Below are 72,089 nucleotides of genomic sequence, written 5' to 3'. Positions count from 1 at the left end.
AAATTTTGCAGTAAGAAGCTCATGATCTGAGCCACAGTCAGCTCCTGGTCTTGTTTTTGCTGTCTGTATAGAGCTTCTCCATCTTTGGCTGCAAAGTATATAATCAATCTGGTTTCGGTATTGACCATCTGGTGACGTCCATGTGTAGAGTCGTCTCTTGTGTTGTTGGAAAAGAGTGTTTGCTATGACTAGCTTGTTCTCTTGACAGAACTCTATTAGCCTTTGCCCTGCTTCATTTTGTACTCCAAGGCCAAACTTGCCTGTTATTCCGAGTACTCCTTGACTTCCTACTTTAGCATTCCAATCCCCTATGATGAAAAGGACATCTTTTTGGTGCTAGTTCTAGAAGGTGTTGTAGGTCTTCATAGAAGCGGTCAACTTCAGCTTCTTCAGCATCAGTGGTTGGGGCATAGACTTGGATGACTGTGATATTGAATGGTTTGCCTTGGATACGCACTGAGATCATTCTGTCGTTTTTGAGGTTGTACCCCATTACTGCCTTTCCCACTCTCTTATTGACTATGAGTGCAACTCCATTTCTTCTAAGGGTTTCTTGCCCACAGTAGTAGATATAATGGTCACCCGAATTAAATTCACCCATTCCCGTCCATTTCAGTTCGCTGATTCCCAAGATGTCGATGTTCAGTCTTGTCATCTCATGCTTGACCACATCCAGCTTGCCTTGGTTCATAGATCTTACATTCCAGGTACCTATACAATATTGTTCTTTACAGCATCGGACCTTCTTTTCGCTTCCAGATACATCCACAGCTGAACGTCCTTTCGGCTTTGGCCCAGCCGCTTCACTCTTTCTGGAGCTACTTGGAATTGCCCTCCGCTCTTCCCCAGTAGCATATTGGACACCTTCCGACCTGAGGGGCTCATCTTCCGGCGTCATATCTTTTAGCCTTTTAGCATTGTCCATGGGGTTTTCTTGGCAAGGATACTGGAGTGGGTTGCCATTTCCTTCTCCAGTGGACCACATTTTGTCAGAACTCTCTGTCATGACCTGTCCGTCTTGGGTGGCCCTGCACGGCATAGCTCATGGCTTCACTGAGTTACGCAAGCCCCTTCGCCACGACAAGGCAGTGATCCATGAAGGGGATACGAGGGTGTAGCCGGACGCAAGGAATCCTACTGAACGAACCTAGCTTGGTATTGATTGCTTATGGAATGAGATAGGAAATGTTAACTATGAGAATCTCTCCTTGCACCGTGTCAGTGCAAAGGACAAATGAGCACCTTCAACAAATTCTGAATACATTTTCCTTCTATTACAGAGAGATTCTGCCAGACTAAACTAGTCTGTTAATGGTGCTTGATCGTGCAGTTCCTGGATCTGAGTTCATTTCCTTTAACGTTAGCATGCAGTCAGTGCTTACAGTGCTTAACAGCCAGGAGAATCAAAATTCTCTCTCTTTGCTTTTATTAACTACTCCAGTGCCCAGGAAGTTGAGGCTTGATAAGGAAGGTCAACGTAATTGGAATATTCTTCTCGTCACATTTCAAAGTATATAAAAGCAATGCAATTTCTCTTTACAGTCTTGTATCTGGAATGAAATAGGGCTAGGGTGGCCTTTTTGACCTCTGGGGCTCAGGATTCCTAGCAGTTCCTGCAGCGAATCAAGAGGCAGATGCCACTGGAAAATTGGCCAAGGAAGGTTTGAGTGGAGCATCCTTCTGAAGCATCTTCACAAAGCTGTGAATAGCTTTTGCAAGCTAAAGAGCCATATTACTTCTCAGCAAACTTCTGATGCTCCTTCAGCAGATCTAAAAAAGGGATAAGGCTTCTGCACACGTGTTGCACACAGCTAGAAACTAGAACAGTCAGTCCAGGTTGCGGGGGGGTGATGTGTAATGAAGAATGTTGTCAAGACAAATTGTGTTGTCTTTTTGCCTCAATGAGAAGCTTAGATGTTCTGTTTGAATGTGCCTCTCTTCCTGACATTAGACCTCTCCCACTCCCTGCCCCATACTGTTCATTATTTTCCTTTACCTAAATCTTCTTTACAACCTGAAAATAAACTTTGCGTACTGTGTAATAATCTCCCTAATAATCTGTAGCCTCTCTAACTTCTTCTACCTCCAAGTCCCAAGGACAGACATCAAAGGAAACCCTTGTTTGGGGCTTATTCAGATTGGAAAATGTGGGAAGCAAGGAGGCTACAGAATAAGAGAGAGATGCGCACAGAAATCAACCTTTCGCCACTTTGCACAACAAAGGAAGCTCACAAACACTAGCCAGAGAAACACAGAAGCCTTGTTCACAAAGGAAGTAAGCTTTTGAGAAATTGCAAAGCAGATTTTGACATGGCACTAGGCAGGATTCCCTTCCTATCCTTCTTCAGAGTCCCACTTTTGCTTCCATAGTCAGAGAACACTGTGGCTTGCATGATTCGGATCTTTGTAGGTACAGACACATCATGGCATTTGAATATATATTCCAAGGCTTTCATGAGAATACCGTGGACAGCCAAGAAAACAAACAATGGAGTGTCAAACAAATCAACCCAGAGTTCTCACTCAAGGCACAAATGACCAGGCTCAAATTATCCTATTTGGGACACATTATCTGAAGACCCAGCTCTCTGGAAAAGGCTCCGATGCTGGGAAAAGTGGAAGGAAAGAGAAGAAGAGGATGACCAACAGGAAGATGGATGGTCTCAGTTACAGTGGCAATGATTGCACCATTGGAAGAGCTGAAGGACCAGGTAAGGGATAGATCGTCATGGAGAAAATATATCTATGTGGTCTCTAGGAGATGAAAATGACTGGATGGCACATAATCAATCAAAATCAATCAATTAGGCAGAGCACATGAATCGAATGCAACAGGTACAAAAGCATTCCAGTGAAAAATTGCAGTGAAATGAACGTCCAGTAAGCATTCTAGTGAAGTGTTCTTGGGTAGCAGTGCTGGATGATATATACAGCAGGTGCTATTCCAAACAGTATTTACATTACTGGCTTGGATGGATTAAAAAAAAAAACAAACCTCAATATAAGGGAACCTCTTAACTTCATACCTTATATGTCTCCATTTCTCTCCTTATTCTGAGATTCTTTGACTGTGACCTACATTTGGGTCATCTACACACATCGAACCTGATACACTGTAAGCTGTTCCTTAAGTGAGTTGCTCTCCAAACATCATCACCTACTCAAGGTGAGAAGAGGTGGGAGCATAAAACACATTCAGATTGGACTCTGGTGTAGCAAGATGGAATTGGGGATGTGCTGGACATCTCTCCACAGGCATTGTTAGGCTTTGATGACATATTAGCTGGTGCTTATTGAACCATGGTGCTCTTGTAATGGTCTTCTCTCTAGGCCAGCTGGGCAGGATCAGTACTTTAATTTTCATGCGCTCTGCTTCCTGCCTGTTAGAAAGAATATCTGGATTATGCATCAAAGCTCATGCTATTGCCAACATTTATAGAAACACAGAAATTACAGTAACTTTGAAAAAAAAATGTGTCCGTTTCTGAGTGAGCTAAGCATCTTTACCTTAAAAGACTCTGACTCTCTCTTATCCTTTTATGAGATAATGGAGATGCTCCTTCTGAATTCCAGTAGAACCAGGATAATTTCTAAAACTAATTCTGGAGTAGAACCATGCCCTAACCCTTGTTGGATTAGGTCAAAGTGCAGCAATCTGTGCATCACAGTGGACAACTGGCTGCATTTTGAATATTCACAACACTGGACAGGAACACAAGAGCTTTCTTCCCCTCCTATTTCTCCTTTCTCCCCCAAATCATACACAACAATCATCATCATCAATTGTTAGCCCCATTTTGTACTGACTTTTTATTGTAGCTTTGGGTTGAAGGCCAGCACTGTGAACGACCATTTGGTCCTGAAACAGGGAGTGCATTCTTTAATAACATAGAAGGTGACAATAGCTTTTAAAACATGGAGAAATAGCACTAGCTTCATCTCTTTCAGAAGGCTGTGGTCAACTGAACCAAGACTAATGTTGGTTCACATAATTATAGATTTGGACATATAGCATATAATGATATGGTTATATTCTGGATCAATTATGCCTGATGGAAGAGATGGACAACCTTTTGGTGCCAAGGGTCACACTTACCCTGGGGGAGGAGGGACTGTATAATTGATGTGGGAACACATCACACATGAGTAGGCTGAGGTTTAGAGACCAATGTTTGATTTTGGGTGGACTTCTTTTTAACTGTGGAGTGTTGATCTTCGGGTTTACATTATACTTTGCATGGGTTTCCCACATTAGAACAGCAGGTAACTCCCCACCAAAAAAAAAAAAGTTTTTGCTGTTAAATAAATGTTGTTTATGCAGCCTTTCCTGCTAAGGCTTCTCCTGAAGACCTTTGTTTCAGGAAAGGAAATACAGAAAGAAGATCTCACATTTGTGAATCACATACCATGAAAGGTTGAATGCTTCAGTCAAAGTCTAGTGCAATGCTTAGTCAATAGGCAGCTGTTGGGTCTTCAAAAGGGGAAAAATAGTGGAGGGAAAGAAAATGTGAGAGGAGAGTGAAAGTTCCCACTTCTGCTTCTGCTGCCACTAAAACTTTCTCATCCAATTTTTTAAGGGTGCTCTTGAATGCAATTGAAACAGCACTCCACCCCATAACCTGCTAAAATTCAGGAAGGGCCATCTTGATACAGCTCCTTATTGTCAATTTTAGCAGTCAAGGTTAATTTTTGTATTTTATTCATTCATTTATTAGATTTATAACTTGCTTTTTTCTCCAAGAGATCAAGGTGGCTTATGCAAGTGGTGGCTGGAGATTGTATCATCTCTTTAGACCTACGAGCCTATTTTTACCTCTAGGGCAAATAGAGAGAGAGAGAGAAAGAAGAGGAAGGATCTTCAAACACTGAGTCCCTTCCTCACCTGATCTAGTGTTAGTTAAATTAATTTGCATTTGATCGATAAAGTCCTCTTTGTCCTTCTCTCTTGTCCTTTTGTCCCTTCAAAAGATAGCTTAGATAGCACGGGCCTCCACAGGGTGCTGTCAAAAACATCTGGAAGGCAGGAGCAGTGACACAATGAAGCCCTCCTCTTTTGTAAGTGTGTGCAATACCAAAGGACACAACCTATTTCATACCATTCCAGAATGCAGGATATGGGATAATGCTTCTTGTTGACTATTAGAAAACGACGTCCTAACAATAAGAGCAGTTGGAATATGAAACCAATGACCCAGAGCCTCTGTTCTTCATTGGATGTGTTCAAGCAGAAGCTGGTCAGCCATTTTTGTGTCTGGGATTTTTGATTTGGCTCCCTGCATTGGCAGAGGGCACTCTGTCAAAAAAAGAAGTTAGCACCTCCACCTTTTCATTTCGTTGCTTCTTTACATAAGTTGCCAATAGATTTTTAGAAGAAGAGAAATATTGAAAGAAAGCCTGGGAGGGATAGAAAGCAGTCTGGTTGAGTTTAGAGGCAGCCCTGCTGGGAAATCTCAAATCAAATTTTCTGAAAGGAAATGTTAGTCAAAATAATTCTAATCCAGGCAGGCTAAATACATGCAGTGCAGTCATAGAAAGGAAAGGCTTCTTCCTGATCTGTTTGTGCCTCTGGAAATTAATTGTAAGAGAGCAGAGTCAATAGATGTTTTAAGGGAACGGCTATAATTGTCCAATAAGATGCTTTCATTTTCCAAAATCCTGTTTCTCTCTCTTTTCCCTCTCCCCATGATGTAAAATAGAGTCTGAACTCAGACACAACAAAGGGTGGATTGCAGTATTTTGTCAGTGGCTTCACTCCATATTCTATTTCAAAGCACTCTTCCGGATCAGTGAACCATCAGGTTGGAAGGGGCTGTAGACCACTGAGTCCAGCTGCTGTTCAGTGCAGATACTCAAATTGAAGTGTTCCCGAGAGAAGGTAGCCCAACCTCTACCTGAATACAGCCAGTGAAGGATAGCACACACACAACAACAACAACAACAACAACAATAATTTCTTCCATTGTTGAACTACTTTTATTGCTAGGAGGAATTTTCTAGCATTCCGTCAACATCTGCCTTCCTGTAATTTGAATTCATTTTCCCATGCCCTTTACTCTGGAATGAGAGAAAACAGATCCTGATGACATCCTTTCAGCTATTTGAGGATTGCTACCTAATCTCCTTTAGTTATCTGTTCTCAAGCTCCTTCCATCTCTCTTCATAGAATGTATTTTCTAATTTCCTGATCTTCTTCATCGCCCTTCATTGAACTTTCTCTGAAATCTTCCTTAAAATGAAGCACAACTGGGCAAAATCTTTGGATGGGTGGATGGATGGATGAGGACTGGATTCTGATCAAAACAGGATAAACTGGAACAAATGGAATGTCACATTTAATCCCAGCCTGATGACATTTAAGAAAGAAAGAAAGAAAGAAAGAAAGAAAGAAAGAAAGAAAGAAAGAAAGAAAGAAAGAAAGAAAGAAAGAGAGAGAGAGAGAAAGGGGAAGGGAGGGGAGGGGAGGGGAGGAGAGGAGAGGAGAGGAGAGGAGAGGAGAGGAGAGGAGAGGAGAGGAGAGGAGAGGAGAGGAGAGGAAAGGAAAGGAAAGGAAAGGAAAGGAAAGGAAAGGAAAGGAAAGGAAAGGAAAGGAAAGGAAAGGAAAGGAAAGGAAAGGAAAGGAAAGGAAAGGAAAGGAAAGGAAAGGAAAGGAAAGGAAAGGAAAGGAAAGGAAAGGAAAGGAAAGGAAAGGAAGCTATGGTGGACAATTAAAGGGAGAGCCAACTCACTGGGAGTCAATGTAGGAGATAATTATCATCATCATCATCATCATCATCATCATCATCATCATCATCATCACCAACTAAAAGCTCAATTGATCAGGAATCATCCTTGTTCTTATCCTTGTCCTTTGTCCTTCATGATACTTAGTTGATTCTTTCTGGGAGTGTTGGGTTTTCTATTGTGAATTATAAAGTGCTCATGGTTTTCCTTGATAGATAGAAATAGGCACATTTCTATGAATACTATGGTACAGTCATTATTAGGATTGGGAAGCATGCTTTGACCTTCCTGAAGGCTGGATCATCAACTGAGAAAGTAGCAGAACCCATCTCATGAAGCATGGAGGTCTTCATCCAGATTCTGGAGCATGACTCAAGAAACATGACACTCACCTTCATGTTACCTAGCATGAGAAACACATACATAAATAGATATCACTTTTTTGTTGCTTTTTAGCAGAATGGGATGGAATTGTCAAGAAACTAAGAACCTTATAAATGAAGGAAGTGTGACAAGTTCTCCAGAGATTAGCACCAGAACTTTTGAACTATATGGCTTTAAACTCTGTTTTTTTGTGTGTTTTTTTAAGGGGCCCCAGCTTTTCCATTTGTTTACTTGGTGACAGACTGTAATGAAATGTGTTGCAAGAATGGTTCCTCCTATAGTGAAGAATAGCTAAGGTACTTTTTAAGCAGATAGGCTGCAGAGTTGCAGCACAAAGCGAAGGGATGGTGACAAGGAATAATGACGTGCATTTGTAAATGGATTGGCTGTCAGGAGCGGAGAGAAAGGAAACATATAAAATGGAAAAACCAGTGAGGTAAACAAGGTAGGCACAAAACTTCTGGCAACTTCTGAAGATGAGAGATGAGAAACTCTGAGGAGTATTAAATGTTTAATGGTTCTACCTACCTGCCCTTCTCCCCACCCCAGAGACTGACTGGACAAACGATGGCAGCTGAATCATAAGGATCAGCCTGATTTGAGAATATACCTGTCAATCAATAAGTCAATATGTAAATATATAGCTTCCCTCTCAATCAAGGAGTATCTGAGTGTGTGTGTGTGTATCAACCTTTTCCCATGCACCATATTACAAGCAGAGCTCTATGGGACAAGATTTAGGATTTGCAACGGAGGTGTTCCATACCTTATGTTATTATTTTATTTTATTTTATTTTATTTTATTTTATTTTATTTTATTTTATTTTTGTTTTATTTTATTATTTTCTCTACTCGCATATCCCCAAGTGAGTAAAAATGCAGTGCAGTTTACGAAGGAGCCCACAAGAAAAGTTAAGAATAACCGATTATTAATCAAACCACAAAAACCCAGATAGCATCATAGCAATATAGTGACAGTAATAGTAATATTGGGAAGTAAAATTTGCATTTGCAAAATTCATATTTGACTATGTGTGTGTGTGTGTGTGTGTGTGTGTGTGTGTGTGTGCAAAGAGTTTGGGTGATATACCACTAAACGTATTGATTTAAAAAACAAACAGTTAAATTAGGGGCAATCACAGTGGAGTAAAGTTGTTTTCACACTTTATGGAACGCTAGGAGGGAAACAGCTGAATGCGTCTTTCTCCAGGGGAAAGCAGTTCCAGGTCTTGAAGACTATAACACAAAAGGCCTCAAAACTACCCCACATCTCACAATTTTTTTCCAGTGAGTGGGAATGATGTAAAAACGCATGGGTCTATTTTCAGCCTATCTCACGTTCACATATATTCTTCAGAACTACATCATCTTCTGTTACATATACTCACAGAAACACAGTTTCTCATGGCGTTTAACTGCATTTTCAGACGGACGTACCTTTATTCCTAAATATGCATACTGGTACATAGGTTGCCTTAAAATGCACATTTTGCCAGTGTTTATGCAACCCATGTGCATTTCAAATCCGTTTTCATCACAATATATGCATTTCGTAGGCATACTGGTACAATTCCTAACCCCTGTACATTTGAATGTCTCTCAAAATCTCGAACAGGACAGTGATGAAACGCAACAGTGTTCTCATCTGATTTGCACAGCTTCGTGTGTGCGCCAGTTGCACCCATCCCTAGACTGGAGGGGAGGCTCTGCTCACGGTCACTCATGCCCTAGTTGCCTCCTGATTGGACTACTGTAATGCGCTCTACATGGGGCTGCCCTTGAAGAGTATCTGGAAGCTTCAGCTGGTGCAGATTGCAGTGGTGCAGGTAGTTATGTGTGCTCCCAGAAGAGCACATGTTTCATCTCTGCTCTGTGGCCTGCACTGGCTTAAAGGTTTTCTTCCAGGTCCAATTCAAGGTGTTGTTTTCGACCTTTAAAGCCCTTCATGGCATGGGTCGGATTATCCGAGGGACCTCCTCTCCCCAATTACATCAGCCCATCCTATTAGATCTGGCAGAGAAGGCATATTGCAGGTACCATCTGCCAGGGACGTGCACCCGGTGGGTCCCAGGAGATGGGCCTTCTCTGCTGTGGCCCCCTCCTTGTGGAACATTCTTCCTTCCCGAAGTTAGGTTAGCTCCATCCTGTCTATTGTTCTGGAATATATTCTTAGATGGATCCATGTGGTTGATCTTTTTACTCTCTCTGTGTGGTTTGTATATTTTAAATTTTTCACAGTATTTTCCATTTTTAATAATGACTTTTTATATTTCTATTGTGATTGGTTTTTTAATATATTGGGTTTTTTATTGCTTGTGGTACACCACACAGTCACGTTTTGAGGTAGGCCGCCATATAAATGCAATCAATCAATCAATCAATCAATCAATAAAATAAAATATAATCTCTTCTGGTGACATCGTGGGTCTTGTCTGTCAGGGAACTATGATCCCAGGAGATGGGCCTTCTTTGCTGTGGCACCCACCTTGTGGAATGGTTAGCATTCCCTCTCTCTTGTATCTTGTGGTTTTTAAAAATTTTAATAATGATTGTTTTTATACATTTATTGATTTAATTCATTATTGTACGCCACCCCGAGTGACTTTTTGTGAGATGGGCGGCCATATAAATTTGATAAATAAATAAATAAGCTGATAAATAAATCCTAGTGCGGGAAGTAAAAGGGAAGTCAATTCACTTAAAAATGCAAACTAGATAAAATCTTTCAGCATCCCTCAAAGAATTATGATTTATTTAGCCTCCAAAACACATCTTTAACCCATGGAACTAATACCTCTGTGAAATATTGGAGGTGATGAGTAAAATAAAATGAGCAAGTAAGCCATTTTGGTTATTTATTGACTGCTGATGTAGCTTGGAGATTCACTAGGTCAAATGTTACTTTCACCATGCAGCTTTTTCCCTGGGGCCATTTTTAATGGATTGATTTACTAACTTTCGAACTATCTATGGTTCCCTTTGTTCTCAATCTCGGCTACAGTCAGCATATTTACTAGGTGCCTGGAATACTACAGAAGAAATATAACAAAAACACACACAAAATCATCTAACAAAGCTTTCACATTTGAAAGTAATATTGGCTGCTCATTTATCTAACTGTATTTTGTGTAGGCCAGGAAAAAACAGAAGTGTGTGTGTGTCACTGTGTGTGGGCTCTAGTATTAACACTAAGCCTAGCCAAAATAAAGGCTTTATAATTCTTGCCAGTTTAAAAATACATTTCTGTGTACTCAGTTCCCTTTTATCACTGGATGAGGACTCCTGATAGTTGGGAAATATATATATAAACTGCCATTTTATTCATCAATGCCTAGTTAAGGAACCTGTTCTTGGACTTTGCCATTAAAACAAACTGACCTATGTTATTCTTTAAGACAAATTTATCAAGAGAATTCCTTGACATTTCATCTTCTACACTCAGGGACATTTGGACGTGTGGGTTGTCCAACTGAGATGGGTGGGGAGTCCTTAAGTAGTTTGACCACATTATTGCTGTCTTAAAGCTGACCAGAATTAAAGTTTCCTCCACTCTAATCCCACCGTTCAAAATATCAGAACATTTGATTCTTTAATCAGAAGCACTTTGGTGGCACCTTTTGTGACCAATACATTTTAATAAAATCATTGAACAGAATTTGTTAGTTGGAAAAGACGCTCCTAGGCTCTCCCTGAACTTTGATTACCATATCCAAACATGGCTGTCCTCCAACAATGTTTGCATGCTTTAGGTTCCTATAAAGAGCAAGGGTACCAACTGAAGATTGCTCTGAATCATTCAAAAATGTATTTTCCATCTCTTCTTTCTCATTTTGTGTTCAGCTGTTGACTGTTTCCTTCTTAGGCTTAGTCCTTTTATGATCTTGTAGGGAAAGGAGAGAGAAAGAGAGAGAGAACGAGAAACAGTCTGCTGTAGTGATTAAGGCACCAGGCTCGAAACCAGGAGACTGTGAATTCTAGTCCTGCCTTAGGCACAAACCCAACTGGGTGGCCTTGGGCCAGTCACTCTCCCTCAGCCCTAGGAAGGAGGCAATGGCAAACCATTTCTGAAATCTTGCCAAGAAAACTGCAGGGAGTAGTCTAGACAGTTGCCAGAAGTCAGCACTGACTTGAAGGCACACACACAGGGATGAAAAATAGGCTATCTGATCATTTCTCATGATATACTGTAAGTCTTCCCAGTTTGTGAAATGGTTTTGAGAAGTAGTATGGAAAACAGATGATAGGTTTGTCATGAGGGCGGGTTAGGATTGAGAATGGTTTCTGTTGAAAGCTCATCTTTCAACTAGGAATCTGATGAGATCTATCGAATAATGGCATCTGAGACATGGTGGTGTATAATATAACATTTGAAATATAGTATGTATGTTTATATGAGTTGGGGAAAAGAATTAAGTGAACATTCCTGGTATTGAGTTAGAAACTGCCTGCCAGTGTTCTGCAAGTTCACTGCCAATGGTCTCCAGGCTTTCAAACCATAGTCCTCCATCGCTCACTAGCCCTCTTCTAATTTGTCTATCTCGTCCTAGTCCATATGAACAAATGGAGGAATACCTGAATCTCTCCCAAGATATTCTTCTACACTTCTTGCATTCATTTGCTTCCCTTCGGTTTTTTCATGTGATTGTTTGTCTCACATATCACCTTAGACAGAAGCCTAAAGCCATCTTGTAATGAGTAGAAAAATGGGTTCTGAAAGAGTAATAATAGTAATAGTAATAATAGTAATGATTATAAAGCCAGAACTGAGAAGACAGCAACAGACAGCAAAAGAAGCTGAAGAAACAGTGGACCACCTAGCTAAACGCTCCAAGATCACACAGACTGATTACAAACAACAGCATGACCAAGTAGCAACAACGGTGCATTGGAATATCTGCAAGAAAGACCATTTGCCTGCAGGCAAGAACTGGTGGGACCACAAAACAGACAAAGTCATAGAAAATGAAGAAGCTAAAGAGCTCTGGGACTTTAAAATTCAAACAGACAAGAATCTGCCACACAACACCCCAGACTTAACAACTGTTGATAAGAAAGACCAAACATTCTGGATAGTGGACATTGCAATACCTGGAGACAGCAGAAGAGAAGAGAAAGAACTAGAGAAAATCACAAAATACAAAGACCAAATAGAAGTAGAACAACTATGGGAAAAGAAAGCAAAGATAGCACCAACAGTAATAGGCCCCTTGGGTACAATCCCAAAACAACTGGAACACCACTTGAAGACCATCGGCATTGACAGAATCACCATCAGTCAATTACAAAAGGCAGCTTTATTTGGACCAGCTTAGATCCTATGATGATACCTTTAACACCATCAAAGAACAACATCTGCCTCTCTCAGGTCCTTGGGAAGAACTCGATAGGTGGATAAAAATCTCAAATCCAGTCTATACATCTGGCTGACTGTGTGACCAACAATAATATATTAAACTTATATGCCTCCCAGTGACTCTGGGTGGTTTCTCAGCCTTGAGGAATCTTTCTAGCCTTAACATAATTTTTTAGAACTTTATTTAATTTTCTTAATATGTTTTGTCTGGTTTTGATTTCACTTTTCATGACATATCTGAAGCAACATCATAGGAAAGGCAAATAAATTACTTGCTAATGCAAAATTGGCTAGCCATCCTGCTCGTTTCATTTCCTTTCCTCCTCCTCCTTGTTCTTCTTCCCTTTTATGTTTGCACCAACAGGAAAAAAAGAAGATAACATCTTAATTAAAAAGATTTAATTTAATTAATATATTTTCAGTTACATCTTACCTCATCCCTTAGGCTGAGGAATGGTAGCAATTGCTTAAAAGCCAACGTCAAATAGTCCATTATTTTTTTTTCCTTAAAATCCAATTTAAAGTATTTGAAGGCATACAAATACCGCATCTCTCATAAGATGCTTCTTTAAAAATGTCTTGGCCTAAGCTTTGGTGGGAAAGGTTTGAAAGGGAGGGGTAGGAATGACAGTTGTACGTTGCTTGACCTTAATTCAGAAAAGGTGCTTCAGAGCCCATAGGAACATAAAGGCAATGGCTGTTGGTGCCTTATTAAAGCAGCAACATCTCTGTTCCTGGCTATTGTTTCAGTGCAAGATGATTTGGAGAACACTGGAAGCATGAACTCAGTTATCTCCCAGTGACTCATGAAAGCAACATAGTCCTGGAAACAGGTACAGCTGCTTTAATGAATCACAGACACATGATTCACATTGCTATGTGTTCAAAGCACCTTTTCTAAATGTAACTTACTTACTTACTAACTTATAACATTTATACGGCCACCCAACTCAAACATCATGACTCTGAGTAGCACACAAGGAAACAAACCTACACACAAACAAACCAAAATCCACAAGAAACGTAACATAAGAAAAACGACACCATGCATTTAAACCAAAAACAATCGTGACCAGACTAAAACATACTACGATTCATGTACCTGGGACTCTAAAGCAGTATCCAGTCCTAATAGGAATGTGAAGACATTTCTTTTGGAGGGCATTTGTGAAAGCCTCCAAAATGGACTCCATCCAGCCACTGCATGGACAGCACACACTGAGCAACGTCTGCATGTCTTAGGTCCAAAAGCTGTGCAAGGAAACCCATTGCTTTCTGACAATGGGCCTGAAAAAGAACATGTATTTCTGAAAAGACTCATACAAAAGAGATTATAATCCTTTTTAAAGGAAGTTTACATTTAAAAAGTCTGCAACACAGAAACATGCATAACGAAAAGCCATATAATGATTATTTGCCATCAAGTAGTTTTTGACTCCTAGAGACCACATAGATAGATTTTTCTCCAGGATGATATATCCCTAACTTGGTCTTTCAAGTCTCCCAACAGTGCACTCATCACCACTATAACTGAATCCATCTACCTTGCAGTTGGTCATCCTCTTCTTCTCTTTCTTTCTACCTCTCCCAGCATCAGAAGCTTTTCCAGAGAGCTGGGTCTTTGCATAATGTGTCCAAAATAGGATAATTTGAGCCTGGTAATTTGTGCTTTGAGTAACAACTCTGAGTTGATTTGTTTGATGATCCATTTCTTTGTTTTTTTGGCTGTCCATGGTATTCTCGGGAGTCTTCTCCAACACCAAGGTTCAGAGGTGTCAATACTCTTCCTAACCTGCTTCTTCAAAATCGAACTTTCACTTCCGTAGAGTGTCACAGGGAAGACCATGGCTTGCTTGATTCTGATCTCTGTAGGTATAGACACATCACAACATCTGAATATCTTTCCCAAGGCCTTCATGGCTGCTCTACCAAGTGCTAGTCTGTGGCATATTTCTTGACTGCTTGTTCCTTTACTGTTGAGGGTTGATCCTAAAAGGCAGAAGCTCTCCACCACTTTGATATCTTCACTGTCAGTTCTCAGACTGGTTGTTCTACCTGTTGTCATTAATTTGGTCTTCTTTATATTTAATTTTAGTCACATTTTTTTTTCACTTTGCTCCTTAACTTTTCTTACTACAGCTTGAAGATCCTTTGCATTTTCAGCTATCAGGTTAGTGTCATCAGCATAGCACAGGTTATTGATGCTTCTTCCTCCAATTTTAAAACCACACTCATCTCCTTCCAATCCAGCTTCCCTGAGCATTTGCATGTAAAAGTTATTCTCAGAATATTCATATTATCAGCTATATAGATTAGCCAAAGCAGCAAAAGAAAACAGACACAGATATTTTTAGTGGATTATTTAGACAGTAAGTCCCCAATTTATTATATCTCCTATGCAACCATCACCTCTCTGATCATCGGTTCCACTTCCCAATTGCTCTTATTGTTAGGAAGTTTTTGCCTCCCCCCTTTTCCTTATAATTCAGCTGCAAACTGCCTTCCTAAAACTTTAATATTTTATTGAGTGTCCTGCTTTCTGAAACAAGAGAGAACAGGATTTGTCTTTCTTCTAACTGATGTACCTTCAGGTATTTGAAAAATGGAACCATATTTCGTCTCCCAATTACCTTTTCTATACATAAAAGTAAACATGCCCAGTTCATTTAACCTTTTTTCGTAGGACTCCATGCCTAAGGGCCAATCCCACTTGTTCTTCTCTGACCCCTTTTCTCCTTGAAATGGGATGGCCAGAACTCGTTGTCATACTGAAGATGCAGTCCAAGCAAAGCAGGATATAGTGGAGGAATTACCACCAAAGAATTGGAGATTATATTTCCACTGATGCATTCTAAGACAGGTGTGGAGCTGGTAAGAACCTAGTCCCTGAATTCAAGAGAGAAACACTCAAGACCTTTGCAAAGTGGCTTTTTTGCCCCCCTCCCTCCAACAGTACGAACCACAAGGTCTCCAGGCAAATCAAAAAGCATTTTATTAAGGCGGGGGGTGGGCAGGTCAAGTCTTTATCTAGGATACAGAAACAAATGATACATACATTCAATATATGGGATGCGTCAGAATGCAACCAATCAAACAATAAAAGACATTGATTCGACGTGAGAAAAGAGAGACCCTCTTAAAATATGTCACATCTCCTCCTTTCCCACCTGGGCTTGTTTCTTGAACACTTGCAACCCTCAGGGACTTCAGAATACAGCCCTATTGCTTGACTGACAGTCCCTGAAAGGGCTAGTTTTTGCATATCAAAGGAAATGGCTTTGGCTCAAAGGAAAAAACGTGGTTTCCTAAACTTCAAAAGGAGGCAGGGATGCTCCTTTTGGCATTAGCATTTTAGGCATGCTAGGATGCTAATGTTACCTTTATGAAAATGCTAATAACAAAGCCTAAAATTCCACATAACAACTGTGTTCATCTTTTTTGCCGTGACATCACACAGTTGGCTTATATCCAATTTGCAATCAACCGTGATTCAAACACACATTTCCCAGAATCTATTGCAAAGCCACGTTGGCCCCTTCTTACAGCTGTGCATTTGATATTCCTTTCCTAAGGGAAGCACTCTACGCTTGACTGTTAATTTTCATTCTCCTACTTTCAGCCCATTTCTCTAACCCTACCAAGATCATTTTGACTTTGCTAACCATATTCGAGGGAATTAGCTAACTCACCCAATACTGTGTCCTTTGCAAATCTGATAAGGTATTCCTCAACCTCTTCATCCAAGTTCTTAAGAAACAAAGAGCAGAGGACCTAGGATTGGATCTTGTGATACCTTGCTCCAGTTTGCTAAAGAACCCATTGATGAGCACTCTTTGAGTCTGATGTCAGCTAAACACCCCCTTCTTTCGCAGGCCATCCCACCCACACTTAGCAAACTTTCTAATCAGCACATCATGGGGAACTTGGTTAAACCCTTTGCTCATGTCAAGTCATATGACACATTTCACAATCTGTTAACAAAGTTACCCAATCAAAAAAAATAAGATTAGCCTGGCAAGATTAGTTCTTGGCAAATCTGTTCTGACTTCTGGGAATTACCACATTGTTCTCCAGGTGCCTCCAGGTTGATTTTTAAAAAATTTTTTTTTAATGATTTGCTCCTCTATCTTCTTGCGTATTGCTATTTGACTGAACACTCTTTAGTTTGTCAGATATTCCTTTCTACCTTTTGGAAAACAAGAGACAACCTTTGCTTCCTCCAATTATTTGACACTTCACAGGTCCTCCAGGATTACTTGTAGATAGAGCAAAAAACTGGACCAGAACATCAACTAACCCCTTAACTACTCTACAATGCAGTTCATCTAGCCTCAGAGATTTAGGCTTATTCAAAGTAGAGAGGTATTCTCCAACTATCTCAGACTTGAACACCACCACTTAATCCTGCTATTTACCAGTTCTTGGTGGAGCACCTTTTCTTGTTGCTGTTATTATTGTTAAGGACTGAAACAAAATAGAAATGGAGTAGCTATGTCTTTTCTTTGCTGCCTGTTAACATTTTGCATCTTCATTGAGCAGCTGATGCCTTCCCCTTTTCCTTTTATTTTGAGCAAATCTGAAGAAGCTCTTCTTGGGATCCTTCACATTCTTTGCTTTTCCTCACATAAACTCTCCTCTACCTCTCTGTACTTTTCCTGGCCTTCTTTTCCTTTTCAGATCTTAACTCCACTTTTTGTAGAGCCACATTGGCTTCTTCTGCTATCCTCCATTTATCCCCATTCTTGGACATGTTCATAATAGTGCCTTTAGTATAACAACTTCTTCCCACTCAGTTGGAGCTCCTTTTCCCATTCACTTTTCTTGCCATGATAAGCTACGTATAATTGTTCTGAGTTTCTTAATATCAGCAAGCTGTTCCTCAAAATTTCATGCAGCACATAAGGGTTTGACTATGCTTAGTTTTAGTTTCCCTTAAATTCGAGAACTCCAACATTACATGGTCACTTCTATGCACATTTCTGCTACTTCCACTTCCTCAGCTAAGTCTTTCCTACTTGTCAGTTTCAAGTCAAGGACAGCGGATCCTTGAGGACCTTCCTCCATCTTCTGAAGGAAGGATTTGGACAGAACATCAGCTAATTCCTTAACTACTCTATACTGCAACTCACCTTCTAAAGGAAAATGCTGTCAGCAAGAGAATGTAGGAATGTTACAGAAGGACCAACAGAACCCTCAACAGATTTTGTGGCAGTTAAAAGCTCCAGTCATCACACCTTCATGCTGTCTCAAAGAGCTGCAATTTTTTCTTGGAAGGCATTATCCACATCTTCTCTTTGGTTGGGCAGGTGATAGTAGATACCAATCACACTACTGATTTTATTTGTGCCTCCACTTATTTTACCTCAGATGCTCTCTGCTGCACTGCCAAGTTTATTCATTTGAATTTCTGAGCAGCCAGGCATGGATATTTTTAATGTACGATGGAATTTTTCTGTCCCTTATATTGCTTCTGTTCCTTTGAACAAACTGTATCCTTTAGTTGCTATTCTTGCAATTGAGCTTTTCTTTCTTTTTATTGCTTCTGCAAAGCAGGGCTATGAGGGAGGAAGGGAGACAGCTTGAAGTAGTTACAGTCTTTGTTTCTTTAAGCACCCAAACCATTTTGTTCTTAAGCAGGAAATCTTGGGGATTAGTCACCCTTTATATGGGTTCTGACTCCCTGTCTTATACAAAACTGGTTCTCCAGACTGCTAGGTTCTACCTGGTAGTCCTGTCCAAAACAATTCAGTTCCCTGGAGACCTAATCCAGATATCAACATTTCTAATTTTAAATGTTGGGATTAGAAATTTAGTCTCAATTTTTTTTTTTAAATCTACATCTTAGTTGAAAAACTAAAACATTGGGAGAACCATCTGGAGCCTGACAAACAAAATTTAATACCAAAAAAGAGTGTAGACACATGTAGGAGCAAGCAAGCAGAGAAGATAAGAAACTCAACTCTGAGATAGCAGCCAGAGGTAAGAAATTTGACAGCCGTGCAGCAAGTCAGCAGTCCAGCAACCTAAGAGGCCAATGAAAGGACAGTTGAGGTAACATATGTGATGGAATATGTGATGAAATGAGAATGGCAATGGATGAAAAGGAAGAGTGGACAGGGAACTGGTCAGAAGACCCCCACACACACACACACACACTTGTCCATGCAACTATTTATAGAGAGTTTCTCTCTTTCCCAATTCTTGCACAACACTTGGCCAGGGTGCAGTGCAGTTAGTAAGTGTAACTCTCTTTGTGAGTTGCTTAAGCAATTGTAATTAACAAAGCTGCAACACCACCCTTTCCTAGTACTCAGGATGTGAGTAACAGCAGCTATTAGCATGTGCACCATAGGACTAGCTCACTTGTGCTCATGCATACAGGCCCACCTTGCACACCATGACACAAATCATTATATATAAAATGCCCTCTGTAGATCCCATCTTCTTTCCAAAAGGAGCCTCAAGAAAAATCGTACCATACAGACTGAATCATTTTTTGAGCAAGGACCCACCTCCAGATATCAGCAGTTTTGGGAAACAGCTGAGGGATATCTTGCAATAAGTTCAGGTTTTTCTATATGGATTAGAACTGGTGTTAGATCTCAACAATGGCAAAGCCAGTACCTTCCAATACCAGGGCCCAGCTGCAACCAGTCAAGGTTTGGGGCCACGCACCTCTCTTTTCTCCTCTAGCCCATTTCTCTCTCTCTCTCTTTGTTATCTTTATTGGATTCAAATCTTTCTCACCCTCTGAAGTGCTGAAGGCAGGATACATTGTTCTCATCCCATTTCTAATGCTTATTCTGATCACAGATTTATATTGGAAAACATAGCAGTCTTAAAGCTACCTGTGGAACACCTGTTTTGGGGGCCCCTCCAAACTATGGTCTCTAGACCTTTGGTCCTAATAATGCCTCTGCAAGGCTTTTTGGGGATTTAATCTCCCCAATTCTAGTTTAATGCTAACTATAGCATTATACTGTCCTTTCATTCCAATTCTCTCCAAGCCTATAACTTCAAGATCTCTGTTTTGTCTTTATTTCCAAGGCTGTTTGTTTTCTCTTTGTCTTTGCTTGTCCATCACAGCAGAACAGAAACCAAGATCAAAGCCTATTTGCCATATTGTGTGTTGATTTTGTCTTAGACTGTATGAAAACATACTTCTTTTCAAGCTACTGTTAATGTTAGTAATCTTAACTATTACTACCTTTAGGTGGCTTCTCTACATATTACTTGATTATTGGTATCTAATTAATTGGTGAGGTCCCAGATCAATCTTTCCATATTTCATTATCTGGGATGCTACGACATGGTGATATACAGAAGTTCATCTGGGACTTTCTGCATATTAAGCCTGATGTAAATGCGTTATGGATTAAGGTCTAGCTTACTGAGAGTGTGCTGTGTCCATAGATAAGAAATTCAGATTGGCAAGATAATTGTTCAGTAGGAAGATGTTACTCCAGCAAAAAACTGGTTCCAGATGAAGAATGTTATATAATTGTGGGCGAATGCCTTTCCAGGCTGTTATTAGGGCTAGGAGCTAAACCATGTTTCCCTTTCAGGAATATGATTGAAGGTTATCTAACTTACCACTGGATGAGCAGTGTGTCTTCAGACCCAGAACTGCCTTCGGAGATGCGATCAATCCTGGTGGATCTGGTATAGGAGGCTGGACCAATGCACTTTGACTCTTCCAGCTCCATGACCTCCTTAAAGGTGGCCTCCTCTTGGTGCTGGTTTTAGGTAGGCTGCCAACCTCATTTGATTCACTTTGACCCCTGCACACTAATAAAATCTACCTTTTCTGGTTCAGGGATAGTTCTAAGAGAAAGCTGGTGGGACAAGACGTGTGCTTTCACCTGAACTATGAGTCTTCCCAAATAATGACAACTAATTAGCTATGTTTATAGTAAGATTTAGATTGCAGAGGTGTGTAATAGTTCTTAAGCTCCTGACAACTATCTAGGTCAGTCCATCTCTATAGAACATTTGGGGAGGCAGTTACAGGCAACAACACCAGCTAGGAGAACAATCAAGTCATTCAATATGTGTGCATATGTATATATTTAACTTGGCTCTGCAACTATGGAAGAATAAAGCTTCTGCTGTTCATTGGCAGAAGGTCCAACCCTTTCTACCCATACAACCAAAATCTGGCAACCATTTGAATCAAACCCTAATAAGGACTGCTGGAATCTAATTGAATTGGCTCCACAGAGCTAAATTTCTTTTATCAGAGTCATAGGCTAGCAATGCGAAGCTCAGCTAACTCATTCCATTTCAGCTTTAGGTTAGAGACTTGTGGATATTATCTCTACATCCACCTTTGAGATCCATAAAATTAGTATTAGGGGGAGGCTAGGGAATTTCCGTACTTCAAAACTGCACCCAACAATGTTTTCCGTTGTTGTTTTCACGATCCAAATTAATGTAATCAAAGGTCACAAAAGCTCTAACAGCTGGTTATCCCATTCCACCCCATCCGCCAGGGAAGGGAGGTTTGGAAGAGAAATAGTGGTGGAGAATATAGAACCTCTTCCGCTCTGTGCTTCAAATCCATTGCATTCCGTTCTAAACAAGACCTTTTTCTTTCTGCGATGCGCCTTTGCCCTTGGAGAGGGAGGGAGTTCATGAGGAGCCCTATTGCAGATATCAAAGCTGAGAAAAGGATGAGGATCTGGGGGGTTTTAGGGATTGTCAACACCAGTGTGCACCAATACATAAATCTTCCATTTACAGATCTACAGATCCAACTATCTCCTGCTGAGGGAAATATCTCTCCTCTGCTCTTGTCTTACTGTAGATCCTGATTACTTGGTGCCCAAACTATCTACTTGGGTCATTGGAGTGACTTAGGAATCAATCCTAATGAACTCACTTTGTTTCTTTTCTGTGGTAATGGCTGTTCTCCATTACTTCTAAATGGATAGGCCACATACAAGGGAACCAAAGTAATACATCTACAGGGAGTCCTTGCTTACTGAACACTTGTTCAGTGACTGTCCAAAGTTACAACGACACTGAATGAGTGGTACTTGCACCTAGTCCTTGAAGTTCTGGCTGTCCCAGCACCTCCGTGATCATGTGACCATGATCTGGGTGCTTGGCAACCAGCTTGTACTTATGACGGTTGCAGCATCCCGCAGTCACATGATTGCCACTTGCGACCTTCCCGGCTGGCTTCCTACAAGCAACGTCAGTGGGGAAGCCAGCAGGGAAGGTAGCAAGTTGCTCTGGTAAGTCACTCGCACTCTCCCCCACATGGCAGCAGCCACCCTGGCCCTGCTACGCTTGCTCTGTGCCTCATGGGCCAGCCACACACTCTCCCCTGCCCAGCGGCAGCCACTTCCAGACCTGCCATGGTCACGCTGCACCCCGCAGGCCACCTGTGCACCTCCCCTGCCCAGCAGCAGCCACTTAGCTGCCTGCCAGCCTGCTTGCAAGCCACCTGTGATTCCCTTAATGACCCACAATCCTCACTTAATGATGGCAACGGGGAGTGCTGGGATTGATGTGACTTCGCTCTTTACGACCGCCTCGTTTCACGATGGAAATTCTGCTCCCAATTACCGTTGTGAACTGAGGACTCCCCATAAATGCATGCCAAAATATTCTAGGATGGAGAAATGACCATTCAGTGTTTTAAAAGGCCACCTAGGGAACAAAGAGTCTCTGTATGTGAAAAAAAGGATGTCTAACCATATAAGGTGAAAACAATGAGAAATGGGTACAGTAACCACCCTGATGCTGGCATCTGCTCCTGTGGGGTAGATCCATTGATAGTTGCAGAATAACCCTTTCCTCTTTCACTGTTGGCCTCCCCTACCCATTAGGCACAACATAATTACTGCACCACTCCCCATTCATAGTGGCCAATTCACTGCGGGAATCCAAATTAAAGCCTGCCAGTCAGGTAGCTATCTAGCTTCCATTTGGAGATGTCTCTTAGAGAGGAGCCCACATTTCTCTGAACCCTGAATTTAAAGAACCAGGTCAACTTGGATTCTGCTTCTGAAAAACATCTCCATTTTTGCTTGGAGCTGTGCAATGACCCAATTGTGGTTCTCGCTGTCTGCTACCCAGCCACAACCTAAAAAGGACAGTCTGGAATCCTATACAGGTAAAAGCAACAGGGAGAAGTGGTGAGCGATTTGTCATCTGCTTTGTCCATGCACCGAGAAGCAAGGACAGAAATAGGGAGATGGTTATTGTGTGAACTAATGGGCCACATTAAAGCTACTTCAAAGCTAGAGTCACGTTGGCTTTGAAATCTCTCTCTCCCCATCTCAAATCAAGGCTTTACCTTTTATCTCATCCCCCTCCCTGCCCTGTCTACTGCCTCATTACTAGACTTAAATATAAGGAGTTTAAAAGGAAACTTTAATTGAAGGTAAATTCCCAGCAGTCAAATCCAAGTCTTGCCTTTGATAAAAAATAAAACAGAACAACAGTGGAAGCTAAAAAAGAACAGAGAGATCCTGATTAGCAGTGAAAAGAACCTGACTGGGGACAAAGTGTCCACGGCCGTCTTCAGAAGCGTCCTTTCCTTTTCGTTTGTCAGCTAGTCTTTAGACACCATTCAACTCTCAACCTCAGATGTGTTGGAAACATATCAGAAATATTGTTCTGGCTGACATGAGTCAGCTGCAAAAAGCGTGCAGCCCCGTCATCTCTCATGGCTGTGAACAGTTAAGGGAAAAAGCTAGCTGATTAAAAGGAATAAATAAAGTCTGATAAGCTAGGCATTTTCATTGTAATTGTTATTCCTTTTTTTTTTTTTTTTAATGTGGCTTTGGATGTTAAAAGAAGCTTTGATAGAAGCCTGAGAGAGTTACCACCCGGAGATATGAAATTTTTGCCTTGCACTGGTTGGGTTCACCTGTTGCCTGAATTCATAACTTGGTAGGCTTCGTTTTTGGCTTCTTATCCTTTCTAGATTGCTGTAGGACAACACCCGCTAGAATAAATTACAATTCCAAGAAGTGAATGATGACTGGTCCCCAAGAGCATAGTTAATTCATTAATTATTAATTATTAATTAATTATAATTATTAATTATGTTAATTCATTCGTTTCCTTGTTTAACAACGTTTCTAGTTCTGTTAACTAATATGTGATAATAATAACTTGCTACGTTTACATGTCTCCCGACTTCCAGTGAAATTGTAGCTGCAGGATTCAGAGCAGTCTATTTATTTATATATTTATTGTATTTACAACCAAAAATGCTTGTCTCGTGGTTATCACAGGACATCCTCTGTGTGTGCTCATGTGGGTGTGGGTTAAGGATGTGCACTGTCAGCAATATTTGATTCAGGGCTTCATTTAGCTGCAGCTGCTCGATGGGGCATGGGTGGGGTGTTAAAACAGTGGCAACCGTGTTGCATTATAACAGTGTTTTTCAACCTTGGCAGCTTGAAGATGTGTGGACTTCAACTCCCAGAATTCCCCAGCCAGCATGCTCCAGTGATGAGGCAATCATAGCTCCGTGAGGAAGGCTATCCCACTTCTTATTTCAAGTTTGGGTCTCTCTCTCTCTCTCTCAAGCTTCTACCCAATGAATCTTGTCCTACTCTCAGGTACTGTGGAGAATAAATCCACACATTCTTCTCTGTGACAGCCCTTAAAATATTGGAAAATTGCTGTCATGTCTACCTTCAGGCTTCTGTTCTTTAGACTAAAATTACCAGGTTCTTTCAACCGTCCTTCATAGGATTTAGCCTCCAAGCTCCTCACTACTCGGTTATTCTTCACCGTTTTTTTTTTTTTTTAATCTATTCTGCAAGGCTAAATGTTGTGAAATATCAGACCACTGATAAAATGTATGGATTGGAAGGTATCAGAGAGCACTGAAGATCAAGAATGAACTTTCAAACTAGATGCCCCTGTTTCCTTATGATTTGCAAGAGATTATAGTCAGCAATACCTTGAAACAATGGAGGAAATTTTGAGGAAGAGCTTTGATGAGATTTGCTTCCCTTTCCTTCCAATTGGTGGGCATCAAATGAAATGTACCTTATATGGTACAGCTTCTCAGGACTTCTTCCAGAAGACTCATGTGATCATAAATCCCCTCCCCACCCCATTTTCTTTTTCCTCTCCTCTCCTCTCCTCTCCTCTCCTCTCCTCTCCTCTCCTCTCCTCTCCTCTCCTCTCCTCTCCTCTCCTTTCTTTCTTCTGAAGGAGTTTCCTTTTTTTTTTTTCTTTTGCACTATGCACTCCACTATGCTGGAGGAGCACATTATTTCAAAGTTGAGATTAGTGTTGCTATACTATTACAGAAATTCATTCAATGCAGGATAGACATGGAACACTACCATCTTGTATAGTCAATCCTGCATATTATCCCCACATTGCTCCATGCTAGCCATTGTGCTAGAACATGGGAACATAAGAAGATAATTCAGTACAAGGACCAGTGTCCCATTGTGGCTAGTCAGATGTGTTCTGAAAATTCACCAATGTGAACCAGAGACCAGTAACGTCCTCTGCTTTGCTTCCTAGCAGCAGATATTAAAGGCATGCAATCTGGGATTCCAGAAGAAGCCATCAACCATGAACACATTCAGTCCCTTTTTAGAACCATGTAAATTTATGGCCGTCCCACCTCTGATGATAGCAAATGCTTCAGTTCAACTAAATGCCATGCTGAGTTTCTTTTATCAGTCCACAAACTCCCTGCATTTAGTTTTAACAGATAACCCCAAGTTCTGTCAGTGTGAGAACAGGGGAAAATTTCTTTCTGTCTACGTTTTCCATATTGTGCATAATGGTTCATCTCTATCTATTTATCTACCCATCTAGCTATCTATCAAACATCTATCTACCTACCTACCTACCTACCTACCAACCATGTCTCCCTTGCGTACCTTCTCCCCAAGCTAATCCCCAAATCCCACCTGCTGTAGACTTGTCTTGAAGCATCTCCTAGTAATTCTGATCATCCATTTTTGCACCTTTTCCCAGCTCTGCAATAAAGAAATCCAACAGCTTCTTCTAATTTTCTCTCTTTTTCTTAAACAGCCCTTGCAATTTGCAGATTTGAAATGTATTTTCTGCTCTTTTAAGAAGAAGGAGTCCTTGCATAAATGACTTTGTAGAAGGATTTGTAATTGGCAGCGGGTTCACAGGATCTTGGTCATGAAATCTCCCTTCTAAGTAGGTCTTGGATTTTAAGTTCAGTTTAAGTCATATGCAGAGTTGGTACCTATTATATGCTATCAAGGACTGAAGTTCAACTAATCTGGATGGAACAGAAAAGTTGGATAGTACAGAAAGCACCTGAGCAAATGTATTCAAGGAGGGGAGATGTGAAAAATTAGAGGCAACGTACCAGAAGGTAATAACTATTTGAAAGGGGAGGGGGAACATGGAAGTTTTTATCTCAGCTGCTAATTCTAGTGGCTCTAATGGTTTTAACATGGTTATATTTTTGTTTGCTTTCTCTTTGTAATGTCCTTATTGTTTTACGGTGTTTTTAACTGTGAGCTCCCCAGAATCATGTATGTGAGAGGAGCAGCTATATAAATTGAATTAATGAATAAAATAAATAAAACTTTCTCGCAAAGGTGAAAAAAGGATGCCAGATAGTTGCACAGCTGTATTTTAACTCCAAACCTTCTTTTTTCTCTCTTTTACCTTAGAAAGGAAGATCTACTATCAACTATATCGCTATCTAGCATTCACTGTTGCCACCTACCTTTGAGTTTCATTAGATCAGCTACAATCTTCCTCTGATAATTAGTTTAGAGATCATTTGGGAATTGTTATGAGCCTGTTATGAAAACTGAGAGCCTGTTGTAGGTGTTTTCACAAAATGGCTGCCATGAGGATACCATAGAATTGTTTAAGGATAGTTTTGGAATTTGGGGTCCACTTTGGATTTGGGAGAGAGGCCTCTGGGAGGCAAACTACATCAGTCCTTGGCCTTACTCTTCAGCTCCCTAATAACCCCAAATTGGTAAAATGTCAGTTTTGGCCCGGGGGGGGGGGGCTTTTAAGAAGAGACATGGATACAGTTTGCATTCCAGAGGACTTCTTCTCCCATTTCCCACCCTTAAGATTCCCAAACCTGAAAAAATTCAACCAGTCTCCAGGTAGCTCCCTGCAGTCCTTCAAAACATTGATGGGCCAAATGGCAGCTGTTCACCCATCAAATGTTGTCTACCTCTGTTCTAATAGTTGTAATAACTATTAGACTTTTCACCCATCTCTTCCATGAGTAGCTATGAACAGATGATTACTACTGGTTTGTAGCAATTATTAGCCAAAACAAGCAACAAAACAGAACCTCCTACCAAGTTTATTAAGATGTGGTCCATGCCTTCATTCCATTATTGGGGAGACAAAGAAAATGCTGGTCTGATTCAAATTGCCTCTGGAGAGAAGAACCGAAAAACACAGTAAGTTATTTTCTATCCTTTTCTGACTGATCTTATAGAATGGCAAGGAGGAAGCTTTCTTTTTGCTACCACTATAATGGAAACAAGTCAAAATAGAAAATGTTCTTTGTCAGCATGGAAAATGTCAGCTGAGTTTCCACCAACCTCAGACTCCCAGAGAATTCTGCAATCTGTTTATTTTTGACTGAACATCAGATTCAGCCGAGGAGGACACCGGATGATACAGTCGACTATTTTTAATTGGCCCATGAATTAATAATTTATAATTGTACAGCATTTTGAAGTATTGGGACATGCTGGTGGGGAAGCAGATAACCAAGCTGTTCAAGTGAAGAATTTAAATGAATCAGAATCACTAACCAATGGAAAGACTCTTTTTCCAGGACTTAGGAAGATGGAAAATTGCTAGTTGGATGGTCTCTTCCTAACTTGTAGGGGTTGAGATAGATTGACAGATAGATAAGCATTGTGTTGTTTGTTTTACTCTTTTTTTTTATTTTTTTATTTTTTACAACAAACACAAACAAACAATAACATAAAAAGCATAAAAAAACCATCTTCCATTTTAAACCGTGTGTCAGCCAGTTACCAATCATTTGTGCCATCCTTTCATAATCTTCACTCATCATTTATATAGAATCTCATGTCATCTATCCAACACATATTTATATATTTATCAATTATCAATTATTATTCATTTGTTACTAGTCTATAACACCAGCTTTCATAATAGGATTTATATCATTTTTATCCATTGATTATATATATATATATATATATATATATATATATATATATATAATAATTTATATCAGTTTGTCAAGTTTCTATTATATAATTTGCTGATCTATTACATTACTATATCTTTTCATCCAACCATTGATAAAACAAATCCCATATCATATAGAATTGTTTATCTTCTTGCTCTCTAATTTCAAATGTTAATTTACTCATCTCTGCACATTCCATAATTTTCTTAATGACTTCCTCCTGCATAGGTACTTTTTCATTTTTCCAATTTTTAGCAAATACAATTCTAGCCGCTATCAGAACATTTACAATCAAATATTTCAGTTCTTTACTATATGTTTCAGGTATAATTCCTAATAGGAATGTCTCTGGTTTAAAGTCTATATGTTGTTTTATCATTTTTTCCAACCATGTGTGGATTTTAATCCAATATCAAGTGTTGTTTGTTTTACTCTTGAAGTCCAAGTGAGTTCACCAAGTTGAGATGCAGTGTTGAAAATGGGGTGAGTGGATGGGAACTTACTCCCAATTAAGATTTTACACTGCACTTACTATTTTAAAGCATCAGCTTAAACAGACATGTGGGCACTCCCCCCCCCCCCCCACACACACACAGCTTGTCCTTCTTTCCAGATATCTACCACCAAGATATAACACCTTATAACTGAGAGAACAGGGCAGAAAATACAGTGTGTTGGGCGTGTCTTGAATTCAGCTGAACCCATATCCTAAAGTGGAGAGATAATTTGGAATGTATTCACATTTCTCCAGGATGGAGCAAATATATTTTAAACTGTTATCTCCTGTTACCCAACAAATGTCCCTTAATCTTGACCCTTTCCACAAAACTGCTATGAGTTGCACTGCAGTGGCAACTCCAGTCTCCACCTGACCCGAAAGACATTTACATCATTTACATTAAAACCCCAAAGGGCATTTCATCATTTATATTAAACTGGGGATGGTGATAAAGAAATCTTCCCTCAAATCAACACCAACCCAAAGTTCATCTGGAATGAAGCCATACATAAGTTCCAGCAAACAAGCAAACAAAACATGATTACTATTTCAATCTGACTACCCTTTCCCCCCACAAATCATAGCATCTTGAAGTGTGGAAAGATCCTTAATTTTACTGTTTGTGCTACTTCAGTATCTTCAGCCCTTCCTTCGGAGTGGCTGTGCAGTGATCCTTCTTGAGTGGCAACCTGATCTATCAACTGATTTGCTTTCATTTGCTTGACTGTCCCCACTACCTCCTCTTGAGTGGCTGTGTCTTTTCTGAGTGGGGTTACTAGCTAAACTGCCCAGTGAGTTAATGCCTGGTGCTTTTGTTTCAGCCTCCAACACAAACGAGTCCTGATCATGTCTTCTGAACACCACTTTCCCTTCCACGTGCACATACATAGGCACACAAAACTCTGAAATTACCTGTTCAAATGTTGAACTTGGTGTTCTTTACAGAAACTGGGGAAACTAATCCCATTCTGCTGAAAACAATACAAACAAGCAAAATAAACACAGCTGTTCTCCTCCACTCACCCCGTGAAAGCTTATCGAAGACCAGAATGCCAATTTTATTTATTTTTTTCAAATCTCACTCCAGCGATGGCCACATCTCTAGAGCGATACACAGCAGAACAGGTCATTTCTAGGACTCTGGGTTGGATGTGCAAATGAGCAGGTGGTCTCTGCCAACCTGCCTTTTTCATGTAATAACATGTAGTCACCCTCTAGAACTAATCTTGGTTGCCAGTCTCATGCTTCTTGGAAAGTCCAAGTCCTCTTTTGCAACTGAATAGTCGACTAAGTAAAGCCTGCCTCAACTAATAGGGAATATTTCCACATCCAGCATCCACCCCATGTCAGATTCCAAAGCTATGTAGTTTTGGACTGAAATTGCTTGATACAATCTGGAAACTCTATTACACTTGAAACAAGGCAAAGACACCAAGTTGTACTGCAATGTAGCCGGAAGGGAGAAAAGAAGCAACACCACTCAGGAGATATACTTTTGCCCATGTTGCTTGACCTATCCTAACAGTCACTTTTTCCTTCTTCAGGTCACACAACTTGTGTGGGGAGATGGGCCTCATCCTTGCAGAAATTCATACTTGATGTATGCATGAACTCAGCAAAAGGATCATATTATATTCACAACTTTGTGAGCAAGACTAACATTTCTGCATTGGAATAACCTCCTGGATAATGGCAAAGAGGGCATGGATGGATTCATACCTACAGCAAAGATAGGGCTTCCCAGCTGGACTTTCCTTATGCTATGATTTACTTCTCATTATTAATATAGCTCATTATAGCCCCCCGGGTTCTACTTGAAAACTCTTGGAGCAGCTGTATGAGAGGACAACTATGTGTTCATCTTAGCATTCAGGAAAGCTGCAGGACTGCAAATGGATCACACTGTGAAATCTGCATAAACAGAGGTGCCATTTTTGGGCTTCCAAAATCCAGATGATCACTAAAGGACAACAAACCTGGTGGTTTCCAGAGTTTGGCAGCCCTGATATTATTATCCTAGCATAGAGGAACTCAATTCAGAAGTTGGACAAAAAATGAAACTGTGCATACTTCCAATATTCTTACCTACATTGATTCCAACCAAACATCTTCATGTACCAAACGTATATGGCTGAATTCTGCTGCATTTGGTTACATTGCAAGTGGCATCAACATGTGTAGTCCTGTTTCTCCCATTATGGGTTCACCGTACCTTCAGGATCTAATATCCCAATATATTTAAGAGAAGACATGGAATTTATTGCTTCATAGATCTAATATGAATCCTCAGAGTATACTGAAAATGACCCTACAAAAGCATTGCAAGAGCTTTTAGATGTGGTTGACCTAATGGTTTTATTACAGATTGGCACAACGGGCTTTTTGAAATTGTCCACCAAATTTTGGGACAGGGAAATTGGGTGAATGATTTGTCTGGATATCCACAAGGAAGGGGAAATTATTCAGGTTCTCAGGGACATTGGGGTAGTAGGAAGGCAGTAACACTAATCTGCACCCCCGAAAAAAAACCTCTAGGAGTCAAGGCTGTCCAAAACCTGCCTGCTAAGCTTAGATAATGTGGACCAGATACAGAATTGAGAGAACATAGAATGGTGGCATTTTCATGGTGACATCACTCTGTAAATGTCCTCAGTCTGATGTCAATGCAATTTGTAGTAGTCACTACTGCTAAGATTTCTCACCTGACATCATTCCTGGGGATTTAATGAAAGTTCAGGAAGCCAGGAATGGTGGAGGGAGGGCTGTACCATGAAAGGCAGGACTGCCTCACACACCTGTACATACCTTAACCATCTCGTTGCTAAATAATTGCAAAAACACAATTCTCCATCCAGGAGAATTACTGCCCAGTTCTCTTTTGTTCTGAAAGAAACTTTGAAAGGAAATTATTTTTCATTAAATTGAGTGAGAATTGGTATGGGGAAAAATGTTGGATAATTTGACACTAGTTTAAATTGAGATGTTAACTTTCTTAACAACATTACAATTACTGATACTATATCATTGAAGGAAAACATTTGATTTTTGCCCAGGTTTTCTTTTCTTTTCTTTTCTTTTCTCTTTTCTTTTCTTTTTCCTTTTCTTTTTCCTTTTCTCTTTTCTTTCTTCTTTCTTCTTTCTTCTTTCTTCTTTCTTCTTTCTTCTTTCTTCTTTCTTCTTTCTTCTTTTCTTTCTTCCTTCTTCCTTCTTCCTTCTTCCTTTTCTTTCCAGATGGTAATGTTTTCTCTTGTTCTACCTAGACCAAAGATAGGCTTCCCCAGCTTTTACCTGTCAAACCAGAGAAGTTTATCCACCATGCATTATGGTTTTATGGTGCCTTGTTCTCTTTTTATATTTGCAGTCTGAACTGGCAAAAATCAGAGATGAATCAAAACAGGCTTTAATTTTGCCATTTCAGTATAACTGGAATCAAGCAATTGGAAAAGGCCAACCTCAAACAGACATAAGAAGGAAAACTTCCCTTCCTTGTCTCAAGCTCATTAATTAACACATTTGTTGCATGCCAGAAAATCCGAAGATCAATTCCCAACCTTTTTAAGTAGGACTGGGAAAGTTGTCTGATTACCTAGAGAGCTGTTGATAAACACTATGGACCAGGGTTTCTTAAAGTGTGGTCTGAGGATCCCTGGGGGTCTCCGAAGACCCTGTTAGGGGTCTGCAAAATCAAAATCATTTGCCATATATTGAAGATATTTGCAAAAATCTAAAATAGTGTCATTCTTGTCATTATCATTTTTAATTTGTTAATTTTTTCACGATTTTTTTTTAAATTTATGTTAATGTCTAATGGGTTTTGCCATTTTTACATGATTTAATAAATATTCTATGAATAAGTCTATTTTAATTATCAGTATGGTGAATATTGATAAATATAACCCATATAAACAGAAACTCTTTTGGGGGTCTCCATAAATGTAAAAGTGGGAAAGGGTCCTGAGAGGAAACACTGCTCTAGGCAACAGTTGACTAAAAGAACTAAATACTCTGACTATCAACTAGCTTTCTATATTTCTATTTCTGGCGACATATTCACCTTCTCCACCCTCAAGTGCAGGCATTTGTTCCTTCCCACCAAGAAAATTCCCAGATAACAGCGGGGGGGGGGGGGCAGAATCTGATTTTGCCCTCACTCTGATTTCCTTTTAGGACAGTACAGAGTGAGGGCAAAAAGAGAAAGCTATGTCTTTCCCTATTGAACAAGACTGGCCAGAGCTCTGTAGGTTGGAAGGAAATAACTCAAGTCACAGTAGTCTTCCTTGCAGTTCAAGTGAAGCATGGGCCAAGGAAACGTTAGTGGCAAAACTGAGCCGCAAAGTTGTCACTGTAACTATTGGAGTTTCATCAAGAAAAAAACAAAGCAAACTCTGCTGTGACTAGGATCCTGCACTGGAGTACGTATAGAGGGAAGGGGAAAAAAATAAAAATAAAACGGGGGGGAAAATGTCTGTCTGCTGTTCTGGGCAGCAAATATATGGGGAATGGTTACTTTGCTTCCTTGTTTTTTCTCTTTCTCTCCACTTTTCCTTTCCTTTCAACTGTTGCTTGTCTGATCGAGTTCCTGATTTTCCATTTACCCCCCTCCACCAATTGTTAAGATCCCCCCTCCTCTCTTTGGAGACCCCTTTCTCTTTTCACCCCTTAGGAATGAAGGCAGAGTATTTGGTTGCTATCTGTGTGCATGGAAAATAACTGTGGATGGAAGGCTCCAGAGAGACCAGAGGGTTTAATGAAATCATTAGAACATTGTTCTCAGATCTCATTTTCTCAGCAACTGGAAGTAAACTGTAAAAGGAAGGAAGGAAGGAAGGAAGGAAGGAAGGAAGGAAGGAAGGAAGGAAGGAAGGAAGGAAGGAAAGAAGGAAAGAAGGAAAGAAGGAAAGAAGGAAAGAAGGAAAGAAGGAAAGAAGGAAAGAAGGAAAGAAGGAAAGAAGGCAGGCAGGCAGGCAGGAAGGAGGGAGGGAAGGAGGGAAGGAGGAAGGAGGAAGGAGGAAGGAGGAAGGAGGAAGGAGGGAGGAGGGAGGAGGGGAAGGAAGGATGGATGGAAGGATGGAAGGAAGGAAGGAAGGAAAGAAGGAAAGAAGGAAAGAAGGAAAGAAGGAAAGAAGGAAAGAAGGAAAGAAGGAAAGAAGGAAAGAAGGAAAGAAGGCAGGCAGGCAGGAAGGAGGGAGGGAAGGAGGGAAGGAGGAAGGAGGAAGGAGGAAGGAGGAAGGAGGGAGGAGGGAGGAGGGAGGAGGGGGAGGGAGGGAGGAAGGAAGGAAGGAAGGAAGGAAGGAAGGAAGGAAGGAAGGAAGGAAGGAAGGAAGGAAGGAAGGAAGGAAGGAGCAAAGAATTGAATTTTAAAGGGCACTATCTCAAAAGTATCTCTTTGCAGTCACAGCTATCTTTCTTCACTCTTCTTTCTTTAGAGCCAGAGGTAGAATGATGATCAATTATCTCTCTCCCCAACTCCCCTATTTGACTTTTTTTTTTCTGGGGCTCTTGAACCTTCTGGTTTCTTCTCAGAGTTTCTAATATCAGTGGATAACCCTAGAAGATTCAACATTGCTCTTAGAACCCATTGGCACAAATGTGTGTGTGCATGTGGGTGTGTGTGTGTGCACGAGCATGCACGCACTTCTCTTTGTGTATCATGAAAGTAATACACAAATGAACTGGATGGGAGAGGTATCATTAGAAACATTATAACCCCTCCAAACACAGACACATATTCTGTCCATAGTTGTTAAATATCAAATTGGATCAGTACTGGATGTTATGAAAATGAACTGTAGTACTGTGTACAATGCTGGACACCACATTTCCAGAAAGATAGAATAACCTCTAACTTATTGAGAGGTTCAGAGGAGGATGACAAAGTTGATCCAGAGACTTGAGGACATGCCATATGAGGCAAGCTGAAGGACTTTGGGAAGTGCAACCCAAAGAAATGAAGATTTAGGGAAGACACAGAAGTCATATTCAGATATGTAAAGGGAAGTTACAGGGAAAACAGTCAAGACCTAAGTTCCATGGCCACGGAAATTCAGACTAGAAATAATAGGTTGTAGATGGTGTTTAAAAATAAAGAAAAATACCAACCAATGACAAGAACTGTGTAACAGTGGAAGAGTCTACCTACAAAGTTTGTGGTTCTCTATCTGTGAAGGTTTGTAAGAAGAGGTGGGGCAGATATCTTTCATGAATTATTTAAATGGTTTTTCTGCCCTTTGGAGAGGGTTGAACTAGATGATTCTTGTGGCACCTTCCAACTTGACAATCTTACGTTTCTATGAACTACTGGAATTAGCATCTAAATTGGCTGAGGTCAGCAACTACAACCTCAGGTCACACACAGTGCTTCATCCTCAGTTTTGGTGCCACCAGAGTCCATTCTGACCCCATGTACTGAATATGGATGGCACTTTATCCCACTATTTGAGGGTAGGAAAAGCATAAAAATTGTGGTGTGGGCCATGAAACAGAATATGGTTCTTTCCCCAGATAATTATGGTAGTAACCTGTTCTGGCCACCTCAATTTTCTGCCATGTCTCCATGCCATTGTGTTGCCTTCATCATGTCTCCAGCTTAAGCTGTCTTTAGCTGCTGTGCTAATGCTAAAGTATATCCCCTCTTTTATCCCAACAGTCTGCAAGGGCATACTCAGGATGTGCACAACCTGTTACACTCTGCCATTCATTACCTTGGAGGAAAGTCTACCTCCAAGGAGGATGCAGTGACTTGAAGTCCAGGCAACAGAGGCAGGATAGGGATTGGCAATGGGACAACTGATTTCTTGCTGCACTACTGCACTTTCTCAATGATGGGTGGAGAGTTTTTTGGCTCTGCAGTGAGGAAAAGAGCTTAGACTGTAAAGTATCTTCAGCTTTCAGACCAATTCTCACTCCCCCTCAAGAAGAAGGAATGGAAGAGGTCTTCCTGATCTAGGTGGGTCTTACTAGAATATCATGGGGAGACAATTAAAATTGTATGAGCAAGTTTTACTATTATCTTCAGATTTCTTCTCCTCTCTTCCTCCCTCTCCATGTCCTCAGTGTCTGTCCCAGAGACATGCAATATGAGGGTGTGAAAAGGCGAAAGAAATGATCCTTTCTATGTTCTGCTGGTGAAAACAGTGATTTTTCTCTATTGGATTTTGCCTCTGGTCTTCCAAGGTTTTAGCACATCCTTATGTTCTTTTTTTGCTCTTACTTCCTTACTTTTGACTTGTTCTTTGACCTGCCCTCTGGTTCAGCTTTGCCCTTTAACTCCAACTGTTGGCTCAACTCTGATCCCTGGGTGAAGCTGTTCTTTCCTAGATCCTCTCTACTGCCTGATGCTCAACCCAGATTCACATAGGGAGTTTTCTCATTTTGTTTTCTGAACCATGCATGACACATGGACAGACTGAACCATAGTTTCAACTGGGAAACTGTCAGCATCTTAGACCAAGCTAAATCCAAAAATGCAAGGGAATTCTTGGAAGCTTGGTATTCAGACAAGGCAGCCATCAACAGGCACATAGAGATAAACAACATCTACAAACTATTCAAAAGAGACAATAGAAAGGAAGACGAAAGACCAGAACATCTCCTCACCAGCAATCATCACCCAGAGAAGCAGAGATTAACACCAAGATTGTCACCAGACATACAGTCAAGCAGTAAACAATAACCTAATCAAGGAACTATGGGGGGGGAATAAAACAAAAGAAACCCCCCACCCCACCAACACTGTCAAGGAGTGCCACAGTATATAAACCGAGAGCAAACCCCATCCCATTCTAGCACTGAAGATGTTACCTAGCCGGGTAACGAAACGTTTGCAAGAAAACAGCCAAGCTCAGAGAACTCCAGGGACTCCACAAACAAGGGCTTTTTAAAAGTGTACTCTTATGTGTGTTAGCTTGCATAGGAGTTAACAGCAGTGAACCTGAGGAATGATATCTTTTTCATTTTTTCACAGGCACTGACATGGGTCAAAAGAATGGTGGCAGCAAATAGAAGTGAAAAGGGAATTGGGTGAGCAGGTAGGACTCAAAATCTTTCTCTCTGTGTGTGGGTGTGGGTGTGTGTGTGTTTAGCACAGTGTTTCAAATCAGTTGGTTTGCTTTTTTGCTTGCACTGCAACTTATATATAATTACCATGTATTGCAATTTTCTTCCTCCTTTAGTTTGGGGACATCTGACCATTTCGCAGATGAAATCATCCTACCATTTCAGTAAAAATGGATGTTAACAATAGAAGGGCATTTTCAGTGACACCCGTTCTCTTTGTAATAATCTCTCCAGGAAATCTCCCCCACCCTTTGTGGCTGATCTCCAGAGCTTACAAATTATGTCTTTAACTATGATTTTCTCCCTATATATTGGGACTGAATAAGAGAGATAAAAGCCTGCATGCTTCAACCCAGAATGATAGAAATATGTGCAACGAAGAATAACAGTGCAATAGCTCCTTCTACCACCTCCAGAAATCCTGGAAGCTGAAAAACACTATCCAGAGAATTTTCAAAAGAATTCTCGAGCATCTTGCAAATTAAGGTATAAAAAAGGAGCTTCTCCTCTGGCAAACCAGATTTCAGCACAGTGAGGCTAGAGAGAAAACAAGCAGCACGTGTGTAGACCTTAAGCATATTATTGATGTATTTATCATTTCTTTCATCATTTTTTTCTAATCATAATCCAGCAGGATTGGAGTTAAATGACTTGATTTCAGCATTCACAGCGTAACAATACAGAGATCAGTGAGCAATTAGAGTCCTGACAACAGAGATGCATCTTGGCTATTCTTCTAAAGGCATAAACAGTAGATGCCAAGCAAAACTCCCCAAGGGGTGCATTGTACAACCTGGGAAGGACACAAAAGAAAACCTTCTCCTGCATGACAGATAAATGAGCCTCAGACAGCAGAAGCATCTTTTGAAGATCTTAGCGCTCAGTCAGGTTCGCAAGAAGAGAAGGAGTCCAAAATCATTCTGGGTTTTCATGTTTCACACCAACACCTTAAACTGTGCTCATTAAGCAACTGGAAACCAGTCCAGTTCTCCCAATGCAGACATCATAATTTGTCTCTTGCCTGTGCACAGGGGAATCTTCTGGACACTTTTCAAGGGGAACCCCATGCAGAACGTGCTCCAGTATCAAGATGGAACGTAGTCAAAGCATAGATGACTATCGCCAAACCCAAGTGATGGAGCGAATGCTCCAACTGATGCAGTGGCCGTGTGGAGTCCTTGGACCACAAAGATAGCAGTAGCCATGATTGTGCAAAGGCACTTTTCTACCTCAACATCTGAGGATCCAGTGACAGCAGGGATGGTTTGAAATGTGATCTTGCTTTTTCAAGATAGCTTGATCTGAAAAGGTTGACCCCCCCCCCATTCCCTATTTCTGAAAAGGTTATCAGGATGGAATATACCATCCACCTTCCCTTAAACTTTCACAGCAGAGAGATGCAGATGTTATATTATATCGTGCCCCCATGTCTGGGTTTTTACATGACTTCCATCTAAATTTCTCTATTTTTGGTATTTTCAGTTACATTGACCACTGGGGGGCAGCACCTTATCAGTTTCATTCTTACGGGAATTATCAGATGTGGGCAGTCGTATTTTATTCTATGGGGTTCTAACCCTCCCCTGGGAACTGAACTTCTCACTTGGATAACTACATACAGTGCATTCACTTTCAACCTATCCAAGGCCTGGTGCTCAACAATTTGCAGGAAAGGATATAGAAATCATTTCATTATTCCCTTTTGAGGAAAGCAGTCTTGTACAGAGTGCACCAAAGGAGTAATAAATAGGAAACCAAAGAAATTAAAGTTATGAGATAAGAAAATGAAAAGGGGGAAAATGGCTATGTCTAGCTTACGTTAACACCGTTCACTCTTACTCTCCATGCCTTTCTAAATTCACAAGCCATCTTGCATCTATCGTATCCATGTACCATTTCATACATTGCCATTTAGTTACTTAAAATTCTCACCTTCCTGTTTCTGCTTGATTGCTTGCTTATGTGCCATCAAGTCAGTGTTGACTCTTACAGACCACAAATATAGATTTTCTCCCTGACTATCTGTCCCTAATCTGGTCCTTCAGGTCCTCCAGTGGTGCAACCATTGCCACTGTAACTAAGTCCACCCCCCTTTGATTTTGGTTGTCTTCTCCTTCTCTTTCCATCCACCTTTCCCAGCAGAAAGAGCCTTTTCCAGAGAGCTGGGTCTTCAGATAACGTGTCTGAAGTAGGATAATTTGACCTTGGCCATTTGTGCCTCGAGTGAGAACTCTGGGTTGAGTTGTCCAACCATCCATTTGTTTGTTTTCTTGGCTAACCACGATATTCTCAGTAGTCTTCTCCAACACAAATATCAAAGCAACAATACTCTTTCTATCCTGTCTCTTCACTCTCTTCCTGAACATCTCATGAATTCCATCCAAACATGGCTTTCTTGGTCTTTCCCTTCCTGGCATCCCATTCACTCTTCCTTCATATATTTGTCCTGTAATTTGATCCTCATTAATTCTCTCTTTACTATCAAACTACCTCAATGTATTTGCTTGTAGCTGGTCACTGACTTCTATATTCAGTCCACACTGTGGAGAATAAGGAAGATAGCCTTAATGGAAATATTCAGGAACTGTTACCTAGACAAAAGGGGGTAAAGTATTTTTAAGTCCAAAATAGTCAAATAGCATTTGGAAGCAACTCAGACACTTCACTAGACTGTAAGAAAAGGAGGAGATCCAGCACAATCAGACTTACAAGTTTCTGTTATTGTAAGAAAAGTAGTTTTAGCCTTCCTGTGATTTCCTGGTCTGGTCTCCCTAGCGGGGCTGACAGCATTAATTCAGCAGCCATTCATTCAATGTGTCTCCAGGATCAGCTAGACGTACACACACAAAGAGGTAGCATAATAACTCAGGTAACCCAGGTGGTTGCATAATTCATGAACAACTGGGAGATCAGCTCCCCTTACACCCCAGTGGAAGTAAAGGAGAAACTCATTTTAATTCATTTTCTTGATCCAGTCATAGAATTAAATCTTGGCCCTGTGTTTTGAATACTACACCTGATCAAAGAATTGGGGGCATTCTGTTTCTCCCCCTCACACACTTGGATCCATTTATTTGCATAGAAAAGGTTCCATTCTTCTGGATACCTCAGCGTTTTATTTACAAAAAACACTTTTTCCCTTTCTTATCCAAATTGCAGTAGGCAAAACAAGAGTTTCATCATTAAACCCCACTCCAACTTTCTTGTTAAAGCAGTGACTATTTAAATATGTGCATATATTACAGGAAAAAAGGGGGGGTTGAAAGAATTTATTGATTTCTGCACAAATTAAGCTGTTTGTTAATTTGCACAGATACAATTGAAACAATAAACTCAATGAGAACAACAAACTGGCTAATTAGCTTAATGATCGTTTAATTTTACATTTGGTAATGGATCTCTCTCTCTCTTTTCCCCCTCTGCTCTCCCTTTCCTCCAGACTAATAAGATGTAAATTATAATCAAATGGTTTTAAATCTTAAAAGTATCATTTTGAGGACTTTAACTGCAAAAGGAAACTATGATCTTACTACTCCTTAGTTTCTGAGGGGGAATCACAAAAGCAAAAAGAAGCACTTGTGGTGACTTTTGTGCACAGTTTGGAGGTAAGGGAATAACAACTGATTAAATCAAATAATTTAAGCCACATCCAAATTGCTTTTCAGAGTGTGTGGGGGAATCTTGCCTCCAACCTCTAGAAGAACCGTATCTTCCAGCAAAATGTAAGTTTTCAGACATCTTGAACTGGTTTTTTTTTATGTTACTATTATTACTAAATACACACACACACACAAAACTACAGTATGTGTGTGTGTGTATAAACAGTAGCTGGAACACTGCAGCCAATAATTAGAAAATCTGGTGCTTCGTGAGTATGTTAAAGGTTCTAGTTTTAAGACTCTGATGAGATCTGCAACTAAGTTTCCTAGAACTTTTCATACCCAAAAAAGGGGTCTCTGCTTTTTCTACTTGATTCTTTAGAAGTTCTTTTGGTGATGTTGTCAAGCTTAATTTCTTTTTGATGATGATGAAGCCTGCTATTGCTCAGATAACTTCCTGTGACATACGTTTCTGCCACTGCACAATACTGGAAGGCTGAAACTACGGTTAAAAATTCCATGTTAAATGCATAGCTGGATTTTTCCCTGTTTATTTAATACGCATTGATTTATTAACAAAATTATTAGATCACCCACTTATATAGATTGAGTGGTTTATAGAGACAAAAACATCAAAGAAAAAAAATCATAATGCTCCCCATTCCCAAACTCCCGCTCTGGGTTTTGTAAAGGTTCAAAGGAGCACTTTGCTTCAATGAAATTTTGAACAAAGAATCTCCTTGAAGCAGTTTCACAGGGCGACTTAGTTCCTGCATTTGTAGAGTTTTTTTCCCATAGCACAATATGGTTGATTTGTTCTGCCCTGCTCTGTTTTAGAGATCCTCTTAACCTTTCCCTGCAGTGTTGCACTGTGAAGAAGGAAGATGGGAGCCTTCTTCAAGAGAAGGCTGTGGAAAAGGCTGGGAGTGTTTGGCCAAAGTGCTTTCAGTCTGAGTGCTTATCATGAGGACCATGGAGTTGCCCTCACTGTGCACTGAAGGTGAATAACTTGGAGTCTTCACTGAAGGACTTCATGGCTTTAGTGAAGGGTGTGGACAACATTTGTGGAAGCCACAACATGCAGCGAAGACACTCAGTCTGGAGCTTCTCTTGACCATCTGTGGAAAGCTTTAGTGAATGCTGCAGAGGATGTATGTTTCAGTTCTTCTTTTGGCCAGCACTGCTGAGGATAACAGTGGCACATCAGAAGCATTTGGCAAAAGTTTGGGCAAGATTGGAGAATGCATTGCTTAATTCCTCCCAACCATGGGAGGATCTTCTGGCAGGAACTATGGAAACACCACTTTCCAGATGTTTTTTTTTTTTCCCCAAGACTGGGTGGCTTCAACAAATTCTGAAGACAGCCCTGAAGCCATCCAACTTGAAAGAACTTGTCAAGCCCTGGAGAAGAAGTAGAGGGGAGTCTTCTCCCACAGCACTGGTCTGAAACTATTGGAGATCACCCAGAATGCTTCACTGAAGCAAATCTCCATTGCTTTGCACAGCTCTAAAATCTAAATGCAAAAATAATTATCTATGAATAACTAGGCAGTTCTCTCTTCATTTCAATAGTTCAGATGTGTTGCAAAATTGCCAGATAAATGTGTGCTTCATGTCCTGAAAACATTGGTGGGTAGCAGCCCACCAAAAGTCCCCATTCTGCATGGATTTTGTTACTCCAGGGACTGTCATAGCTCATGTGTGGGTCACTGACCAAATGAGTATTTTGCATTCTCCTGGATGGCTGATGATCTTCCTTGGCTGATCTCAGTGTTCCAAGTTGGCAGGAATGAAGATGACCATATGGACAACTTGCCAACACTTTGGAGGGATTGAGGAATGGAAAACTATTGGAAGTTCAGTAAGCTTGAGGGAGTACAGACTGCTGGAAAGGAAATTATCCAGTGAAAGACAGGACATTTACACCCACATCTCTTGACCATTTTGTCTCTAAGAGGTAATCCAAAAGCCACCAAAAAGAATTTCACAGAGAACTTTCTTCTGTGTGGGAAACTATTTTAAAAGCAAATCCTTTCCATTAAAATCAGTGAGAAAGTGTTTAAAAATCAGAAGACATGATTTGAAGAGAGATATTTTCAGTGTTGGTATTTTATTTATTTTTTATTTTTTCATCATATTTATATGGCTGCCCATCTCATGAAAAAGTGACTCTGGGCAGCATAGAACAAGATGGTAACAAAGTTAATATATAAAAGACAATTATGATCATTTAAAAAACAATGACAACACAAGGCTAAGAGAGAACAGCAGATATTAATAACAATTAAGCCACCTCAGCATCATACCAGACCCCTGGGTCCCCTAGCCCTGTTGGCATAATCAGGTTTTGAAGGACTTCCGGAAACTCAACAAGGATGGGTCCAACTTCACTTTGGGGGAGGGGGAGGATGTTCCATAAAGTGGGTGCCATGGCAGAGAATCTTTTGAAATGATCAGATAATAGACACTCTGTCTAATGTTCAGGGAGAAGATGGATAATATTGAACTAGGTAGACATAAGCTCAGATATACCTTAGTGTCAAATATGTTAAGGATTTGTATTGCTTCTTTGGGATCATCAGGAACAGAGGGTGCAGAAGACTAGGGAGAAGGAGGAGAAGGAGAAGGAGAAGGAGAAGGAGAAGGAGAAGGAGAAGGAGAAGGAGAAGGAGAAGGAGAAGGAGAAGGAGAAGGAGAAGGAGAAGGAGAAGGAGAAGGAGAAGGAGAAGGAGAAGGGTCTCATAGCAAAAAGGTGAAACCTAAAATCAGGTAAGTTTAGAAAAAAGAGATTAACCAATGCAGGGTGTGTGTGTGTGTGCACATATAATATGGCCACCCATCTCTTCCTTTATTTGAACTGTGATCTAATAACAGCAACAGAGAAATCTTAAAAGTTTTCTAACAAATCTTTAGTTAGATCTAACAAAAAAACCATAAAAGAATTGTTGTCACCTGAAATGAACACCACCACCAACAATAAATAAAATTCACACCCATGATGTCATGGCACTTTGGAAAAGACCTTTACTTTTGAAAGATGGTGGGAGATTCTTAAATCTTCAATCTAGGGGGGAGTTCAAAGGAAGGAAACTCCCTCAGTGACACTGCCCTCTGAGGCTATAAATGTCAGAATGAATGCTTTTTGAAAATCTTTCTTAAAAATAAATCTAATTATTTATTTAATAGACTAATTTAATAATAACCATAATATAAAGATAAAGGCAATAACAAAAGAAGAAAGAAAGAGAGAGAGAGAGAGAGAGAAAGAAAGAGAGAGAGAAAGAAAGAAAGAAAGAAAGAAAGAAAGAAAGAAAGAAAGAAAGAAAGAAAGAAAGAAAGAAAGAAAGAAAGAAAGAAAGAAATGCACAGCACCAAAATTACGCATATGAAGAAAATACATATCAGAAAAAAATATGACCATGTTTCATTGTGAGAGTCAGTCCAATCTAGTGGTTAAAGATGCCAGGCTAGAAACTAAGTGACATTGTGAGATCTAGTTCTGCCTTAGGAAGACAGTTGCCTGGGTGACTTTAGACCAGTCCTTCCTCTTAGCCCTAGGAAGAGGAAGACAACGGCAAACCAATCCCAAAAATGTTGTCTTGAAAACTGCATGGACTTATTCATGTAGTCACCAGGCATCAAGACTGACTTGAAGGCCAGAACAAAACAAACACATGCACACATTGTAATTGTCTGATTTAACTTGCATAGGCTTCTCCTTCTTACCATCTTCCACTATGTACTGCAACACGAAGGTTAATCCTTACGCTGCAGAACATTTACTCTTTTGAATGCCTTCTTATTTACTGTCCTTAGTTTTCTGCTTTCTTCTTTGCAATGCATTACTGGAAAAGTAAATTGGTACCTTTTTTCTCCCTGTAGAGAGCAGGAAAATCCTGTCATTGATTGATCAGTTGATGACATTTTTATTCTGCCTTTCCTCTCCTCCACACATGCTATTCAAAGCAGTGAACAACAGTAAAGTATCCAACCGTTGTCAAAATATAGAATTAATTAACAGTAAAGGGCTTAAACATGTTTATTAGTTACATTGGAAGGCGAAAGAATTCCAGCCCAAGAAAAAATGGGGGGGAAAAAAGGAGCACGTGCTGGAAAAATCTGGATCTATTATGAACCCAATGTTCTTGGTCCAAGGAGTGATTTAACATGGAAGCTGTGGGGATAATCAAGCTGGTGGTTTAACACATTGATTTGCCTGAGTGTCTTCAGTGGCAAAACTGGGGTGATGAAGAAAATACGTATCAGAGAAGATAACAGCGAATTCTCCATTCCTTGGTTTATTCTGCCACTAAAGGAAACTATTTTAGTTTCTATCTCTCTGAGTGTTTTTAAATATGAGAAATCAAATGTTTTTTAGGTGCATGTGTGAGAATTGAGTCAAACAGTTGCAGCCAACAGATGATGATGATGATGATGATGATGATGATGATGATGATGATGACGATAGGTAGGTAGGTAGGTAGGTAGGTAGGTAGGTAGGTAGGTAGATAGGCAGATGATAAAGACAACATCATTAATAGATAATGAGTGACAGAGATTATAGATAGATGATAGGCAATGATGATATGAAAGATGATAGAAGATACGGTAGATTGATAGATCATGTATATTAATGATAATGTATTTATATTTATATTTATTTATATTCCAAATTTGTCACTGCCCACCTCACTGTGGGGTGACTTTTGGAGGTTTACAGTAAAAATAGAATAAATATTGAATAAAATAGATAAATGTTAATTAATTAATTAAAATAAAGTGTGTTAAAACACACTTCCTTTATAATACTTCCAAGAGGCAGATGTTAATTAGAAGTTCATAAATTCAGGGAGCATCGTCAAGGTGCCAGCCATCCTCAGGGTCGATTGTATCTTTTCTCGCCCCAGGTAAGTTGGCGGAGCCAAGTCTTCAATTCCGTTCAAAAAATTGGGAGGGTAGGGGCCCACCTCACCTCTGGGGGGACAGTATTCCATAGGGTGGGGGCCACAACAGAGAAGGCTCTCCTCCTAGGACCCGCCAGTCGACATTCTCTCACTGACGGGATCTGCAACATGCCTCCTCTGCTGGACCGGGTGGGACGGGTCAATGTAATGGGGGTCAGATGGTCCCTCAGATAACCTGGACCTATACCATGTAGGGCTTTAAAGGTGATAACTAACACCTTGAATTGAACCTGGAAACAAACTGGAACCCAATGCAGTACCTGCAGCAAAGGTGCTACGTGTCCCTTCCTTGGGGCACCCATGATTGCTTGCGTGGCCGCATTTTGAACCAGGTGTAGCTTCCGGATACTCTTCAAGGGTAGCCCCATGTAGAGTGCATTGCAATAGTCTAACTGAGAGATGTATAACATATTATACAGAAAGGGGAAAAATGAAAAAAAAAAAATCAAAAAATTAATCCAGAGATTTCAACCATGAAGTCAGTGGCACAAAGTCTGTTTTGAGAGGGAGACTAAAAGCCCAATGTATTTATTAGAGGCAAACAGGATCAAAACCCATGGGAGGAATTCCTTTGTGAACTCTTCCATGGGACTGAACTGAAATGTGGGGAACCAGAAAGGCTGCAGATCTTCCAGAGACCTGAATGCACAATGGAAGGCAGGACATTCAGAGACACTCCTGGGTGATTTTGTCCACTTCCCACCAATTAGAATTCCTCTTCTCCTTTTGATTTCTGAAGCAAAATCCTTCCACTAAATTGAATGTCACTTGGGAAGGGAAAAACTGCAGGGATGTTTCTCTGCCTGGCACTATTTCAAAAGCTCATGCTTTTGTTAGTTAAGGGCCCTGGGAATAATAACATTGCAATAGGATTTCAGCTTTCTTTTTCAGTTCTGTTCATATGAGATCCCTACCCCAGTTAATGAATTAAAGCAAAGATGCCCTTGAATGGAGTTCAACTCATGGTGACATCATGGATTTCTCTATGCCGTTACCTTGGCAACAGCACGGTAGCGGGTTCTTTGGGATGTTTTGCAACTTCCCGGGCTACTTGTTTGTGAGTTCTTGGTGGTCTCTCATTCGTGTACTAATCTGAGTTTTTTTAAGATCAGACAAGGATGGCTAGGTGCTGCCATCTACTTAGACCTGAAAGGCCCTTGAGTCTGGTGAATGCATGAGCAGACCCCAATATGGGGCTGAAGACGCACCTTCCCGGTAAAAGGGGAATAGAATTGCTCAGGATTAAATGGTAACATTTTCATTCATTGCCTTCTGAGATTTTTTCCCAGCTTCTCTGTCTAGTCTACGGTCCTGGGGCTTTCCTAGTGATCTCCCTAGCCTACGCTGCTTAGCTTCCTTTTGAAATTAGCCATGGTCAGCTAGGTGATGCAATCTGAGCTAAACATTGAAAAAGAGGCTTCCTCAAATGATACACAACTCCTAGGAACAACTGGTTGTTGATTTCATGGTGGCAAGTGGTTTTCCACTGCCTTCCCTTGGGATGTTAATTCAACTTCTCAGTCTACACTAAAGCCTTGGAATTATCTATCTATCTATCTATCTATCTATCTATCTATCTATCTATCTATCTATCTATCTAGAAATTTTTAACAAGATAAAAACAGTACAAATATTAGAAAATAAACAAAGAAAATAAGGAAGAATAGTGAATAAGTAAGAAAAAAAATAGAAAAAAAGAAAAAGAAAAAAAATATAAAGAAGTGTCTTCCAGTCTTTTTGACAGCAGTTATAAATGCGTTTATATTTCATCCTCTCTCTCTAAGGTCACATCATATTTTCCTTCTTTCCATAAACTACCCTTTCTAATCTTCAAACCCATAAATCATAAGTTTATTTCTCTCTCTTTTTTTTTTTTCAGCAAAAAGTCCATAAGGAGTTTCCAGTCACTGATAAATGTAGTTGTTGATCTTTCTCTAATCAAACAAGTTAATTTTGCCATCTCTGCTGGTTCTATCATCTTCAACAACCATTCTTCCATTGTGGAGACTTCCGAATAAAGACTTGGGATTATCCTGACAAAATCCCATCCAATTACTAACCAAGTCAGATCCTGCTTAGCTTCTGAGCTCAACAAAGTCATTAGAACAAGGGAACACATGTGGCAAATAGCAAATATAGGAACATAGATTCTCTCACCACCGATAATGTCACATGTTTGAAGTGGTATGTGGTCACTGTATTTTTTTCTCTTTACTTTTTCATCTAGGTCATATCAGTGGACTTTTTCTCTCTCTCTGTGTGTGTGTGTGTGTGTGTGTGTGTGTTTTAAATCCATGTGAAGAAAAGCATGTTAGATTCTTTTTGGAAAAAGTAACTGGGCATTGTTAAAGGATGAACAGAATGCTTTCATGAACCGGCAGAACAATCACCCTAGAGGAGCACTTTTCAGAAAGCATTTTGAAAATAGAGACCTTTGCCATACCAGTATCCATGTTATCTTGGAGCAGAGAGAGAAGAAATAATGCTTGGTGGTTGTTTCTCTTTGCTCAGAACACATTCAGAAAGAATGTCCCAGGATCACATTAAACAGCATCAACAGAAGGAAAAGAGTTTCTGATAATAATGCTTTGATGTCCTTATGAACTAACAAAAGCCCCCTAATTATGATCAGCTGTGTCTGTCGAGAGAGGCCTTGTGTTTTGAAGGCCCTCTGGGAGATGCCCTCAGCTTTGGACAGAGGCAGACGGATCCTTCTGTTTCTGGTTTACAGTGTATAACACAGATGCTAATTTATAAATCCACTCAGCCCCCATCCTTCAAAATTTGTAAAGTCTCTAAGATCTCTTATACAAAGAAAAGTTCCAAAATTACTCAACAAATGTCAAAAATATTGTATTTTTAAACTATCTATCCCTTCCCTCCTCCCTTTAGCTAGACTCGCACAGCAAAATTCATAATTGTACTCAGAGGCATCATTTTTTCCCAGGCAATACACAAGTGCTCTCCTTGTATGAGAATTCCTAAAGAATAAATAATTTAAACATTGTTGGCATTATGTTTGTTAAGAAGTACAGTATACCCCTTTCCCATTTATCCTTAGTGTGATTACTCAGTTACAAGTCTGAGTGGTAAGGTCTATCCTCATCAATATCATTTATAGATTTGCAGAATCATTTGAATGGACCACACCAGTCACCTTAAACCAACCCTAAACCAGCGTGTAAGTAAACCAGTTAAACCATCCTTGAGAGATAGCTGTCCAGCTTCTGTTTAACAGTGTCCAAACTTGGAACCTCTGTAGGTTCCAGATATTGCCATCAGGAAGTTTCTTCTGATATTTAAACAAAGTCTAAGTAGTTGGAACTTTGTTATTTCTGGCCCTAATTTCTGCATCTATGGAAGATAGTTCAAGTTTCTGTCGCTTTCCTGAACATGGCTGTCAGAGCTCCTTCTAGTCTTGTTTTCTTCAGACTGACATGGCCAGTTTCTTTAGCCAATGTTCACAGGGCATGTCCCAAAATCCCTGTATCATCTTTGTTGCCCTCTTTTGAACCCTCTCGGCTTCTCAATATCTTTCTGGAAATGGGGTATCCAGAATCATCTGTGGTGTTCCAAATGCCAATTAGAGAGGAATAATGACTTCTGGTATCTTTCATACAATGCTTCTGACCATATTTCCAATGGCCACCTTTTAAATACCTTTTATGTACTTGTTTGCATGGTTTCTTTCTTGCACAATAGCAATGAAAAGAAACCTTGAGCATATACATGAAAAAGAGAAAATAAATGAAGACTGAGCAATGTGTATCAGATTTGGCCAAACCTAAATTCCACTGAGTGTGGATTAATTCCAACCAAATTTCATAGTCTTGCACTGGATAGATTGCAATTTTGGGCTTCTGTTTCTCCAGAATTCTGAAAGCTGATTAAAGATTGCTTAAGAGCAAAACTTGTTTACATAAACCACAATGGAAAAGGGAAAAGAGGGAGACCTCAGGATCTTTAGCAAGCATCATTTCTGCCCTTTAAATGTTCTAGCAGTCAATCCACCATTGATCAGCATATTTTGAGGGAGTAAGAGATGAAGTCCTATTTTTTCTTGTTCCAAAGAGCAGGACAGAGAATAATGGATTTAAGATTCCAACTGAATGATTGATTGATTGATTGATTGATTGATTGATTGATTAACCGATTATGTGTCATCAAGTCAGGGTCAACTCTTAGTGACCACATAGATAGATTTGCTGTATGATGATCTGTCCCTAACCTGATCCTTCAGGTCTTCCAATGCTAAATAAGTGGAGAAGATCTGACAAGGCATTTTCCTAGGGCACAATTCATTGAATGAAGAGGAACTAGGCATCTCTCCATCTGAGATGCTTTAATTTGGCTTTCTGCACAGAGTCACAGTTTGGATTCTGGGAGGGTTCTTGGTTTTCCAGGGACTGGACACCCCACAGTGTAGCAAAGCTGTACCAAATGCTTTATTGCAGCGCACATCTTCCCCAGCAACAGACTATTGCTCTCCACCCATCTAGGACTTGCAGGGTGATGCATAGTCCTTTAGTACTTAGTTCAAACAAAAGCCTATAAACTGTATAAATTCTGTATAAATACTGTATATAAAGTCTATAAAGTGGCATACAAACTTTGTCTTTTTCCAAATGTTCTTACTCTAGTCGAGATGAGGGGCTGCTTCAGTGGGCTTGTTCCTCTTTTAGTTGTTACAGAGCCCCCAGCAAAGCTCCAAGCTCCAGGCAGGACTCCCACCAGGATAAGATGCTCACCACAACCTGTGCACTTGGTAGCTGAATGATAGTCCTCTTGCCTGCTTGCCATAGCTGCCAGTCTTTAGACATCTCCATCTCTCCCAGCAAAGCTTCAAGCTCCAGGCAGGATTCCCACCCAGATATGCTACTTCCCATAACCTGTGATCTTGGTAGTTGAATATTAGTCCTCTTGTCTGCTTTTAAAAGCTATAGTAATAGACGTCACCTCTGCCTCCCCAACTGTAGGCTGTTTGCTTCTCATGTTCCTCTTCCACACACACCCTCTACACACAGGGGTTCAGGCTACCTGTGGACATCTGCATGTCCTTGAAAATGCCAGAATGTGGCTCATTATCACCAACAGCTGGAACGCTGGCCCAGATGCTTGTGAGTAATCAGGGAAATGAGGGAAATGGGGTGAGAAGCGTTTCTGCGTGGCTGCAGCACACCTTTCCAAAGCACAGGTAGTAACTCCAACTTCACTCCCTCACAGACTTCATGTCCTGAGTGGTTCCTTCTGTCCCTTTGATTATTTGAACCCAAATACCTTGGAAGATGCCCCACAAAAATTATGTCAAGCCTTCTTCTTATTCTTGGGAGAGGACAATAGATTTAAATTACAGGAATTAATCATAGTTGAATGTTAGGAAAAACGTCCTAGCAACAAGAGCAGTTTAACAAGGGAACCAAAGACCCAGATAAATGTTGGACTTCTCTTCATTGGATGTGTTCCAGCAAAGACTCTTCTGCCATCTGTCTCAGAGGCTTTAATTAGAATTCTTGCATAAAGCAGGGGGTTGGATATGATAGCCTAAATGCTCCATTACAACTCTATAATTCTGTGATCATTTCTAGTGGCCATATTTGAGCTGAATTAGTTAGCCTATTTAGCCTAATGATTCGCTCATTTTACGGAGAAGACCTACTTGATAGTTCTATCTCAATTCAGGACAATCAGCTGTACCATATTCAGGAAAGGACCTCCTCAGTCTTTGCAAACATCTCCTCCCTTTGCAAAGCAAGCAAAAAAACCCCAAAAACGTTCAACCGATAGGTCTAGAATTGAGCACCAGGATTGCTGCACACCCAAACAACAACACTACAGACCCTGTTTTTATTTTAAAATGTTCAATTTTAAAGGAACATAGATTTCTAAATGATTTCTTGCTGGAATTACAAGGCCATTTCCACCTTAGAGACCTTATCACTCCAGGACCATTCAGTGCAGAAACACAGGCCTGGTACAGACTTTCTTTGCTTCCGAATTATACTATGGTTGACAATAGTTGTGCCAGCTGCATTTTTGGCTGGTTAATGGAACGTTGAAAATATGTTACTTGCAGGACAAAAGCTGTGTGACCACCTGCAGCTTTCTGTCAAGGCTTTAGAAAGAAATACCGACTGTGCTATAATAGGAAATCAGCTTGGCAAAACATTATAAGAAGTAGGAACTTCCAACGCGCTGCAACTCAAATTATTATATGCTTGGATGCCCCCCAGAACACCAGATAGCTAGGCAATTAATGCAAACCCTTGTCATCCTTCTCCACCTCTCTTGTCTTTGTGCAGACCTATAATGAGCCTTGTTCAGGCGCTGAATATATTCAGAGCTCTGACAAATCATCTCAGCATGAAAAGAGGAAAGGACGAAATATATGGCAAGAGACAAGATCGCAACCACAAATGACATTTGTTCACTCTGAAACTAGAATACTGCAACGTGCGCAGGGGGGTATTTCATTGGGTGGCAAACAGGGTACTGTGTTTCCTTATGAGGATGGGCTGCTTTAGGATCATTACCTCTCGCTCATTTGTAGGAACAATTGAAGGGAGGCAGAAGGCCTTGAAAAGACACCTTGGCTGCAGGTTCTGAGATGTTTCACCTCAGTCCTTGAGGCAGAACCGATTTGCTTCAATTGGCTGCCTCTTCTCAACAAAGAAAACTATGTGGACGCCCTGTATATCCACTAAAGTCCCATTGGTTGGTGGGAGTCAAGGGCCATTTCTCTGCATTGTTGAGCTTCAGTTAGGTCCTAGCTAAGGCCAAACACGTCTTTGAATCTCTGCACTTCCGTACAGAGAGTTCCTTGCGTATCTCTGTCTATAAAAAGGGTAAAGTTAAAGTGATCTTGCATACGTGTTCCAGCAGAATAGACAAGTCAACAAAGCAACAATGTCATTGCAACATGGTTTCTACAACTTAAGACATCCATGAATGAGAGTCAAGGTGAGAATGATGTTATCACATCAGTTATCAGTGTCTGGCCCACCTTGTATGAGTTCACTAGCATAAGCAGGGTCAAAGCTCCTCAGTACTTGGATGGGAGACCACTAGAGAATCCCAGGGCTGTTGGCTAGACTGGGAAGTTGAAAAAGGGTGCTGGAGTAAAGGAATGCCGAGCCACTTTCATATTGCTGCCAGAGGAACTACAAGATGTCCATGGAGTCATCGGAAGTTGAGCTGAACAAAAAAGTGACTTTTAGTTTTGCATATTTGCTTGCAATTTCCCACAATGTTCTTCTCCCTAAAATTAGATTGGAAGAGAACTGAGATTTCAGGTCAAATAAAACATTTGAGGAGTTTCAAGGAACGTCAGAAATGAACTTCTTCAAGAAGTTTGAATACACTTTCATATTTTCATTGGGATTCTCCTCGGGCAAAATACAGAGGTTATTTCTTGAGGAGGAAAAATATCAGGAATATTAAAAAAAAAAAAAAAAGGAGAAGAAGAAGAAGTGACATGAATTTTGGTATGACAAAGAAGATTTATTAACATGACTCCTCCCAATGCTCATTATTTCTCATCCGAAGCAAAGGTGCCTAAGTATTTAATGAGTGTCAAATCACAAAGAAAGTTTTCATCAAAGCGCTCTGTCATTCTAGTAGATTGCTATGAAATGCTTCTGGTGCAGTGTTGCTCCACACATTTTCTCTTTGTATTTAAGAAGTAACATAATGAAACATAAGGCTAATCAGAGGCCCACATGGATGCCACGAGAACAATGAGATTTTTTGATGTTCTGCTTCCTTTTCCACACTATTCTGATAGGGACTGATTAACTAACTTCCTAGTTAATAGAATAAAATCTTAAAGTCAAAATAAGCCTACACGTATTACTATGAATTATAGGATTTTGCAAGAGGACCGAGCATTCTAAAAGGTAAGGGGTTCCTTAACTTAATCCAGTTTGAGTCCATCCCTGGAATAAGGTGGGATTCAGAAAGACTCCACAAAGTCAACTAGTATCTGATGCAGCCTGAATGGGAAAGGGTTCCATCAGGTTCTCAAAAACCAAACTTTCCAAGTATGGTTGAAAAAGGTACTGTTGTTGCTGCTGTTGCTGTTGTTATTAACAATTAAGTAACCCCCCCCCCCACACACACACACACTTTCAGAATAGTTTTTACTTGCATTCTTTTTCTGGATGGAATAAAAGGTAGGTTTGCTTTCATGTCTGTTTTGAAGCTGAACCTCAATTTCCCTTCTGAGGGTTTTGATGAGAAATGTACGTGTCTTTTATGACTAGGCTGTCCTTTACATAATTCTTCCTTGTAATTCTTAGATGTCTAAAGAGGCTTACAGAACCCAGCGGAAGGAAAGCTGAGGGCAGGGTTCAACATTTCCTTAACAAAGCCCTTTTCATTGGCTTAAAAGCACAATTCACAGTTTAGAACCTTAAAGAAATCTTCTTCTTCTTTTTTTTGTTCATTATGTATGGCGAAATGTGTTATACACATAGTGTATGGCCATGATGTCATGACAGACAACTTTGGTGCATATATATATATATATATATATATATATATATATATATGCACATACATACATATATATATCAAACTGCAAAACTTTCTGAAGAAAAAAAATACATCAGAAAAGAAATTGTTATATCAAATAAATACTTTGACATTGTGCAATGAGAAGAAGACTCCAGGATGCTGAAAACAGAGGTTTGGAAGCTAATGTGATCTATGGGCCAAGGACTATGCACCCTGATGGAGAGCTTAGATAAGCTTATAAACTTGTCCTGAGTTCTTGTTCTCTCAGATGTATTTTCCAAGGCAAGCCCTTTTCCAAGGGTGATATCTTTCAAAATGTTTGTTCTGAAGACTAGATCTAAAGCTAAGAATATTTGGATGAGTGGTGGGGACATTGTTATATCAAATGCCCCTAGATAATTTTCCTTCCATCTCCTGTCACTACTGGACCAATCTGCAGTCAAGATTTCCACATCTTCCCTTCTTTATTATTATTTTAAGTCATATGGCTCCTGTGTTCATTTTTGCTGTTCTTATCCCTAGCATCTCTTATTCTCTGCAGAATTCAAGGAACTTTTTGCAATCATGTGGCATTAGCTACTGAGGGAGAAAGACAGTCAAGAGGATTGAAAGTAAAGGGAGAAAAAAATGTACTCTAGATGAAGATGCTGATTCCTTAGTAATAAGAAAAGCGACAGCATGCTTGTTTTCTGTAAGCCAAGATCAGGAATTGCATTGTTTACCACACCTTAGCTTAGCGAGGACAAATGTTCACAATGTCATGGTGGAAAAGGATTAAATAAAACCTCTAGAGTTGGACTAGCTGACACAAATGTGTGGTACAAACTATAAGAATGTTTCAGAGACTTGCTATAGATCTCGGAGAAGTAAGTAGAATTGAGCTGAAGCTATTCCGTTATCTGCTTGTTCGTTTTCATTCCTTCCACCCTCCAATTTTGAGCTACACTGGTTTGAGAGTGGAATATGCCAACCAGAGTTAAAGTCATATATAATGATGAAACACAATGGCATATGCACAGAATGTCAGAACTTCTCTTCTCTTCTCTTCTCTTCTCTTCTCTTCTCTTCTCTTCTCTTCTCTTCTCTTCTCTTCTCTTCTCTTCTCTTCTCTTCTCTTCTCTTCCCTTCCCTCCCCTCCCCTCCCCTCCCCTCCCCTCCCCTCCCTTCCTCTCATCTTTTCCCTTTCCTTTTCCTTTCCCCTTTCCCTTTCTTTGATCCATGTTATCTTGTTCCTTACATGAACCCCTTCTAGGTGGAAAGCTGAACCAAACTGTTATTTCTTTGTTCCAGGAATCATCTTTCTGAAATGGATGAGAAATGTGGCAAAACTTCATTCTTATCATTTGTGCTTGCCTGTACTGTAGATCCTTTTGCTTTCTGTTTCATTGATGACCTTCTATAATAGACCAATCAACATATACTAAAATGTTTCAGTAAAATCAGCCTCCAACTTGAAAAAATCCAATTGTGTTCCTTAAGAAGTTTCTAACAGCACATCTAATGTTGACACTTTCTTGCTTTCTTCTAAAATCTTAGACTCCCCCCAACCCAACAATGATTTACTGGAATTTATTATCTTTCATTTATTAAGTATAAGTCAGCAACAAGATCTCAGGAGAAATTATAGCTATATGATTTGGTAGCTTAGATTTCCAGTGAACTTTTTACCCACCCAATATTTGATTGCAAGAATTCTAGTTCATAATAAAGGTAATACCTGAGTATGATAAACAACTACCTCCTAAACAAAGATAGATAGATAGATAGATAGATAGATAGATAGATAGATAGATAGATAGATAGATAGATAGATAGATAGCCACTCTACCAGGAAGTATGTCACCTTGTGTTACCCCTATGTTGCCTCCCAAAAAGGTAAAATGTGTGTGTGTGTGTGTGTGTGTACACACACACGCACACACATACAAAATTTGAAATAATTTCAACAGTGACATTTCCTGGACATATAGAATAAAGGTGTATGGCTAGAGGATTTGGCTGTTACATTCTCCCTTTCCCCACACATTGAGAAAAATCAATTTCACAAGAGATTTTTTTTTTAAGAAATCAAATGTTATTATTTCAAAAACAGTATTTTTTTAAAAAAAATCTTTTTAACTTTAAATTTTAAGGTACAGACTTTCAATATGCAATAATTACAGAGCTGTCTAGATCATGGTAATGCAATAATTTGTGAAAGAGGGAGGAAAGGAAGGAAGGAAGGAAGGAAGGAAGGAAGGAAGGAAGGAAGGAAGGAAGGAAGGAAGGAAGGAAGGAAAAAAAAAATTCCAAAGGAAAATGCAACATTTCAGAAAGACCACAAAATGGTGCTGATCTACTATAAATGAACAACTATCTGCCCACACACTTTGAAGGTGACACTAGAAATCACAAACAGGTATTTGTTTAAAAAAATATTATATACACAAGTGATTAGCTTGTACAGAGAGAGGAGGAATGAAATTTAGCACCACAAAAAAATTTTTTTTTTGTTTAACTAACCCAATTCTTTGGCTATCCATATTTCTGAATTTCTGAATTGGTTTCCTGAAGCTTCAATTTCTTGAATGTCTCCATCTTCCTGGAGGTTTTCAAACATTCATCAGAGACACCAGAGGGAGATGGAAATGCTGTTCTTTATCCAGCCATTTCCCACAGATGTCTTCGCTTTGTTTTAAAAAGAACTAACTTGTTCAGTGTGGAGCAAAGGGAAGGACTGGGGTATCAGGCTGAGGCCAAAAGCCACCTCATTTGGGGGGGGGCGGGTAGTTTGTGACCCTGTAATCTGTAATTTGGCATGCAGGCTGCATTCACGACACTGGGGTTTGGTGAATCTTCTTTGCTTTTTAATGCCTATTTTAGGACTAAGGGTCATATTCTCAAGTGCTTCCCACCTCAGAATGGTGGAAAACAGTACCATCGTTTTTTACCCATTATGTTCAGTGGGACTCATGGGTTGGAACATGATTATATATGCAGTTTCAGAGCCACAGGTTGTATACCCCTCTCTATGGTGTTGGGCGTGGCTACCTGAGATTTTCCAAAGCTTGCCACCAAATTAGAGCATAACATGTAAAAAAGAAGAGGAATGTCTTTAACATAACAGGAGTGTCCTACTTCACTATTTTTTAACTCACTTTCATTCAAATTAGCTTTTAATAACTCAGTGTTTGTCCTCTCTTTATTTCTTTGCCCTGTCCATGCCAACGTTCACAGTGCAGACCCCAGGCTAGCACTTAAAGGCTGAGTGTATTCCTTGGCTCCAGAAAGATTATTCATCCTTCTGAAAATGGCCAAGCTCCAGAGCTACATGGTACTTCAGATTCAAAGGTGAAAAGGTGCTCTGAAGTACCTTGCAGAATCTATATCTTTTTCCAGGAACATGCAATTTAAACAGCATTTGGTTTACTTGTTTCATTGAGTTTTGGTTCTCCCCTCCTACCCCCTTGACTCAAGTCTGAGCTGATACATTTTACTTAAAACGTTATGGCTCAGTGTTATGATGAAGGTAGTGTAGGAACTAACTTGTTGCATAAGAACCAGATGTCTCTCTTCTGTGTTACTTTTTTTTTTTTTTTAATTTCAAGCACAGCCTAGTGTCTTGGCAGACCAGAATATAAAAAAGGATGATAGGAACATAAGGAGGGAGGGAAGGAGGGAAGGAGGAGGCAGTGAAACAGTGGCAAATTTATGGTAAGGCTCCTGAGTGGGTGGTACGTTCCTGGCTGATTCCTAGCTTCTGTAGATAGATCTAGGAAAAACTCCTATCTGAAACCATTGCTGCCAATAAACTCTGTTCCAGCAATCATAGAATCACAGAATTACAGAGTTAGAAGGGATCACAAGGATCATGTAGCCCAACCCTCTGCAATGTGCAAGGAAAGCAGTTAAGCATTTGTAGTCAACATTCGCAAAATATTAACTACTTGGTTCCACATAGCATGTGGACTGAGGTGACAACATCATTTTTAAGCTAACTCTAATTTCCAGCCTGCAGACCCAATGACAGGAAGCTGCTGTGGTTGCAAACTGTCTTCCTCTAATGGTGCTTCTTCAGCAAACCATCAAATTTGGAAGGGGCCCTAAGGATCATGTCATATCATCCTCCACAATGTGCAGAAAAAACAGTTAAGCTATGGTCACTCTTGGGTCATTTTTCCATCATGTATGTATGTATGTATGTATGTGGTGGGACCTCCATATCTATCTATCTATCTATCTATCTATCTATCTATCTATCTATCTATCTATCTATCTATCTATCTATCGTTCCACTATTGTACAGATCTTACCCATCAGGAAGTATTTTCCCAGTGATATTTAAGCAAAATCTAGTCAACTGCAACTCATACCCATTTTATAATGCTGCCAACAGTGTTGAGTTAGATGGACCAAAGATCTGTTATAAATCATGTTCTTCTAATCCACCATCTGATTATGAGGGCAGCATTCTGGGTCTATTTAAGAGAAGAAATATGTCAAGCAGATCCTTCACCCAGGATGTGATGACTGTATTTGTAGCCTACTTTAAGAAATCACAAGTTTGACCAGCACTGTGGAGATTAAAATGTTAGATTTTGTAGAAGATGGCAAGGAACAATTCAGTATCCAAAGGTCCATTTGTGGTAAAGAAGAAGCATTCATGAAAAAGGGTCTAAACTGTGCTACAAAATATATCCCAAGGTATATAAAAATCAGAGCTTAGATTTGCAGGTGCATTCAGAAATTGCCTTTCTCATAACTTCAGACAATAGCATACTCTAGCCTTGAATGTAATGCTCAACGTTTCTTCCCCCCCACCTTGAAGCTACTCATTTCAGAGGGAACTAAACTCTCTTTGAGAAACCTTAATCTCTTTTTTCACAATTGTCCATTTCTGTTATCACCATTGTTTCACTGTCTGTTCTTTTACAGGTGCCCATTCTGGTTCTATTTAATTTTCCAGTGATCCCAGCCAGTCAGGGGCCATACACCAGACTGGAAGATATCTCAGTGCAATTTCCCTAATCCGACTTGTCTTATATAGATGACACTAAGGGTGGAGAAAGGCTATTAAAATGGGCAATGGTTCCAGGAACTGATATGGGGACAGTCCTAGCCAATCAGGGAATGCTTTAAACCAGAACTGTTTGCTTTTGATAATTCTGGGGGAAAAATGTCATTCATAGATAGATAGATAGATAGATAGATAGATAGATAGATAGATAGATAGATAGATAGATAGATAGATAGATATACAGAGATACAGAAATACACATACACACACACATATATTTCACAAAATAGGACTTTTCCTCCACATTTCCATCTAGCTGTAGTATAACTTTTTTCCATCAAAAGCAAGGATGTTTGCTCAGACAGAATAGCAGTCATGCTACGAATGCTGATAGTTTGTTAATAGCAGAAATTACTAACTTATCCATGTTTTATGTTGACAACTGGTGTCTCTTTGATCCATCAATGCTTTTTAATCCTGGTGTGATAGGGAAAACACATTTGTCTTTGAAGAATATGAAAATTGCTGAAGGAATCTTTGTCTTCAAGGGCACATCACTTTATTCCCCCCCCCCTTTTTTTAATGCCGACTGTTCCTCTCTTATGTAGTACAAAAGCACCCTTCACAATATGACAGAAATGTTATTCAGCACCAAATCTCTGTTTGTTTTCTAGATATCGCCTATAGATAGGCATCAGCAATCTGATTAGAGTTATCTTTTGTTCATTCTGTTAACCGCTGAATTGAATTTGGTCCTCGATGGGAAACAGCAGTGACTAATCCAAAAGGCACCCACTGCCTTGGAGATTGTGAAACATCAATGAGATTAGTTTGGAAAGCATAAAGAGAAAGATTTACTCTTTGGTTCCCATGCAGACTAGAGTGCGTTGAACTATGCTTCAAACAAATGCACTTCTTGGGAATTATTTTCCTTTCTCATCTTGGTTATCTTGTAACTACAGTCCTAATTCCACCCATTCTGTCCTGTGATTACATGCGTCGAGAATGATACTTAAAAAGCTGAGGACAAAATGGTGGCCTTGGAAGGAGATGTTTGCTCCATCCAAACTTTTATGCAAATGTGCTATATTTGTGTCTCCTCAAATCATATAAGAAGTGGGTAAGAGAGTCTCCTTTAAGATGACCTTGATTCCACGGATTTCATGGAGATCTCCATGTAGTTTTCTTGCACTGATATGGAGGTCTGCCGTTGCCTTCTTTTGGGATTAAAAACACATTTCCCAATTTAGCCCACAACCCTGGGATTTCGTGGTGTATCCCATCCAAGCACCAGCCATGTCAAACTCTGCTTAGCTGTCTTTGGGATCAGCCAAAGTTGGCCAGATGCTGCCACCAGATGGCCAGATGTGTATATATTGTGAGATGTTTGCACTAAAGGTGTGATATTTGTAATCTGATTTAGACAAAAGGCCTAGCAGATTGGAGCAAAATGGAAATTCCCCGGTTCTGATTTGGCACTCAGATTATTTTTGCTTGAACTCTTTTTGCAGGATGGCACCACCCAGTTTGAGTTAAAATGGATTACAATATTCACCATTAAAAGAAAATAACGCTCTAAAGCCCTTGTTTCTGCAACCAATTGGATACTCTGAATGTACACAAAATAAGGAAATCCAGTTGTGATTTAGGATTTTCTGAATGTTTGGTTTTGTCACCCATTATTTTTAGATCAACTATTGAAGATTCATTTTCTTCTTTTAAAACTCCTGAGGAAGAAATGAATAACCCAAAACTTCTACTGTAATCATGAGACCATATACTCACTATTGCATTGCACCTCGTTTTTCTAACATTACCTGTACTTCTTTAGCTATGCATCAGCTTTTGCTTTCGTGTTCCTTTTCCAGAAGATCCATTCAGTTTTTGGCTAAATTGTTGTGAAGTTGTTATTGATGATGATCATCCAGGAAGGCCTTTGTGTGAAAGGGGTTGGATTACTCCTCCTTCAATTCTAAAGGTGGTTTTGAACTGTACATAAAACAGGGGCTTCTTCTTTAATGTTTAGTCTTAGCGTAGGCTCATATTTTAATATGGCTAGTCTCAACTAACACCTTTCCCTGATGGCTGGATCGTGAGGCAGCTTCAAGTGCTGTTTTCTGAAAGTCCAAGCCAAGTGAGGTGTGTTCAGCTCAGTTTGCCTCCATTCACTCACCCAAAAAAGTTCATTATCCAGCTGATTCCAAATCAAGTTATGATGATTCAGCAATCTGACAATCCTCCTTATTAACAGATTTATTCTGTATCTAGCAACGGGAGCAATTAAACAAACCTTTTCATTGCTTTGCTGGTTTAATACAGCAATGAATATATATCCTTCCTTTCTCGGCCGCCTCCCCTCCATCTTTCTAGCGCCCTCTCGTTTCTTTTCTCTCTTTTTTGCTTGCTTTCAGGATAGTTAACTTAGCACACAATTAGCATGTGTGCTAAACAAAACATTTCATTTGTCACTCCCCTCCTCCGTGTGCTCACATGCACACCATTGCCAACTCACGCACGCCACCAATTCGAAAATAGAGCGAGTCCTCTGCAGGAACGCTATTCAATAAGGTGCTGGCTTGCCTGAAGCACAGGCCAGATGCTGAGACTTCCAGCTTTCTTCCATCAAAGCTGTGCGCTTTCGAAATTAAAATCTATGGCAATAATGAAACATATTAAAATGCATGCAAAGTCTGGAGGGCTTATAATATGCTAAAAACTGGCAGTGCATGTTTACCTCCATATATCAACTTGGATGGGCTGAAAAGATTTAAAGTCTAAAATATGCAAATATGTGTTATATTGTCACACTTGGTCTCCCTAATGGAACTCCCTTTCAGCTCGGTTCCCTTTAATTTCATGAATATTGCATGACCCTCACACCTTTTTACTCCTGCTGTTGCCAGGCTGAGAAGATTATGAAAATATGTTAATAGTAACTTTCATCAAGTAAAAGTAGAAGGAAGTGTGCGTGTGTGTGCATGTGTGTGTGTGCATACGTACATGTTGCTGACCTTGTCTGATCTCAAAAAGGAAACTGGACTGCCCTGGATTGGCATGTACTTGGATAAGGGACCTCTTGGCATCTCGGGCATCAAGCTAGACAGGGAAATTGAAAAGCCATTCTCAAAAAAGACAAAGACAAACCGTCTCCATATTTTGCCAGGGTACCAGTTGGATGAATTCATCAGGAGACCAGCTCGACTCAAGAGCTTTTATTTTATTTCATTTATATATTATTTTGCCATTTATCTGTTTTATGTTTTCATATTTTATTTTATTTATCTTTCATTTTATATTATTCTGGATTAGGCTACTCCTTTCACAGCTGGAATGGCAGCTGGCCAATTAAATTAAGGTAGGAGCGTTTTTATTTTATTTTTTTAATTGAACTTTTTTTATGTCTTATTTATTTTATGTTTACATATTTTCTATTTTCTTTTATTTTACACAGGATCAGGTTACCTTTTTCACAGCTGGAATGACAGCTGATTAATTAAATTAAGGTAGGAGCACTTTTATCTTTCTTATTTTTATCTTTTACCTTTTATTTATCCATGTTTACATATTTTATTTTACTTATTTTATATTTTGTTTTATTTTACACTGGATCAGACTGCCCTTTTCACAGCTGGAATGACAGCTGACCAATTAAGTTAATTAAGGAGAACAAAGGACTCTGGTATCGAACTGATTCCCACCCCTACCCCCCGTGGTTAACACAATATGAAAGAGTGCACTATATTTATCCAAAAGGAAGATTACCAAAATTTAAGACAATCCCCTCCCCCCACATTAAGTGTACATAGGATGGATATCTATCTCTATATCTATCTCTCTATATCTCTCTATATCTCTCTATATCTCTCTCTCTCTCTCTATCCCTATCACTGTCTCTATCTCTATCCCTATCTCTATCTCTATCTCTATCTCTATCTCTATCTCTATCTCTATCTCTATCTCTATCTCTATCTCTATCTCTATCCCTATCTCTATCTCTATCTCTATCTCTCTATCTCTATCCTATGCATATATATGTATGTACATATATTATATGCAGGAAAAAATAATCTGTGCAATCTTAGACTTCCTCCTCTTGTCAAATTAGGCTTCCCGATAATAGAGATCCTCTCTGCCCACATCCCATAACACATGGCACGCTTGCAAAGGTGTGTGCATGTAGGTATATGTAGATATAAGTAATTCTACCTGCCAGAAGAGATACTTCAAAAATTTTGAAGGGTCTGATCAAGAAAGCAGAAGCAGGCACAACAGCAAAAGTACACTGACATAATTGATTTAATATCTACAAGGCATCCGTTTTAAAACTTAGTGGAAAACTTAACACTTTTTTGCGTATGTCATTCGTACTGTCTCACACGCACAGGCCTGCGATTCCCTCTCTCTTTGCAGCAGAAGCAGCAAGAGAGGAGGAGGCGGATGGATGTCCTTGGAGGAAGGGGCTACACCCTGAGACTGGAAGGAAAAAGAAAAGCCAAATGATAGGGAGACAGGAAGAGGTAACTGAAATGAGGAGGAGGGTGACATGCGCTAGGCAAGCAGCCTCCCCAAAGCAATTGCCAAAGGTTTCTCTGCTCTTCAGCCATAACATCTGCAGTTGTCTTCGTTTCTAGTCTGTGCACTTCACTTTTTACCAGCATCTTTGATTCTGCTCAATAAAAGTGAGATGACCTGAAGATGACTTTTGGAAAAGTAGTTCAAAACAGGATTGTCTGCAGGAGGTGGGACTGAAAAAGTCAAGAGGGCAACTCATATGCCTTGCCTATGTGGCATGTGTTGCATGCGCGATGTATGGGAAAAGGGGAAGGAGTTTGATTCTGTGAGGGCGGCCACCATCTTGATTTTTTCTTACTCCCCCCCACTCCACACAGCCAAGTTGGTTCAAAACAAAGTCTTTAGCTGTCGTATCCTAAAAAGTCTGTACAATCTCTTTTTCTTTCTTTCTTTCTTTCTTTCTTTCTTTCTTTCTTTCTTTCTTTCTTTCTTTCTTTCTTTCTTTCTTTCTTTCTTTCTTTCTTTCTTTTTCTTCTCCCTCCCTCCCTCTTGCTTTCTTGCTTTCTTGCTTTCTTGCTTTCTCCCTCCCTCCCTCCCTCCCTCCCTCCCTCCCTCCTTTCTTTCTTTCTTTCTTTCTTTCTTTCTTTCTTTCTTTCTTTCTTTCTTTCTTTTTTCTTCTCCCCTCCCTCCCTCTTGCTTTCTTGCTTTCTTGCTTTCTTCTTCTCCCCTCCCTCCCTCCCTCCCTCCCTCCCTCCCTCCCTCCTTTCTTTCTTTCTTTCTTTCTTTCTTTCTTTCTTTCTTTCTTTCTTTCTTTCTTTCTTTCTTTCTTTCTCTTCTTTTAGAAACTGTAAAGCCATTGAACTTTCCCCAAACACTGAACTCTCTATTTATTTAAAGTTATATAGTCACCTTTTTGTTTATATTATTAAGCCCCCAATGGGCATCTTTTGTTGATAATGTTATTAAAATGCAAAATACAGAATGCAATGTAAATAGCTAAAAAAAACAGGCTTACTCAAAAGATTGCAACCATTTTCCAAAACAAGAAAGAGAATTCAGTTCCATAATCCCCAGCTACCAAATACTTATATATGTGTTTTCGGAATGAACAACCAGTTTGCATCAGCAATTGTGAATCTGGCAATATGGTCTAAGCTTTTCACAGGCCCCAAATTTCTTTCACTCTCTTTTTTTTTCTATTCCCTTCCATAAACATTATCAGCTCTTTCTTGATGTGTATCAAGAAAGCCCACAGAGAAATTATGGAAATCAGCAAAATACACTTTTAATTTATCTCCAACATTCTTCAGAAGATTCACATACAAAGAATAAATCTCTCTGTGCAAACTTGCCTATAGGTTAAAACATTCCATCACAAAACTCCACCTTGGGAACCCTCCTTCTCTTTTCTTTTATGCAGAATTTTCATAAGGAAGAACTGTGGAAAATATTGATTTGTTATCCTACTCCCCCCCATTCCATCTCCTCTGTGTTGCTTTGCGACTTTATTCTGAGTCCTGTTTGGTAACAGGTAGCTGCTTCTCTATTTTGGGTTTCCAGTCTTGAAGGTTGAGGTTGTCCAAAGGTTCACAGCTATGCTGAATTTAAAGGGAAAAAAAATGATTAGTGGTTCTGCTACAATTGGGTGATTGGGGAACTTGACTGGGAAGAGAGAGGGGATAAACCTCATTTAGCAATCAGACTTTTCTAACCCAGAATTTGAAAAACTTAAAAAGGGTTCCTTCTGGATGGATTTCTCTCACTGTTATTTGACTTCAAACAAACAAACAAACAAGAAAATCAGTTTCTTCCTCTCCTATATGTAGAAACCATTTGTCCATTTTGTTTCATTCTGATCTAAACAAAGTTCCCACCTACGACTAAGGCACCCAGCCACAGTCAAGAAAAAATACCTTGGTGATACATTAAGATTTCTTTGTTTGTGGAGTCCTTGGGGTTCTCTGAGCTTGGCTGTTTTCTTGCAAATGTTTCGTTACCCAGCTAGGGAACATCTTCAGTGCTAGAAGGGAATGGGGTTTGCTCTCTGTTTGTATACAGTGGCATCCCCTGCCAGTGTTGGTGGGGGTATGGGTTTTGTTTTGTTTTATTCCCCCCCCCCCCACACTGGTAGTTCCTTGATTAAGATATTGTTTACTGCTTGATGTCTGGTGCTAATCTTGGTGTTAATCTCTACTTATCTGGGTGATGATTGCTGGTGAGGAGATGTTCTGGTCTTTCGTCTTCCTTTCTATTGTCTCTTTTGAACAGTGTGTAGATGTTGTTTATCTCTGTGTGCCTGTTGATGGCTGCCTTGTCTGAATGCCAAACTTCCAGGAATCCCCTTGCATTTTTAGATTTAGCTTGGTCTAAGATGCTGACAGTTTCCCAGTTGAAACTATGGTTAAGTCTGTCCATGTGTTGTGAGATTAAGGAGTTTTCATCATGTCTTCTGACTGCTAGTTGGTGTTCATGGATGCGCTCTGCCAGCCTTCTGCCTGTCTGTCCTTCATAGTGGTTGTTACAGTCCTTACGCCGTATGTTGTGGATGACTCCTGGTTTTTCTTCTTGGGCTACTGGGCCTTTTGGTTTGCTTAAGATGTTTTAGAGGGCTTTAGTTGGTTTGTGTGCTACAGATGCCATGTGGTTATAACAGTCTGTTGGTAGTTTCTGAGACGTTTCTGATGTATGGCAGTGTGATCCTTTTCATAGCTTGTGTTGGTGTATTGTAGTAGGTTGAGTGGTCAGGCACTTTTTGATAAAGTTTTTGATAAAGTCATGTGGATATCCATTTTGTTTCTTTGTTTGGTCTCAGAGCACTGAAAACAGTAGCCTATTCACTGCCGTTAAGGAACAGCACGACCTTTTACTCTGACTTGGTCTGTGGCATCTTCCTGTGTTTCAAGAAAAAGGATTATGCTAATGTCCTGAGCAACATTTGAGACCTTTAAGGCTCCAAAATGAAAAACCAATGACATTGCACAGTTTTCTCATACAGATATACATGCATATATGTGCCTTTGAGTCAGTGTTGACTTCTGGCAAGTTTTCTTGGCAAGTTTTCGGAAGTGGTTTGCCACTGCGTGCTTCCTAGGGCTGAGAGAGAGTGACTGGCTCAGGATCACCCAGCTGGCTTCACTCCCAAGGCAGGACTCGAACTCACCATCTCCTGGTTTCTAGCCTGGTACCTGAATCACTACACCAACCTGGCTGTGCAGTGCAAATAAATCTTAAGCCCTTTCTTTCGCATTAGAATGAAAACTTAAGTAATGTTCTAATTATGTCAGTACATGAAGTCCGTTACTAGCTCAGTTGAATTTAGTTTAGTTTAGTTTAAGTTTTATTCATGGTAGAACAGCTAACAGAGTATACACTTACTGAAAGAAAAAAATGAGACAGACCGCATAAAGAAGAAAAAAAAGAACAATTGCAATTCAAAGTTCACAAGGATGTTAAAAGCTAAGTAATGTTATCCACGGCATGGAAGAGATAAACATAAAGCATTATTTCATATTCAATAAGTAGAATGTCTAAACTGTTAGTCTAAAAGCACCGAGAATTGTGCCAAACTTAGTAGCTTTTCCTGCAGATACTTTAGCTAAAAGGAACTGAGTTTTCTCCTCATCAGCAGCTCACACCCTAAAACTGGAATGCTACAGAGAAGGTTAGCATGTTCTCTGGGCCAGGAAACTATACCAACTTAGGTACCATTTGGAATTTAAACTTCTTCAGATTCTGAAATGCAGTTCAGCAAGCACAAACATACACACCTTTCCTCTTTATTAGGTTTTAAAATAGAATATCTCTCCTTCCCTCCCTCTTTCTCTCTGATTTTATATAGAACATATGTGGGTATATGTATATGCATATACCTAAAACATGCAATGGAATTATATTAGGGAACATTGTATGCAAAATTAAAAAAAAAAACTCTATATCTAGATAATTGTACAGTACAGGAACTACACATTTTAGTGCAAGGTTGTGTGGGTTTTTTTTTATCAAATACTATGGCAATAAAGTAAAAAAAAAAAAAAAAAAAAGCAGATTCAACACTATCTCTTTTTCAAGAGAGTATGTGTCCCATGTATAAGTGTATCCCAGAAGAATTATGTCCCCTTTTATCCCAGAAGAAATCTATCTCAAAAGAAGTCTATCCCAGAAGAAAAACCCCAGAAAAAGCAATGGCAAACTCTTCATGTATAAGCTCCCTAACCCATTTTTCCCCCATGTCAAGGCATAACATTGAGCTACTAAAAGCCTAGGATGTGCATTTTCTCTCCTACGTGTTCCCATTCATCCCTCCAGCTGGGCCTAGTTTGGATCCTGGCTGCACCCTTTTTTGAGGGTGGCTCTGAACAAAACCTGATACATCCTCAGGCTTATAGCAATCGTACAGAGCTGTGATGCTAAAAAGGTACACTTTGGATTAAAGTACAGAGAAAAAAGGGACATGGTCATAAATCAGCAGTTACAGATTGTTCAACTCTAAGGGAAACCAACCCCATACAATTCACAACCCATTACTCTGTTTACACCACTAAAACAGAAGTACAATAGTTCTGTCATTCAGAAGTGGCATGGTCAAACTCCCTTGCCATGGTGAAAGAAGTTTCCCTTTATGTTCTCTCCCAAATTCATCTATTTTTAACCTGCTCTGATATATAATAGATAGGGAACACAGTTGAAAAGATCATGCAACCCTTAATTGCAACCATAGTACATCAATCTAATTTCATTGGAATGAGAGATGTCTCCTCCTCTTTTGCCCTGAGTAAGACAAAAAAGTTTCTCAAATAAAAGAAATAAAAGATCCTTTTCAAGGAATGGCACGTAATAATTTGATGGTAGCTTTCTTCATTTTATTCTTCTCTGGATTCCCCTTTCCCTTTTATTTAGATAGATAGATAGATAGATAGATAGATAGATAGATAGATAGATAGATAGATATGGGAGAAGGGAACCCAGAGAAGAATAAAATAAAATTATATATAATGCACATTTCCAGATAAACCAGAAATAGATACTTTATTTATGCAAATTCCCATGGAAAGTGCTTTGAGAAGTAAGTAAAAATCTGGAAAGGTTCCTTTTTTAAGCTGACCTACAGTAAACAAGGGAAGAAAATTGATTTTTCCACAAAATGTGGTCCTTTTTATTCTGTAACCACTCACAGATTAGCAAACAAGTTATAGATTACTGAAGAAAGTGAAGAAGAGCTCTGTTGGTGCAGAAACAGGAAGAGTCTCCATCACATAGTCTGTGTTCATGCAACATGGTTCATTAGATCAAAGATCTAGCAGAGGCAGTTATTTATTTATTTATTCAATTTATATGGCTGTTCATCTCAAACAAGTGACTTCAGGTGGCAAATGATCATAAAATCAGTTAAAGCCAAATTACAAACACAATACAAAAGAAAATTAAATATATACAGCAGAGTATACAATTATAATCCATAGATCTGAATATAACCAGGAAATGGGGCCCTTCATGCACTTGGGACCCCAGGCTGGTGCACATAACTAGGTTCTCAAGGCCTTACGAAAGGCCAACAGGGTGGGGACGTCCTAATCTCAGGAGGGAGGATGTTCCAGAGGGCAGGGGCTACAGCAGAAAAGGCACGTCTCCTGGTCCCCGCCAGCTGACATTCCTTGGTTGATGGGACCCCCAGCACACCCATCCTGCCAGACTGAACTGGACAGGTAGAAACAACTGGGAAAACATGGTCCCTCAGGTAATCCAGCCCCAAGACATGCAAGGCTTTAGAGGTGACCTTGAATTACACCCGGAAACACACTGGCTACCAATGCAGCTCACGAAGCAGTGGTGTTACATGTGCTGAGTACCCAACACCATTGACTACCCTTGTAGCTGCATTCTGCATCGGTTGAAGCTTCCAAATGCTCTTCAAGGGCAGCCCCATGTACAGCACATTGCAGTAATCCAGATGGGAGGTCACAAGGGCATGAGTGACAGTGAGCAGAGCCTCTTGGTCCAGGAATGGGTGCAACTGGTGCACATCCTGAAGGTGTGCAAAGGCCCTCTTAGCCACGGCTACCACCTGCTCTTCCAGCAGGAGCTGTGAATCCGAGAGGACCCCCAGATTGCACACCAGGTCCGTTTGGGGCAGTGCCACCCCACCCAGGACCAAAGGTGGAAAAACCTTGACACCAGAAGGCCCAAGGGCACAAAACTCCTCAGTCTTGCTTGGGTTCAGCCAAAGCCCTTTGTGGCTCATCCCAGCCCCTACAGCTTCCAGACACTGGGATAGGACATCCACAATGTACCAAGATTGAATCGTGTTTTTCCTGGGTGAGCATGTATGTGGTTTACATACGCATCTGTTACAAGCCATAATGATGTCAAAATGATGCAATGCACGTCATGCTGTCACCCCTCAGATGACATGATTATTCATCGTGACATATGATGCAAGAATGAAAGTCATTTGATCAATGACGACAACATGCAGCATGTGTTACATCTCCCATTCGTGGTCATGGTGTCTTAGCCCGCCATCTAACCGTAGTCTGTTTGGTAAGTTTCTAGTTCAGCTCAACAACTGAGTTCATTCAATCCCTGAAATTAGAGTTATTGTGTGAACACAAACAGTTTTTGTATTTGCACAACAAGCTCTACAAGATCGTTAGCAGCTGTGTTTGCACAATGCTCTAAATTTGATTAGTGTTGCCCTGGTTTCCTGCTTGTTCACAGTTAGGATAGAAAATTGTTTTCTTCCATTCTTGTTTTTTTTTTTTTTTTTTCCCACTGGAGTTTAGGGCATGCCCTGATTCATGAGATATTTAGGATTGTATGGATCTGAATCACCCCTTTTGATGTCTTTTAAGAGAAGCTGGATAACCATCTATTTGGGGGAAAGTTGTAGTAGTGGATTCCTCCACTGGAACTTGATGATCTCTAGAATCCAAACCTTGCATTCTATGATGGTTTGAAAGGCATCAGAATTGATGCCCATCGCACTTAACAGCAGGGAATTCCATAGACTCACCATGAGCTATAGAAAAAATGGTTTCCTTTTAATAGTCCTGAATGTATGTAAGTAGCTTCTGTGGGTAAAACCTGAAAAGAAAACAATCATGTTTTCCACCTTATGCATGATTTTATTTGCCTTTTTCTTGTTCCTTCTTTACTTTTTTCTAACATCACATCCCTGCACTTCAAACTTTACAATCGTTCTCCAAGGCAGAACTGCCTACTGGCTTGTGCAAAGATTTGAGTTGACGGTATGGTTTAAAGTCAAATTCAATCAAATCTCTCAAACTAATAGACTTTCCAAATTGGATTGTCAATTCAGGTCAAACTGTTGGATTGAATCAGTTGCCTCTGAATCAATCCAGTGATTTTTCTGGGGGGAAAAAAAGGTTTCACCCTAGCACCCATCCCCTGAATTGAATTGACTTTCCAAATCAGATCAAATCAACAATTTTGTTCAGAACTGGCTCAGCTGTGCACTGCTTTTGATGACAATGCTTATGGCGTTTTAGCTTAGTAAAAAAGATTTCTCCCTTTCTCAAAATGTTAGAACTTGGCTTTATCCACTGAAAATGACAAATGAGAGATTCAAGAACCAAAAATGCCATTTTAAAACTCATCAGCATTTTTTCTGCTTCCCATTCTCAGCAAAACTCTTGTGTTCATCCTTGACTGCTTTCCTGGCTCTTCCATCCTGGACATTTGCGTAACTAAAGCTCACATTTTCGGCATGGAACATTTATGCAAATAAATAGATGTATGGTTTCTTTCATCCCGGTGGAAATATATGCCATTATATCCTTTATATTTGGGGATCCATTGTTTCCTGAGGGGATTTCTACCTATAGATCTTCTTCTAACTTATATTTGGTATATTCATCTGCGTGCTTCTACTTTATAGCTATTTAGCCCAACACCGTCACTGAAACCCATTCTATTCAATACATTCCCTCAGCACTCTGGCTGGATCACACAGCACCTTTAAACTAATCAATGAAAAATCTAATGGTTGAATGCCCCTAAAATTGCTAGTTTTAACCTAAGAATTTAGTGCATGTGTGTATGTACGTGTGTGCACTTCAGTGTTTATGCATCCTTAGGGTGTTCTGCAAATCTAGCCCTTTGTTAGTTTATATTTTAATATATTGATCAAATCCAGAAAACAGGTTAATTTAGTAGCCAGGTTAAACACACAGTGGACCCTATTTTGCAAATGGGAAGGAGCAGATTTGCAGAATGCCAAGGAAAGACAGGTGGGGGATTTTTTTTTTTCTGCTACTTCTGTGGCATATTTCAGAGTTGGGGGGAGAATAAAACAGGGCCAAGATGATTAGCGATGGACAATTTATCATTACTGACTTTCATCTCCAAAGTCCCCTGAAAATGATCAATTCAGATCTCCAGCTGCCAGTTGGAGGAGCGCTTTTTGCTGAAGAGGATGAAAAGAAGAGAAAGTTGAAACATGGGGTAACAGAAAGAAAAAAAAAGAGAGAAAATCTGGCCTCACCCACCACCAACTGTGACCCCACGTACTGCTTGTGTCAAATCCAACCATCAAATGAAAGATTGTGTGAAGGAAATGAGGACCTTGGGAGCAAAAAAAAAAAAAAAAGGTTTGTCCACCTCTGTTAAAAGGAAAATTGGTAACATTTTGGTTCTGTTCAATTGTTTTGGACCATAATTCCCAACATGTCTGACCATCAGGCATGCTGGCTAAAATTTCATAGGACTAGGTACAATGTACATAACCTTAGGTGCCTGCTACTGATTTCACAGTTTCAAGAACTGTGGAACTGGATCCAGAAACAGGTTGGCAATTTTTCCATCAATATCATTGGGATGTGACATTTATCTGTAATAAGGATGTGATGTAGTTATTATTGGTGTTCTTATCTTAATAAGATAATGTAAGATAGGTTAGGCTGAGAGAAGGTAAGTCAACAAAGTCAATAAAGATTCCATGTCTGAAGAGGGACTAGAAGCCAGGTCTTCCTGATCCTAGCTAAGCACCTTCACCACTACACCATACTGGCTCTTAGACTGAGAGGGAGGAACTGCCTCTCAGTCTTCCAGGGAGTTTCCATGGCTGAAAGTGGACTTGTACCATGGTCTCTCCACTGCTAGTCAACACCTTCACCACTACATCACACAAATTCTTGGGCTGAGAGAGAGAGAGAGTGGCCCCAAATCCCCCAGAAGCTTCTGTCTCTAAGGGAGAAATAGAATCTTGGCCTTGCCAGTCCTGATCCAACACTTTATTTATTTATTTTATTTATTATTAAACTTGTATGCCGCCCATCTCCCCCAACGGGTGACTCTGGGCGGCTC

The 72,089-nt window shown here is 40.0% G+C and overlaps 1 protein-coding gene across 1 annotated transcript; it reads right to left on the bottom strand.

The window, feature by feature from the left end:
* Positions 1-43,333: 43,333 nt before the first annotated feature.
* On the bottom strand, positions 43,334-69,006 carry LOC148214337 (uncharacterized). Its single transcript, XM_088153001.1, has 3 exons — positions 68,692-69,006; positions 44,758-45,117; positions 43,334-43,339 (listed from the first exon to the last, which is right to left on the bottom strand). Exons 1-3 carry the CDS (start codon positions 69,004-69,006, stop codon positions 43,334-43,336), a joined length of 681 nt encoding a protein of 226 aa, XP_088009127.1.
* Positions 69,007-72,089: the final 3,083 nt, after the last annotated feature.

Source organism: Python bivittatus, unplaced genomic scaffold (assembly GCF_059951505.1).
Source record: "Python bivittatus isolate LINGU-HERP-01145 unplaced genomic scaffold, Pbiv_v1 ctg000570_np1212, whole genome shotgun sequence".
Classification (NCBI taxonomy): Eukaryota; Metazoa; Chordata; class Lepidosauria; order Squamata; family Pythonidae; genus Python; species Python bivittatus.
This window is presented reverse-complemented; position numbering and strand designations above follow the sequence as displayed.

What these genes read in the sequence shown, in the direction of transcription:
- LOC148214337 (XM_088153001.1), bottom strand. Translation starts at nt 69,006, where the DNA reads ATGAGCCACAAAGGGCTTTGGCTGAACCCAAGCAAGACTGAGGAGTTT. An exon ending in ATTACTGCAATGTGCTGTAC is followed by an intron (nt 45,118 to 68,691) that starts ATGGGGCTGCCC and finishes AATGCACTCTAC; the next exon opens with ATGGGGCTACCCTTGAAGAG.